The 62,107-nt window shown below is 48.7% G+C and overlaps 1 protein-coding gene across 1 annotated transcript; it reads left to right on the forward strand.

The window, feature by feature from the left end:
• The first annotated feature begins 18,858 nt into the window (after positions 1-18,858).
• On the forward strand, positions 18,859-60,549 carry LOC116988206 (polycomb protein SCMH1-like). Its single transcript, XM_033044758.1, has 9 exons — positions 18,859-19,086; positions 21,243-21,458; positions 31,506-31,579; positions 33,024-33,101; positions 48,285-48,355; positions 50,529-50,763; positions 54,111-54,199; positions 55,745-55,989; positions 60,459-60,549. Exons 3-9 carry the CDS (start codon positions 31,555-31,557, stop codon positions 60,547-60,549), a joined length of 834 nt encoding a protein of 277 aa, XP_032900649.1. The 5' UTR covers positions 18,859-19,086; positions 21,243-21,458; positions 31,506-31,554.
• The last annotated feature ends 1,558 nt before the right edge of the window (positions 60,550-62,107 follow it).

Below are 62,107 nucleotides of genomic sequence, written 5' to 3' on the forward strand. Positions count from 1 at the left end.
GTTTAGTTTAGTTTAGAGATATAGCGCGGACACAAGCTATTCGGCCCACCGAGTCCGCATCGACCAGCGATTGCCCCGCACACTAACACTATCCTACACACACTTGGGACAATACACACGTTTACCAACCCAATTAACCTGCAAACCTACACATCTTTGGAGTGTGGGAGGAAACAGAAGATCTCAGAGAAAACCCACGCAGGTCACAGGGAGAACGTGCAAACTCCGTACAGACAGCACCTGCAGTCAGGGTCGAACCCGGGTCTCTGGCGCTGTGAGGCAGCAACTCTACCGCTGCCCGTCCCAATGAATTAACAAATTAACAAATTTGTCATTAAATATAGGTTCCTTAGTTCCAGTCAGAGTAGCAGAATTAGGCCATTCGGCCCGGCCGATCTATCTTTCCCACTCAACCCCATTCTCCTGCTTTCTCTCCATAACAATTGATACCCTTACTAATCAAGAATCTATCAATCTATGCCTTAAAAATATGAAACATATGTGAATATATACCTACATATACAAAATGCATCAATATACATTTATACCGAGATTTCAACTCACATGCCTACAGGGAAAGGGTGCATTCAGCTAAGTTTAGTTTAGTTACAGCATGGAAACAGGCCCTTCGGCCCATCAAGTCCACGCCGACCATCGATCACCAGTTCACGCTAGTTCCATGTTATCCCACTTTCTCATCCACTCCCTACACACGAGGGGCGATTTACAGAGGGGCCGATTAACCTACAAACCCGCACGTCTTTGGGATGTGGGAGGAAACCGGAGCCCCGGGAGGAAACGCACGCGAACGTGCAAACTCCATACAGACAGTACCCAAGGCCAGGATGGAACCCGGGGTCTCTGGTGCTGTGAGGCAGCAGCTCTACCCGCTGCACCACTGTGATGCCATTACTCCCGACCCCTGGTCTATGAAGCGTGAATATAAAAACATTTTGTGGAGATTGCTACATGCCGTCTGATAACTCACTAATTTCCACGTTAAATTCCCTAAAGCTTCCTCCTTGCACAAAGAACAGCGTTTAATAACTTAATCAACCATGCTTGCAGTAATTCCAGTCTTATATGGCCAATTATGATATTACTATGAATTATAATTGATGTTGAATAACATTGGGGCATTGCAATATGTCTCCATGTACTCCAATGGTAGTCAGGGTCGAACCTGGATCTGTGGCGCTGTAAGGTAGAGTGTCTTGGTGTACTCCAAGTGTAAATTGTCCCCAATGTGTGTGTATGTGCGGGGATCGCTGGTCCGTCTAGATGGTCTTTTCTAATGGCGTCTCGGTGGCGCAGCGGTAGAGTTGCTGCCTTAAGCCCCTGTCCCACTTAGGAAACCTGAACGGAAACCTCTGGAGACTTTGCGCCCCACCCAAGGTTTCCGTGCGGTTCCCGGAGGTTGCAGGTGGTTGCCAGAGGTTGCAGGTAGTGGAAGCAGGTAGGGAGACTGACAAAAACCTCCGGGAACCGCACGGAAACCTTGGGTGGGGCGCAAAGTCTCCAGAGGTTTCCGTTCAAGTTTCCTAAGTGGGACAGGGGCATTACTACAGCGCTTACAGCGCCAGAGACCCGGGTTCGATCCTGACTACGGGTGCTGTCTGCATGGAGTTTGCACGTTCTCCCCGTGACCTGCGTGGGTTTTCTCCGAGATCTTCGGCTTCCTCCCACACTCCAAAGACGTACAAGTGGCAGGTTAATTGGCTTTTGGTATAAGTGTAAAATTGTCCCTTGTGTGTGTAGGGTAGTGTTAGTGTGCGGGGATCGGTCGGTGCGGACTTGGTGGGCCGAAGGGCCTGTTTCCACGCTGTATCTCTAAACCAAACTGCAACTGAGAACAGTGAGCGGTGATAGAGTAGGTCGACACAAAATGCTGGAGTAACTCAGCGGGACAGGCAGCATCTCTGGAGAACAAGGATGGGTGACATTTTGGGTCAAGACCCTTCTTCAGACTTCAGACCAGCCTGAAGAAGAGTCTCGACCTGAAACCTCACCCGTTCCTTCTCTCCAGAGACGCTGCCTGTCCCGATGAGTTACTCCAGAATGTTGTGTCTATCTTCCGTGTAAACCAGCGTCTGCAGTTCCTTCCTACATATTTAGTCATATACCGTACAAGTGTATAGGCGTAGGACACTGAGCCAGTGTGCAGCGTTGGGAAGAGGTGGATAACTGCATTATTCGAGGAAACCTGCCAGGAAATTTCCAAGGTACACAAAATTGCTGGGGAAACTCAGCGGGTGCAGCAGCATCTATGGAGCGAAGGAAATAGGCGACGTTTCGGGCCGAAACCCGGAAGGGTTTCGGCCCGAAACGTTGCCTATTTCCTATAGTGGAGATTGTTCAACTCTTTGCATGGAGCGAAGGAAATAGGCAACGTTTTGGGCCGAAACCCTTCTTCAGAAGGAATAAAAATCTTCATCGATCCCCGACTGATGAGAAATATGACAACACTGCCACCTCGTGGTGAGGACCAGCTGCCACGGGCCATTTACTGTGTAAAACCTGCCTTGGTTTTATATCGAACCAAAATGTAACACCTCAAACCTTAGTTTAGTTTGGAGATACAGCGTGCAAACAGGACCATCTGCCCACAGAGTCTGCACCAACTATCCTCGATCAGAAGGTAGACAAAAATGCTGGAGAATCTCAGCGGGTGCAGCAGCATCTACGGAGCGAAGGAAATAGGCAACGTTTCGGGCCGAAACCCTTCTTAAGACCTCGATCCTCGATCAGATTTTGCTGACTTTACCTTGCACTCAACGTTATTCCCTTATCATGTATCTGTATTGTAATCATGTGTTGTCTTTCCACTGACTGGATAGCACGCAACAAAAGCTTTTCACTATAGAAACATAGAAAATAGGTGCAGGAGGAGGTCATTCGGCCCTTTGAGCCAGCACCACCATTCATTGTGATCATGGCTGATCGTCCCCAATCAATAACCCGTGCCTGCCTTCTCCCCATCTCCCTTGATTCCCAACCTGGAAACTCAGCAGGTCAGGCAGCATCTCTGGGGAACATGGATAGATAACATTTCCAGGTTGGGAATCTGAAGAAGGGTCCTGATCTGAAACATCACCTCAAGTTCAAGTTCAAGTGAGTTTATTGTCATGTGTCCCTGTATAGGACAATGAAATTCTTGCTTTGCTTAAGCACACAGAAAATAGTAGGCATTTACTACAAAACAGATAAATGTGTCCATATACCATGATATAAATATATACACACATGAATAAATAAACTGGTAGTGCAAATAACAGAAAGTGGTTGCTAATAATCAGAGTTTTGTCCGAGCCAGGTTTAATAGCCTGATGGCTGTGGGGAAGTAGCTATTCCTGAACCTGGTTGTTGCAGTCTTCAGGCTCCTGTACCTTCTACCTGAAGGTAGCAGGGAGATGAGTGTGTGGCCAGGATGGTGTGGGTCTTTGATGATACTGCCAGCCTTTTTGAGGCAGCGACTGCGATAAATCCCCTCGATGGAAGGAAGGTCAGAGCCGATGATGGACTGGGCAGTGTTTACTACTTTTTGTAGTCTTTTCCTCTCCAGGGCGCTCAAATTTCCGAACCAAGCCACGATGCAACCGGTCAGCATGCTCTCGACTGTGCACCTGTAGAAGTTAGAGAGAGTCTTCCTTGACAATCCGACTCTCCGTAATCTTCTCAGGAAGTAGAGGCGCTGATGAGCTTTTTTGATAATTGCGTTAGTGTTCTCGGACCTATCCATATTCTCCAAAGATGCTAGACACACATGCTGGAGTAACTCAGCATCCCTGGAGAGAAGGAATGGGCGACATTTCGGGTTGAGACCCTTCTTCAAACTGATGTCAGGCGAGCGGGGCGGGACAAAGATAAAATGTAGTCGGAGACAGTAAGACTCATGGGAGAACTGGGAAGGGGAAGGGGATGGAGAGAGAAAGCAAGGGCTACTTGAAATAATCTCCAGAGATGCTGCCTGACCCGCTGAGTTACTCCAGCACTCTGTGAAACGTCACCTATCCATGTTCTCCACAGATGCTGCCTGACCCGCTGAGTTACTCCAGCACTCTGTGAAACGTCACCTATCCATGTTCTCCACAGATGCTGCCTGACCCGCTGAGTTACTCCAGCACTCTGTGAAACGTCACCTATCCATGTTCTCCACAGATGCTGCCTGACCCGCTGAGTTACTCCAGCACTCTGTGAAACGTCACCTATCCATGTTCTCCACAGATGCTGCCTGAATGGACACACTGATCTGATCTGTATTTATACCTACAATATTCTGTTGTGCTGCAGCAAGCAAGAATTTCATTGTCCTATCTGGGACACATGAAAATAAACTTTCTTGGTCTTGACCCGCTGAGTTATTCCAGCATTTTGTGCATTTTCTTGCTAAGGTCTTTAATTTCACACTCACATAGAGCCCCACCCGGTGGTCTGTTTTGGAACTGATGAACCATTAAGTTTCCAAAGTGAATTTGGTTGACAGATAGATAGATGAATAGATACTTTATTATCACACGTGAGATGTCACAGTGAGATTCTTTGCGTTGCGTACCATACACAAGGTATGCAAAGAGTCACTACGTAAAGGGCAGTAACAAAATTACAGTGTTCACTATAGACCCTGATGGCCCCTCTTTGTTCACTCCAGGGTATAACAAGAAGGAACTGCACATGCTGGTTTATACTAAAGATAGGCACCAAGTGCTGGAGTAACTCAGCGGGTCAGGCAGCATCTGTGGAGAACATGGATAGGTGACGTTTCACAGAGTGCTGGAGTAACTCAGCGGGTCAGGCAGCATCTGTGGAGAACATGGATAGGTGACGTTTCACAGAGTGCTGGAGTAACTCAGCGGGTCAGGCAGCATCTGTGGAGAACATGGATAGGTGACGTTTCGGGTCAGGATCCTTCTTCAGGGACCCAAAGCCAATCCACACTCTCCAGACTCTGAAGAAGGGTCCTTTTTCCTTTTTGTCCGGCTGTCTGACCCGCTGAGTAACTCCAGCCCCCAAATCTACCCTTTCCCCCAGCCCCCCCGCCCTGCCCCCTCCTGCCCCCCACTCCAGCCCCCCACTCCAGCCCCCCACCCCAGCCCCCCCCCCAACCCCCTGCCCCCCCCGCGTTGGGGGACGGGGCCCAACAAGTCTCGCTTGGTCTAGTATAATATATATATTTGTGTGAGGGTGTGTGTATATGTACATATATGGTTGTGTATGTATATATATATATATATATATGTGTGTGTGTGCGTATATATATGTATATATATATATATATATATATATATATGTTGGTGCGTGTATATATATATATATATATGTGTGTGTGTATATATATATATATGTTGGTGCGTATATATATATGTGTGCGTATATATATGTGTTGGTGCGTGTATATATATATATATATGTGTGTATATATATATATATATATATGACGAGTTTGGTTTTTGCTGTGTACGTTAGTGGAGAATTGCAGCGTTGTGTGTAAAGTTGCTGGGTTGTGTTGCAGCTGTGGTGACAACGTTAGTCACTCTCATTGAGGGACCTGCCAGTTGGTGAGAATGAGATCATGATCTTGCGATTCAATAGTTTGACTCATTTAACCTGATCACTGGTGATACTGAGATCAACGCGCTTGAAAGTCACTGGTGTTGAGGAAGTTGACCTTTGGCATGATCTTTCTTTCCCGTGAAGGTCCGGGAGAGAAGCAGCAGCCATGAGCAGCGAGAGCGAGGAGTATTGGATGGCAGGAGGCGAGTCAGAGGGAAAGAAGATTTAAAAAGAGCACCAAAGGCCAAGGTTTGAGTAATTTACGAATTAGTTGATTAGGTAACAGATAAAGAAGTACAGCTGTAGGGGAGAGGCCTTGTTGATGCCAGTCCCGCCATCCCAGGAATTAACCTTGTAAACCTACGCTACACTCCCCCAATAGCAATAATGTCCTTCCTCAAATTAGGAGACCAAAACTGCACTTAATACTCCAGGTGTAGTCTCACCAGGCCCCTGTACAACTGCAGGAGGACCTCCTTGCTCCTATACTCAAATCCACTCGCTATGAAGGCCAACATGCCATTAGCTTTCTTCACTGCCTGCTGTACCTGCATGCTTACTTTCGGTGACTGATGTACAAGCACACCCAGGTCTCGTTGCACCTCCTCTTTTCCTAATCTGACACCATTCAGATAATAATCTGCCTTCTTCTTCTTCTTCTTACACAACACGGAAACAGGCCCTTCGGCCCAACATGTCCATGCTGTTCAAGATTGTCCCACCTACGCTAGTCTCAATTACTCACATTTGACCCATACCCCACTAAACCTTTCCTTCCTTCTTTCCTATTTTCACACAAGCAGTGGTGGGTGTATGGAACGAGCTGCCAGAGGAGGTGGTCAAGGCTGGGACTATCCCAATGTTTATTAAACAGTTAGACAAGTACATGGATATTAGGCTCGCCGAACACCTCCGCTCGGTCCGCAATAACCAACCTGGCCTCCCGGTGGCTCAGCACTTCAACTCCCCCTCCCATTCCGTATCCGACCTCTCTGTCCTGGGCCTCCTGTCCTGAGCAACACCGGAAATTGGAGGAACAGCACCTCATATTCCGCTTGGGGAGTCTGCATCCTGGTGGCATGAACATTGAATTCTCACAATTCTGTTAACCCTTGCTGTCTCCTCCCCTTCCTCAGCCCTCGGGCTCCTCCTCCTCCTTTTTCCTTTCTTCTCCCCGCCCAGTCCCCCACCCCCTATCAGTCTGAAGAAACATTGCCTATCTCCTTCGCTCCATAGATGCTGCTGCACCCGCTGAGTTTCTCCAGCACTTTTGTGTACCATGGATAGGACAGGTTTGGTGGGATATGGGCCAAACGCAGGCAGGTGGGACGTGTAGCTGGGACTAGTTGGGCAAGTTGGGCCGAAGGGCCTGTTTCTACACCGTATCACTCTATGACTCTAAGTGGAATATTATATATTTACACTTAATATTCAAGAGTTATTATTTCCGATAGAAAATGAGGAAAGGGTTCACAATATTGTCACAACGTAACTAATTCAGTTGCATGGGGCGATCACATTTAAAACTAAAATTAAGGATTTATGGGTGCATTCAATCAAGCGACCCTTAACTATTATTTAGCAGAGCTATTGAATCATCTTAAATGATTAGGATAATTCCTCCGTTCACGAGCAGGCAGTGAAAAATATGCCCGCTAAATATCACTAAAATTCATAGCTTACTTCAATTTGATTTAAAGAGCCATTTTACTGCTGGCTAAAGGCCAGTTTTAAGGGGATCCACAATGGATGATATTAAAAACTATGCCGACATCAATAATCCCAGCAAAGTTGCTTAGGAACAGCGTCTCATATTCAGCTCGGGTGAGATTACAACCATGAACATTGAATTACTCGTACTCCCTTCGGCCCAACTTGCCCCTGCTGACCAAGCATCTCTGGTGAAAATGGATGGGTGACGTTTCGGGTTGGGACTGTAGAAGGGTCAATAGACAATAGACAATAGGTGCAGGAGGAGGCCATTCGGCCCTTCGAGCCAGCACCGCCATTCAATGTGATCATCGCTGATCACCCCCAATCTGTACCCCGTTCCTGCCTTCTCCCCATATCCCCTGACTCCACTATCTTTAAGAGCCCTATCTAGCTCTCTCTTGAAAGCATCCAGAGAACCTGCCTCCACCACCCTCTGAGGCAGAGAATTCCACAGACTCACCACTCTCTGTGAGAAAAAGTGTTTCCTCGTCTCCGTTCAAAATGGCTTACTCCTTATTCTTAAACTGTGGCCCCTGGTTCTGGTCTCCCCCAACATCGGGAACACACGTTTCCTGCCTCTAACGTGTCCAAGCCCTTAACAATCTTATATGTTTCAATGAGATCTCCTCTCATCCTTCTAAACTCCAGAGTGTACAAGCCCAGCTGCTCCATTCTCTCAGCATATGACAGTCCCGCCATCCCGGGAATTAACCAAGTTCATGTTCATAAGTGATAGGAGCAGAATTAGTCCATTCGGCCCATCAAGTCTACTCCTCCATTCCATCATGGCTGACCTATCTTTCCCTCCTAACCCCATTCTCCTGACTTCTCCCCGTAACCCCTGACCTGAAGCGTCACCCATCCGTTATCTCCGGAGATATTGCCTGACTCGTTGAGTTACTCCAGCATTTTATGTCCATCCCTCCAAACCTTCCCTCTATATGTCCTATCTAAATGTCTATTAAATGTTGTTATAGTGCCTGCCTCAACTACCTCCTCTGGCAGCTCGTTCCATTCACCTGCCACACTCAGGTTGCCTCTAAGGTTCCTATTAAATCTTTCTCCTCTCACCAACATATGTCTGGTTCTTGATTCCCCAACCTTGGGTAATAGACGCAGTGCCTATACCCTCTCAATCCCCCTTCATGAAGTTATACATCTCTATAAGATCACCCCCTCATCCTCCTGCGCTCCAAGGAATAGAGTCCCAGCCTGAACAACCTCTCCCTACGGCTCATGCCCTCGTGTCCTGGCAACATTGTCGTCAATGTTCTCTGCACCCTTTCCAGCCTGATGGTCTGATCGGTAACATGTTCAGTATTTCTAATTCCTGCTGTACGCGCTTCTCTGATTCCACTGCTCTGGGTAAAAGACTCTGTACATCAACTCTATCTAGGCCTCATGATCTGAAATTAGAATTCTCCAATTTTAGGTAACATCTAATCACACGGGAGGGCTGGTCCCCTAACGCAATATTCCACCTCTCCACTTGGTGGCCAGTGGGCTTTCTGGAGCGCTAGTATGGGTTTTGTGGACTGAAGGGACTGGTTTCCAGAGGGCTAGTATGGACATTGTAGGACGAATGGATTCTTGGGCTGGCGGCTCAGTCACTCAAGTCGGTTGTGCTGGCAGCTCACTCACTCACGGCTGGTGGGCTGGCAGTTGACTCACAGCTATTCCTTGAAATTCCATTCCAAGCAGGGTGCAAGGCCACCAAATTCAAGTGCAGTTTCATACCATTCCAAGCAGGGTGCATGGCCACTAAAGACAGCGAGTCGTGACCTCTCCCTCCTCCATCTTCTGCAAACAGGAAGTGGTCAAGCTTAGACTTTTAATTATATAGAAGGCAAGGCAACTTTAATTAGGCAAGGTAATTAGGGAAGGCAACTTTAATTAGGCAAGGCAACTTTAATTAGGCAAGGCAACTTTAATTAGGCAAGGCAACTTTAATTAGGCAAGGCAACTTTAATTAGGCAAGGCAACTTTAATTAGGCAAGGCAACTTTGATTAGGGAAGGCAATTTTAATTAGGCAAGGCAACTTTGATTAGGGAAGGCAACTTTGATTAGGGAAGGCAACTTTAATTAGGCAAGGCAACTTTAATTAGGCAACACAGCTTTAGCATTTCCAAACCAAAGGCAACACAGCTTTAGCATTTCCAAACTATATTTTCAAACCACATTAAGGGCACTGACAGGTCAGTAAAACCACTCACAGTTTAGTAGACATGTGTTCAGTGTTATTCACAGCTCAGACTGAGAGACATGACCTTCTCGCTCCCCCATCTTGCAGAGACTGACTGAGGCACTCAACACTTCCGGGTTTTAAAGTCCCTCCGAAAGGGGCGTGGCCTTCAGGAGAGAGAATCTCAACATTTTTTAAACACTAATAACTCTTTTATTTTTCATCGATAAAATCCTCTTGTCCTGCGCAACGGAGGAGGACTCTGAATAAGATGGCCAAAAATCACAGCCGTAAGTGTCAGCTGTTTTTCTAAAATCAATATACAGAACAACAGGAAGTGGTCAAGGTCAGACTTTTAGTAATATAGATTCTAGTTTGTGTGTGGGTAGATATATACACACAAACACATACAATAATTATATGTGTATATATATGTGTTTGTGTGTGTCCATGTGTGTTTGTGCTTGTGTGTTCGCGTGTGTGCCTGTGTATGTGTCTGCAGGGTGTGTGTGCAGGGTGTGTGCGTCTGCGTGTGTGCGTGTGTATGTGTGCGTCTGCATGTGTGTGTGTGCGTGTGTGCGTGTGTCAGCGGCAGTCAGTCATTCACACACGGTCTGGCTGAGCATAAGCAGTTCCACTCCCTCAGCCTCTGCTGCTGGCTCCGTACACACTGGCCTGGCAGTGTTTGATGGAAAGAACCATTTGATACTTTTACGAGGAACTTTATGGCAGGCAGATGTCAAAACATTCCCATATTAGCTTAGTTTAGTTTGGTTTAGAGATACAGCATGGAAACAGGCCATTCGGCCCGCACCGACCAGCGATCCCTGCATACCAAAACTATCCTACACACACCAGGGACAATTTACAATTTTGCATTTATACCAAGCCAATTAACCTACAAACCTGTACATCTTTGGAGTGTGGGAGGAAACCGAAGATCTCGGAGAAAACCCACGCAGGTCACGGGGAGAACGTACAAACTCCGTACAGACAGCGCCCGTAGTCAGGATCGAACCCGGGTCTCTGGCGCTGTGAGGCAGCAACTCTACCGCTGCGCCACCGTGCCGACCCACTGTCGGAATTAATGTTCCATATTTTGATTAAGAATGGAAAGAATGACAAGCTTGTTTTTTTTCTAATGGAATCATCTTATAATAAATGAATTGCAAATTGATGATCACAGTTTAATGTTGTCAGATGCTTGACTTGACACGATCCTGAGAATTTGGATATTTTCACTTGATAATCAGGTGTTATTAAATATGTACAAAACCGTGAGAGGAATAGACAATAGACAACAGACAATAGGTGCAGGAGTAGGCCATTCGGCCCTTCGAGCCAGCACCGCCATTCAATGTGATCATGGCTGATCATCCCCAATCAGTACCCCGTTCCTGCCTTCTCCCCATATCCCCCTGACTCCGCTATTTTTAAGAGCCCTATTTAGCTCTCTCTTGAAAGCATCCAGAGAACCGGCCTCCACCGCCCTCTGAGGCAGAGAATTCCACGGACAAGTTGGCTTGGTAAATGTAAAAATTGTCCCTAGTGTGTGTAGGATAGTGTTAATATGCGGGGAATCGGTGGTCGGCGCGGACACGGCCTGTTTCCGCGCTGTATCTCTAAAACTAAGAACTTAAACTAAACGATAGAAGGTTAATTGCCATTCCTTCGCTCCATTGATGCTGCCTCACGCGCTGAGTTTCTCCAGCTTTTGTTGCCTCCCACCGAAGGTTATGTAGCGTTTATTTCTCTGCCGCTGCTGGCACCTCCATTATGGCTCTCAGGTGTCATGTATATACAGCTTCCACAGAGCAGAGACATAGAAACATAGAAAATAGGTGCAGGAGTAGGCCATTCGGCCCTTCGAGCCTGCACCGCCATTCTATATATGATCATGGCTGATCATCCAACTCAGTATCCCGTACCTGCCTTCTCTCCATACCCCCTGATCCCTTTAGCCACAAGGGCCACATCTAACTCCCTCTTAAATATAGCCAATGAACTGGCCTCAACTACCTTCTGTGGCAGAGAATTCTACAGATTCACCACTCTCTGTGTAAAAAATGTTTTTCTCATCTCGATCCTAAAAGACTTCCCCCTTATCCTTAAACTGTGACCCCTTGTTCTGGACTTCCCCAACATCGGGAATAATCTTCCTGCATCTAGCCTGTCCAACCCTTTAAGAATTTTGTAAGTTTCTATAAGATCCCCCCTCAATCTTCTAAATTCTAGCGTGTACAAGCTGAGTCTATCCAGTCTTTCTTCATATGAAAGTCCTGCCATCCCAGGAATCAGTCTGGTGAACCTTCTCTGTACTCCCTCTATGGCAAGAATGTCTTTCCTCAGATTAGGAGACCAAAACTGTACGCAATACTCCAGGTGTGGTCTCACCAAGGCCCTGTACAACTGCAGTAGAACCTCCCTGCTCCTATACTCAAATCCTTTTGCTATGAATGCCAACATACCATTCGCTTTCTTCACTGACATAAACAGCTCCAAGGCAAAGATTTGTCCTGCACCTTCATCTTATATTCCATCAATGTTTCTTGAATAATGCATCAGTGCATAATTCATATTCCCGCTTCCCTGGGTAAGCATTTATAGAGCAAAAGGCTGGGGTAACTCAGAAGCTGCCGGAAGAGATAGTTGATGCAGAGATTATTGCAATGTTTAAGAAACATTTGGACAGGTACATGGATAGGACGGGTTTAGAGGGATACGGGCCATACGCAGGCAGGTGGTTGATAAGAATGATCCCAGGAATGAGTGGGTTAACATATGATGAGCCTTTGACGGCACTGGTCCTGTACTCGCTGGAGTTTAGAAGGATGAGGGGGAACCTCATTTAAACATGGAGAATGGTGAACGACCTGGCTAGAGTGGATGTGGAGAGGATGTTTCCACTAATGGGAGAGTCTAGGACCAGAGGTCACAGCCTCAGAATTAAAGGACATTTCTTTAAGAAGGACATTTCTTTAGTCGGAGGGTGGTGAATCTGTGGAATTCTTTGCCACAGACGGCTGTGGAGGCCAAGTCAGTGGATGTTTTTAAGGCAGAGATAGATAGATTCTTGATTAGTACGGTGTCAGGGGTTATGGGGAGAAGGCAGGAGAATGGGGTTAAGAGGGAGAGACAGAGCAGCCATGATTGAATGGTGGAGTAGACTTAGTGGGCCGAATGGCCTAATTCTGCTCGTATCACATGAAATTAAGATGGTTCAGTTGTCTGGCCCGCTGAGTTACTCCAACACATTGTGTTCCCCACAGAATCTAATGATCAAATGCTGAGTACTGCGCTGAAAATCGTCCGCCTACTAAACCTTTCATTATGTGGATTGGTAAACCGATTTGGTGGTTTATTTAATCTGGTTAATTGAAGTGAAATAAGATCACTGGCATCGGCTTTGTTCTGCTGTGTGGTTTCTCCAATTATAATCCAAGCAGATTCCGGCCAGGATTCTGGTTTCCATGGAGACCGTGTCATAGAAAGAAAATTTAGGAGGAAACTTAATTAGGATGTATTAAGGAAAAAAAAATCATCAGATCAACTCTTAGATTAAGCTCCCTGTAAATTCCCATAAAATGGGGCCGAGCAGTAAATGTGTTTAAAATATGTTAATTTTATTTTCAGGGAACAAAATTTTATTTTCAGTGAACAAATATGTGCTCAATGCTTGGCTGACTTATCCCAGTTTCAATTACGCTGTTATCAGCGGCTCATCTGTGTTTCCTGCAACCACATTCATACAGTCATAAGGTCATAAAAGTAGAATTAGGCCATTCGGCCCATCAAGTCTACTCTGCCATTCAATCATGGCTGATCTACCTCTCCCTCCTAACCCCATTATCCCTCCTTCTCACCCGTAACGGCTGACACCCAAGAATCTATCTATCCCCTCCTTAAAAATATCCAATAGACAATAGACTAATTACTTCAGGAGTAAGCCATTCGGCCCTTCGAGCCAGCACCGCCATTCAATGTGATCATGGCCGATCATCCACAATCAGTACCCCATTCCTGCCTTCTCCCCATACCCCCTGACTCCGCTATCTTTAAGAGCCCTATCCAGCTCTCTCTTGAAGGTATCCAGAGAAACGGCCTCCACCGCCCTCTGAGGCAGAGAATTCCACAGACTCACCACTCTCTGTGAGAAAAAGTGTTTCCTCGTCTCCGTTCTAAATGGCTTACCCACTGACTCTGCCTCCAGTATCTTTCAATTCAATCAATAACATGTCAGGCACAACAAGGCATTAAACGTCGTACAATGTCTCCACACAGAGGGGGGTGCGTGTATGGAACGTTGAGGCAGGTATTATCGCAACTTTTATAAAGCAATTAGGCAGGTACATGGATAGGACAGGTTTAGGATATGGGCCAAATGCAGGCAAGTGGGACTAGTGTAGATGGGACATGTGGGCAAGTTGGGCCAGAGGAACAGTTTTCACACTGTATGCCTCTTTGACTGGAGGGAAGCAGGCCCTACAACCCAAATCATCCATGCCAACCAAGATGTCCCATCTAAGCTAGTCCCATCTCAATGTGTTTGGCCCATATCCCTCAAAACCTGTCCTTATCTATGTACCCGTCCAAATGTCCAACAGATATTGTTATTGTATCTGCCTCGATTACCTCCTCTGGCAGCTTGTTCCATATAGCCATTGGCCTCTGTGTGAAAAGGTGCCCAGCGGGTTACTATACATGTACATACAAGGAACTGCAGATGCTGGTTTACGAAGAAAATGCTGGAGTAACTCGGGCAGCATCTCTGGAAGACATCAATAGGCGACGTTTCAGGTCGGGAATCTCTCTTCAGATCTACAGGTTACTATAGATTCCTTGATCATCGCTTGAATGAATAGAAGGAAGACCTCCAAACTGCCTGGTAACGACTGCAAGGGTCTTGTCCTCCCCACACCACTCGAGGTCCAATCACTGCTCACACATCCTCATGAGACTTGAGTCTGTAGAAAGTCCAAAGAAAGCTCATCAATGCCTCTACTTCAAGTCGAGAGTATTTTATTGTCGTGTGTCCCAGATACAACAATGACATTCTTACTTGCTGCAGCACAACACAATATGTAAACATAGTACACTGTAAACAATATGATGAACGAGAAACACACACACACACACACATGTATATATACAATGTATATATACACACACATACACACATCCGGAGTGGCGGCTCATCGGCAGTCCCGTTTTGTTTGTGTTTTTTGTGTTGTTTATTTCGTTTGGTTAGTCTGGTTTTTGGTTCTTAGTTTGTGTTTTGGGGGGGGGGGGGGGGGTTAAACGGGTTTTGCAGTCTCTCCCTGCGGGGGAATGCGACTTTTTTGTCGTATTCCCCTTCTCTGCCTCCGCCTGCGCTGAGGCCTAAATGGAGCTGGCGACCTCGAGGCTCCGGAGGCAGAGCCCGTCAGGACTCGCCCTGAGCTCGCTCCCGTGAGGGCGGTCCGGCTCAGGGCTGGAACAGTGCTCCCGTGAGAGGTTGTCGGGGCGGCCCGGCCGGAGGGAGAAGCGACGCCCAAGTCGGGGCGGCCCAGCCCAGGGGAGGTTCGGCGCCCATGTCGGGGCGGCCCGGCCCGAAGGAGAAGCGACGCCCATGTCGGGGCGGCCCGGCCCGAGGCTGAAGACGGCACGGTACTCATGTGAGGGTGGCTGGGACGGTGTTCTGGCGGTGGTGGCCTGAGTCCGGGGTTCGGCCGCGGGCCAGCGGCTGCATCTGCAGGACTGGTGGGCGGCAGCTTCGATCACCCCGGGCCGCGGCGTTTGAGCCGCGGGACTGATTGTAACATCGCCCGGGGGGTATCGCCTCAGCGCAGAGGGAGAAGAGGAGGGAAGAGACTGCAGACCAAAGACTTTTGCCTCCATCACAGTGAGGAGATGCTGGGTGGACTCACTGTGGTGGATGTTAATATGTGTTTATTGTTGTTTTTATTGTATTATATGTATGACTGCTGCAATTTCGTTCAGACTTCGGTCTGAATGACAATAAAGGCTATCTATCTATCTATCTATCTATCTATCTATCTATCTATCTATCTATCTATCTATCTATCTATCTATCTATATATCTATACTGTATACACACACACACATATACTGTATACACACACACACATATAAATATATAAAAACACATATAAATTTATAAACACACACACATAAATGTACACACATACACACACATACATACACACACACACACACAAACATACACACACACACATCATATACACATACACACACACACACATCATATACACACACACACACATACACACACACACATACATACACACATACACACATACACACACACACACACACACACGCATACACACACATCACACACACACACACGCATACACACACATCACACACACACACACACACACACATCATATACACATACACACACACACACACACACACACACATACACAAACAACACACACACACCCACACATATACACATACACATACACACACACACACACACACATCACACACACACACACACCACACACACACATCATATACACATACACACATCATACACACACACACACACACACACACATCATATACACACACACACACACACCACACACACACACACACACACACACACACACACACACACATCACACACACACATCATATCCACATACACATACACACACACACACACACACACATCACACACACACACATCACACACACACACACACACCACACACACACATCATATACACATACACACACACACAGTGGGTGGTGAATCTGTGGAATTCATTGCTGCAGCAGGCTGTGGAGGACAAGTCAATGGGTAGTTTTAAGGCAGAGATAGATTTTTGATTAGTACGGGTGTCAGGGGTTATGGGGAGAAGGCGGGAGAATGGGGTTAGGAGGGAGAGATAGATCAGCCATGATTGAATGGCGGAGTAGACTTGATGGGCCGAATGGCCTAATTCTGCTCCTATTACATGACAATAAAACACTCTTGACTTGACTATAACAAGGATGTATGGTAATAAATAACTGGCCATACCTAGCTGATGAGTTAGTGTGGACATTTCGATGGTTGTGGAAGATATTTTTAGAAGGGGTGGAAGATTGGAACCTTCACGTGGCCCGCCCTGTTTCGACGAATGCAATCAACTCGACGTGCGCAAACGGAAGATCAAATAGAACAAGTTGTCCAACAACTTTAGGCTGTGCACGCCACACGAAAGAAGAAGAAGATATTCAAGATTGAACAGTTAGGCCAGAACTCTTGTGTCAATCTTATGATAAATAAGGAGACTTGTTGCTCAACCGCCGTGGCCTATCTCAAAATGCTTGACAATCAATGACATATTTGCTGTCCACCCAAGACCTAAAAACAAGTATAGTACAGATTCATGAATGAATGGCCATAATGGGCAACACAGTGGTACAGTGGTAGAGTTGCTGCCTCACTGCGACAGAGGCCTGGTTCGATCCTGACTACGGGTGGTGCCTGTATGGAGCTTGTATGTTCTCCCTGTGACTGCGTGGATTTTCTCCGGGTGCTCCGGTTTCCTCTTTATAGTCTTTGAGGAAAAGTGCTGTTTAAATGTGACTGCATCAGAACTGAAATTGTACATTTTAGAGCATATTTGCTAACAGCTGGTGTGGGCTCATTGGTTTTAATTGTCCCCTGATAAAATATTTAGTATGCACTTTACCACTTTGTATGGTTGTACAAGCAACATCGGACTCGGAGGTTGAGCAGGATCATCCCTGATTGAGTTGCCGCCGAACGTTGTCTCTCCGCCTCTGTACATTTTGAGTTGAATTTTAACGAGGAGGTTCTTTGAATGTCAGTGTGGTTCATTGGGGCCATGTACTGGGTGACATCATCCAGTGGTTTCATTCAGAGATACAGCGTGGAAACAGGCCCTTCGGCCCACTGAGTCCATGCTGACCAACAATCACCCATACACTAGTTCTATCCTACACACACACCAGGGACAATTGACAGAAGGCAATTAACCTACAAACCTGAAGTTTGAAGGAGTCTGAAGAAGGGTCAGCTAATCCTTGGGGTCAAGGAAAGAGCGTTCACATCGCGGCCCGATTTTCACCAATCTTTCCACCACCACGCACAAGAAGCTACAAGAAGCGACAAGACAGGCACCATTGTGTACAGATGCCGAGAAATGTGTTCAGCTCTGGGTGAACAACTTCTAATCTTGTGCATGGACTCAATAAGAAGAGAGCTCATCCTTTTCTACCAGAGATGCTGTCTGACCCGCTGAGCTGCTCCAGCTTTTTGTGTTTAAACCAGCATCTGCAGTTCCTTCCTGCACATTTAACCTACAAATCTGCACGTCTTTGGAGTGTGGGAGGAAACCGGAGCACCCGGAGAAAACCCACGCAGTCACAGGGAGAACATAGAAACATAGAAAATAGGTGCAGGAGTAGGCCATTCGGCCCTTCGAGCCTGCACCGCCATTCAATATGATCATGGCCGATCATCCAACTCAGTATCCCGTACCTGCCTTCTCTCCATACCCCCCGATCCCTTTAGCCACAAGGGCCACATCTAACTCCCTCTTAAATATAGCCAATGAACTGTGTGGCCTCAACTACCTTCTGTGGCAGAGAATTCCACAGATTCATCACTCCCTGTGTGAAAAATGTTTTTCTCATCTCGGTCCAAACTCCATACAGACAGCATCCATAGTCAGGATCGAACCGTGCCTCTGTCGCAGTGAGGCAGCAACTCTACCGCTGTACCACTGTGCTGCCCATTATGGCCATACTGATACAATAATTCATCGTTGAATGGAGGATCTGTACTATACTTGTTTTTAGCTCTTGGGTGGACTGCAAAGATGTCATTGATTGCCAAGCATTTTGAGATAGGCCACGGAGGTTGAGCAACAAGCCTCCTTATTTATCATAGGATTGACACAGAGTGCTGGAGTAACTCAGCGGGTCAGGCAGCATCTGTGGAGAACATGGATAGGTGACGTTTCACAGAGTGCTGGAGTAACTCAGCGGGTCAGGCAGCATCTGTGGAGAACATGGATAGGTGACGTTTCACAGAGTGCTGGAGTAACTCAGCGGGTCAGGCAGCATCTGTGGAGAACATGGATAGGTGACATTTCAGAGTGCTGGAGTAACTCGGCGAGCCTGACCCACTAAGTTACTCCAGCACTTTTCCTCTGTCTTTCGTATAAATCAGCATCTGCAGTTCATCTTTATTATATTTATTTTTTGTTTAGTTTGGAGATACAGCACGGAAACAGGCCCTTCGGCCCACTGAGACCGCGTCGACCAGCGACCAGTGTGTGTGTGTGTGTGGGCAGGGGGGTGTGGAGGATGGCAGGCAAGGGCCGCTGGGGGTGACCCAGAGCGCCGCTGCCAGTGCCGGCTTCCATCAGTAGGGGTCGTGCGGTGTCAGCCTTTGTAGTGAGGAGTGGCAGCAGCACGATGAGGGTCTCCCTCCCTCCCTCCCTCCCTCCCTCTCTCCCCTTGCCCTCACTGCGCAGGCTGCAAACATGGCGGAAACTGAGTGAAATCTAAAGCCCGGAGCCAGGCGGTGGGGAGACTGGAGCAGGGGAGTCAGTCTACACCGCACCGCAGCCTCAAGCTGCCGCCGGTAAGTAGCCGCTTGCCCCGAGGCGCTGGGCAGCCAGCGGGCGGGCGGCGGAGACTCGCAGCCCGGGGTGGAGGGGGCTGCAGACAGGAGGGGAGGGGGGGGGGAGAGGAAGGGGGAGATGGAGGGGAGGAGGAGGGAGGAGGGAGAGAGAGAGAGGAAGGGAGAGATGGAGGGGAGGAAGGAGGGAGAGAGAGAGGAAGGGGGAAGGGGAGAGAGAGGAGGGAGAGATGGAGGGGGGGAGGAGAGAGAGAGAGAGAGAGAGAGAGGAAGGAAGGGGGGAGGGAGAGATGGAGGGGGTTGAGGGGGGTAGTGTCGCCTTCAGTGCGCCGTGTAGCCACTGCATTGTATCCAGTGCACTGTATCCATTGCTTTGTATTGAATCCAATGTATCGATGCATTGTATCCAACGCAATGTATCCAGCGCGGTATTTACATGTCTAGTGTGATGTGTCCAGTGTGGGGCCGGGTCTCTCTCCCTCTCTCCAGCCCCGGGCCACCGGACGCGCTGGCTCCTTGTTTATGTTTCATTGTGTCATTGTTGCCCTCTCTCCCTCCCGTCTTCCCCCACCCTATCCATGGCGGGGGAGTGGAGATGAGGATGGGGGAGAGGAGGGGGGTGTAGACTAGGGGATGAGGGAGAAGGAATGGGGTAGAGAGATGGGAGGGGATGCAATGTTTCCATTGAGTGTGTGTTGGAGAATCTGTGTGTGTGAGACTGTGTGTGTGTACGTCAGTGCATGTGTGTTGAGTGAGTGTGAGCATGCGTGTGAGAGAGTAAGTGTGTGCGTGTCAATGCGTGTGTGTGTCAGTGCGTGTGTGATAGCGCGCGAGTGAGAGTGGAAGTGTGCGTGTGTGAGTGAGAATGTGTGAGTGCATGTGTGTGAGAGAGTGCATGTGTGAGTGAGCATGCCTGTGTGCGAGAGAGTGCGTGCATGTGTGTGTGCATGTGTGTGAGAGAGCGCGTGTGAGCGCGTGTGTGAGTGCGTGCGTGTGTGAGTGTGTGTGCATGTGTGTGAGAGTGCATGTGTGTGAGTGCGTGTGTGAGTGCGTGTGAGTGTGAGTGAGTGAGCGCGTGCGTGTGTGAGCGCGTGTGTGAGTGAGCGCGTGCGTGAGTGAGCGTGTGTGTGAGTGCGTGTGTGTGTGAGTGAGCGCGTGTGTGTGAGTGCGTGCGTGTGTGAGTGCGTGCGTGTGTGTGAGTGAGCGCGTGTGTGTGAGTGCGTGCGTGTGTGTGAGTGAGAGCGTGTGTGTGAGTGCGTGCGTGTGTGAGTGCCTCTGTCTGGCACTACAAGGGTAATGATGATCTGCAATGACGGACATGTCTTGATCTTTGCAGATATGGACAATTGATATGGATATGGATATGGATATGATAACAGATATGGATATTGCACAATTTATTTCTCTGTACACGGGTCCATCACTGAATATCTGGTAACTGGTGATCCGGCACCTCCTGTAGACTTTACTTTAGGGATCCAGCGCGGAAACAGGCCCTTCGGCCCTCCACGTCTGTGCTGACAAGTGCTCACCCCATGCACTTGCACCATCCTACACACTGGGGACAATTTACAGAAGCTAATTAACCTACAAACCTGCACGTCTTTGGACTTTGGGAGGAAACCAGAGCACCCGGAGAAAACCCACGCAGGTCACGGGGAGAACGTACTAACTCCGTACAGACAGCACCCGTAGTCAGGATCGAACCCTGGTCTCTGCCGCTGTGAAGCAGCAACTCTACCGCTGCGCCACCGTGCTGCCCTGTCATGGTCGAGTCAAGAGTGTTTTATTGTCACATGTCCCAGATGAAATTCTTAAGGGCCTGTCCCACTTGGCGATTTTTTCGGCGACTACCGGCATCATTGACTGACGTATCAGGTCACCGAGAAATCCACGGCGTGATGACGTATCGACGCGCGGTGTTTATTTCAAGTGTCGCGACATTTTTTTGTTGCCGCCGGATTTTGAAATGTTCAAAATCTTTTGCCGATACTGATATGACTCCGGCAGTCGCCGAAACAATCGCCAAGTGGGACAGGCCCTTGACTTGCAGCCGCACAACCGAATATGGAATCATAATAAATATAATAAAAACTCAGTAAAAAGAAGAAGAAAAAACCTTTGCCGGCTCTTACATTGTTTTCTGTTACAAATTTCAGATTCCTTATTCTCCCGAGATCTCCTCGTTCCCAGGCATCCGGTGGACTAAGACCAGCAACGGGATTTGAACTCGTGGATTACCAACGTGTGAATGAATGGGAAGAGGATTTTGCTGCAGTTGCTGCGGCAATGTTGAGGACGGGCAGCTAAATGAATGCAGGTTCATAGCCGTCTACCAGCGGGTCGGCCATCACACAAGCACACACCTTCCCCAGGTAAGGTGTCAGATGGAGGTCTTTACAACAGCGCGGAAACAAGCCCTTCGGCCCAACGTGCCCATGCTGACCCACATGCCCCATATACATGGGTGACGTGACATTCCTCGATAGATGTCGGGACCCTTCTTCAGACTGTGTCTGAAATTGGATTCAATTTGAGTCTGAAGAAGGGTCTCGACCCGAAACGTCACCCATTCCTTCTCTCCACAGATGCTGCCTGTCCCGCTGAGTTACTCCAGCATTTTGGGGCTATCTTCGGTGTAAACCAGCATCTGCAGTTCCTTCCTTCACGAGTCCCACCTGCCCAAAGAGTCATACAGAACAGCTGCATGGCCTTGGGCGCTGTCTGTGAGGAGTTTGCACGTTCCCCATGTGACCTCCTGGGTTTCCACCGGGTGCTCCGGTTTCCCCCCACAACCCAAAGACGTGCGGGTTAGTAAGTTAATCGGCCCCTCTGTAAATTGCCCCTAGTGTGTGCGGAGTGGATGAGAAAGTGGGATAACATGGAACTAGTGTAAACCGGCGATCGATGGTCGGCATGGACTCGGTGGGCCGAAGGGCCTGTTTCTATGCTTTTTCTTTCAATCAAAGTTGTAAACATTATTGAATCGAAGATGGACGCAAAAAGCTGGAGTAAATCAGCAGGACAGTCGGCATCTCTGGAGAGAAGGAATGGGCGACGTTTCGGGTTGAGAAATCTGAAGTAGGGCCTCGACCCGAAACGTCACCCGTTCCTTCTCTCCAGAGATGCTGTCTGTCCCTCTGAGTTACTCCAGCATTTGGTGTCTATTTTCGGTGTAGACCAGCATCTGCAGTTCCTTCGTAAACATTATTGGGTCAGCAGACTGAGGAGGGAAAAAATCATGCAATTAGTTGAATTTGTCAGGAGATAGCTGGGATTTTATTAATGGCATTGATTAAAATTGATTCATAATTCAGAGAATATTAATTCAGTTAGACGGTTTAACTTAATTGCTTCCATCAATGCTTAAAACCATAACTAAGATATTAAACATAAAGCAGTTTTATAATTAAAAAGCTGTGCATAAATCAGAACTTTTTGAGTTTAAGTGCTGGAATCTGCAATACATCCTATTTCCGTTTCAAATAATCTTCCACACTCTTTGTGGTGGCGCAGCGGTAGAGTTGATGCCTCACGGCGCCAGAGACCCGGGTTCGATCCCGACTACGGGTGCTGTCTGTACGGAGTTTGTACGTTCTCCCCCCGTGACCTGTGTGGGTTTTCTCCGGGTGCTCCGGTTTCCTCCCACACCCTAAAGAGGTACAGGTTTGTTGGCTAATTGGTTTGGTATAATTGTAAATTGTCCCTAGTGTGTGTAGGATAGTGTTAGTGTGCGGGGTGATCGTGGGCTGGCGGGGACTCGATGGGCCGAAGGGCCTGTTTCCGCGCTGTATCTCTAAACTACACTAAATTAAAACTAAACCTTAGTTTAGTTTAAATTCCTCGATAGATGTCGAGACCCTTCTTCAAACTGTGTCTGAAAATGGATTCAAATTGCGTCTGAAGAAGGGTCTCGACCCGAAACGTCACCCATTCCTTCTCTCCACAGATGCTGCCTGTCCCGCTGAGTTACTCCAGCATTTCGGGTCTATCTTCGGTGTAAATCAGCATCTGTAGTTCCTTCCTTCACGAGTCCCACCTGCCCAAAGAGTCACACAGCACAGCATGGCCTTGGGTGCTGTCTGTGAGGAGTTTGCACGTTCCCCATGTGACCTCCTGGGTGGCACTTTGCGATCATTGTATTATGTTAGCAGAAGAGGTTTACATTGAAAAGTTCCTGGATGTGAATCGACCACGGCCTCCACATGGCCATCCATTATTTGACAGCTGATCCTTTAACTGAAGGTCTGCATATCTACAGAGTGGAAGCACACCCTTCTGCCCAACTAGCCCACGCCGACCAATATGCCCCATCTACGCTAGTCCCACCATGTCCTATCCATGTTCGACACAGAATGCTCGAGTAACTCATGCTTTAGTATCCCTGTTCGACACAGAATGCTTGCGACAGGCGGCATCTCTGGAGAGAAGGTGACGTTTCGGGGTCGAGACCCTTCTTCAGAATCTACTGTCCTATCCATGTACCTGACCAAATGTTTCTTAAACGTTGCAATAGTCCCGGCCTCAACTACCTCCAGCAGCTCCTTCCATACACCCACCACCATTTGTGTAAAAAAAACTAAGTTGCCCCTGAGGTTCCTCCTACATTTTTCTCCCCTTCACCTTAAACCTACGTCCTCTGGTTCCCGTTTCCCCTACACTGGGCAAGAGACTCTGTGAATCTACCCGATCTATTCCTCTCATGACTATGCACCTCCCTCTATAAGATCACCCCTCATCCTCCTGCGCTCCAGGGAATAGAGTCCCAGCCTACTCAACCTCTCCCTACACTCAGACCCTCCAGTCCTGGCAACATCCTCGTAAAAATCTGTATGTTTTCTTATTCTAAAAGCTCTCCAAACAGATTATTATTGGATGTAAAGTATTTAGTTTTTCATCCAAAATACACTTGCAGGAAAATGTCGTAACTCCGTCTAAACAGTGCGTTCTCTAATGCTACTGTGGACTTTGTGGCTTGTGTTTTGTGGCAATAAAATATGACAAATCCTAGTTTGTTTTTCTGTTACTCAAGGGGATTGAGAACAACTTCAGGGTTCCAGCACGTGTCACTCCCACTGCCTCTTCAAACATACTACATTGTCCTTGATCTTGGCTTAACATATGATGAGCGTTTGGTGGCACTGGGCCTGTAGAGTGATACAGCGTGGAAACAGGCACTTTGGCCCATCCAAGTCACTGGATGGATTTAAGAGAGAGTTAGATAGAGCTCTAGGGGCTAGTGGAATCAAGGGATATGGGGAGAAGGCAGGCACGGGTTATTGATTGGGGACGATCAGCCATGATCACAATGAATGGCAGTGCTGGCTCAAAGGGCTGAATGGCCTCCTCCTGCACCTATTGTCTATGTTTCTATCTTGCCACACAACGGCCAACATGTCACAGCTACACTGGTCCCACCTGCCCGCGTTTGGTCCATATCCCTAAACCAGTCCTACCAAAGTATTGAAGGTAGACACAGAATGCTGGAGTAACTCAGCGGGACAGGCAACATCTATGGAGAGAAGGAATGGGCGACGTTTCGGGTCGAGACCCTTCTTCAGACTGATGTCAGGGGAGGGGGCGGGACAAAGATGGAATGTAGTCGGAGACAGTAGGACTAGTGGGAGAACTGGGAAGGGGAGAAAGTGGGAAAGCAAGGGCTATCTGAAGTTAGAGAAGTCAATGTTCATACATTGACTTCATACTGAAGAGAGGTTTCGACCTGAAACGTTGCCTATTTCCTTTGCTCCATAGATGCTGACTCAGCTGCTGAGTTTCTCCAGCATTTTTGTCTACCTTCAATGTTCCTACTGCTGGGGTCGAGAAGTCTGAAGAAGGCTCTCGATCCGAAACGTCATCCATCTCTTCTCTCGAGAGATGCTGCCTGTCCCGCTGAATTACTCCAGCTTTTTGTGTCTATCTTCGGTTTAAACCAACATCTGCAGTTCCTTCTGCAGACGCAGATTTGAAGAAGGGTCCCGACCCGAAACATCATCTATTCCTTTCCCCTAGAGATGCTGCCTGAGCCGCTGAGTTACTCCAGCTTTTTGTGCCTATTTTAAAGAACTGCAGATACTGGTTTAAACCAAAGATAGTCACAAAGTGCTGGAGTAACGCTGGAAGAACCTCTAGAGAAAAAGATGGGTGACGTTTCAGGTCTTCAGACTCTGAAGAAGGGTCTCGATCCGAAACATCACCTGTTCCTTCTCTCCAGAGATGCTGCCTGAGCCGCTGAGTTACTCCAGCGCTTTGTGTCTGTCTTCGGAACTTTGAACAGTTCAGCGCAAGAACGGGCTTTTCAGTCCACAGTGGCCTTGCCCTGATTGCTGCAAGTAAGAATGTCAATGTTCCATTGTAGTATATGACCCACTTGCCATCAAGTTAAACGGATCTCCTCTGCCTGCACCTGATCTATATCCCTCCATTCCCTGTACATCCACGTGCCTATCTGCTTCTTCTTGCGTCTGAGTCAGCAGAGGTTATGTAACGGCCTCCAGGCACTGTTGCCAGTTCAATATTCTTGCTATTGAGGGAGTGCAGCGTAGGTTTACAAGGTTAATTCCCGGGATGGCGGGACTGTCATATGCTGAGAGAATGGAGCAGCTGGGCTTGTACACTCTGGAGTTTAGAAGGATGAGAGGAGATCTCATTGAAGCGTATAAGATTGTTAAGGGTTTGGACGCGCTAGAGGCAGGAAGCATGTTCCCGATGTTGGGGGAGTCCAGAACCAGGGGCCACAGTTTAAGAATAAGAGTAAGCCATATAGAACGGAGACGAGGAAACACTTTTTCTCACAGAGAGTGGTGAGTGCGGAATTCTCTGCCTCAGAGGGCGGTGGAGGCAGGTTCTCTGGATGCTTTCAAGAGAGAGCTAGATAGGGCTCTTAAAGATAGCGGAGTCAGGGGATATGGGGAGAAGGCAGGAACGGGGTACTGATTGGGGATGATCAGCCATGATCACATTGAATGGCAGTGCTGGCTCGAAGGGCCGAATGGCCTACTCCTGCACCTATTGTCTATTGTCTATTGCTGTTGTCGAGGGTCTACCCCTCCACCAGGGGGACGGAGGACAGCGCAGTCGATAATGAAGCACTACTGCGCTGTTGGCTGGTCTGCTCCACACACGCAGGCTGCTGATGAACACAGGCAGCCCCCAGCGATGCATGTTGGCGTTGAACCGGCCGACCCCTGTACGGAGCAGGTTCAGGGCGACCCACTCTTTGCGGGGGGGGGGGGGGCAGGTCCGAGCCGGGTGGGACTGTGGTGCAACAGTGAATTGCGGAGGTCGTGAAGCCTGTTCCCAGCTGGTTCTCCCTGCTCCTCGTGTGTAGAAACCGAAGCCACAGAGGGTCGCTGCGTGACGGGAGAAGGGGCGACGAGATGACAGGCGTTGAGGTCCCAGTCGCTGAGTCCTGGGCGAGGTGGTGCAGAGGATTCTTGGCGTCCAATCTAAAACCCCACTTCTCCTTCACCTTCCAATATTTCATCTTGCAATTTAATCATATACTCGCAAAGTTCAATAACCTACATGTTGGCACAATAACTATTTTATGTGTAGAACAGAATGCTGGAGTAACTCAGCGGGTCAGGCAGCATCTGTGGAGAACATGGATAGGTGACGTTTCACAGAGTGCTGGAGTAACTCAGCGGGTCAGGCAGCATCTGTGGAGAACATGGATAGGTGACGTTTCTGTTCGGGACCCTCAAAAATCGCCAATCCCAGCTCGATCCTGACTACGGGCGCTGTCTGTACGAAGTTTTACCTTCTCCCCGTGACCTGCGTGGGTTTTCTTTGGGTGCTCTGGTTTATTCCCACACTCCAAAGACGTACAGGACTGTGGGTTAATTGGTTTTGGTAAAATTGTAAATTGTCCCTAGTGTGTATGTGTGTGTGTGTGTGTGCGCACGCTAGTGTGTAATGTGTGTGTGTGTATGTGTTAGTGTGTGTGTGTGTTAGTGTGTGTGTGTGTGTGTTTATGTGTGTGTTAGTGTGTGTGTGTGTTTATGTGTGTGTGTGTTAGTGTGTGTGTGTTAGTGTGTGTGTGTGTGTTAGTGTGTGCGTGTGTGTTAGTGTGTGTGGTGGGAGGGGGTGGGTGGGGGGTGTGGGGGGGGGTGTGTGTGGGGGCTAGGGGTGTGGTGTGGTAGGGTGTGTGGTGTGTGGTGGGTGTTAAGTGGGTGGGGGTGTGGGGGGGGTGGGGGGGGGTGTGGGGGGGTGGGGGGGTGTGGGGGTGGGTGGGTGGGGGGGGGGTGGGGGGTGTGTGGGGGGGGGTTTGTGTGTGTGTGTGGGGGGTGTGTGTGTGGGGGGGGGTGGTGTGTGTGTGGGGGGTGGGGGTGGGGTGTGTGTGGGTGGTGGGGGTTAGGGTGTGTGTGTGTGTGTGGGTGTGGTGTGTTAGGGGTGGGTGTGTGTGTGTGTGTGTGTGGTGTGGGTGTGTGGGTGTGGGTGTGTAGGGGGTTTGTGTGGGTGGGGTGTGTGTGTGTGTGGTTAGTGTGTGTGTGTGTGTGGTGTGTGTGTAGGGGGGTGGTGTGTTTGTGTGGTGTGTGTTGTGTGTGTGTTGTGTGTGTGTGTGTGTGTATGTGTGTGTGTGTTAGTGTGTGTGTGTGTGTGTGTGTTAGTGTGTGTGTGTGTTTGTGTGTGTTAGTGTGTGTGTGTGTTAGTGTGTGTGTGTGTGTGTGTGTTAGTGTGTTAGTGTGTGTGTGTGTGTGTGTGTTAGTGTGTGTGTGTGTGTGTTAGTGTGTGTGTGTGTTAGTGTGTGTGTGTGTGTGTGTGTTAGTGTGTGTGTGTGTGTGTGTGTGTTAGTGTGTGTGTGTGTGTGTGTGTGTTAGTGTGTGTGTGTGTGTGTTAGTGTGTGTGTGTGTGTTAGTGTGTGTGTGTTAGTGTGTGTGTGTGTGTGTGTGTGTGCGCGCGCTAGTGTATGGGGATCACGCTAGTGTGCAGGGATCGCTGGTCGGCGTGGACTCCAAAGGGCCTGTTTCTGCTCTGCATCACTTAACTAAACTAAACCCATTTGTACATTGCAGTTACAAAGCTACAGACTGCACGTTTGCTCCTTGGTAGCTATGGGTTAAACGTTGCAATATGAGCCGCTCGCTATGTCAGGCTGGCCCTCTGCGATGTCTTGCATGACTCCGTCCGACATGACTCTTGGCCTTTGACCAACAGTGAGTCACCCTTCACAGAGCAGGTAGTCGGGCCAATTCAAGTGTGTGTCAGGCATGGAGGCCGTTATTGTTGCCAGTCTATGTGTGGCTGATGGATCACGGTTTAAGGTGCTGTGGTAATACACTTCATTCCACTCATAGAGTCTTACAGTCTGATGGGGCCTGTCCCACTTAGGTGATTTTTTTTTAGGCAACAACAGGCGACTAGTTTGTCGCCACATGTTCGCCAGCGGTTGCCGGGAGAAGTCTCCTCAGTCGCGTCTTTCTGGTCGGCGCTAAATTTCCGACATGTTGGAAATTTTTCGGAGACAGTGGGTTTGACGCCAATGAGCGTAGCTTGACTTCTCCTGATGTAGGTTGTCACCAGGATGATGAAGGTTGTCGCCGGTTTTTCGGCGACCTGCTACGACTATGACAGTCGCCGGCAGTTGCCAAAAAAATCACCAAGTGGGACAGACCCGTAAGAGTCTTCGAGTCTTCGAGTCATAGAATGATACAGTGTTGCAACAGGCCCTTCGGCCCAACTAGCCCACACCGGCCCCACCTGCCCGTGTTTGGCCCACATCCCTCCAAACCTGTCCTATCCATGCCCCTGTCTCAACCCGAAACGTTACCCATTCCTCCTCTCCAGAGATGCTGTTCGACCCACTGAGTTACTCCAGCATTTTGTGTCTACCTGTCTAACTGTTCCTTAAGCATTGGGATAGTCCCAGCCTCAACTACCTCCTCTGGCAGCTCGTTCCATACACCCACCAAACACCCTTTGTGTGAAGAAGGTACCCCTCAGATTCCTATGAAATCTTTTCCCCTTCACCTTGAACCTGTGTCCTCTGGTCCTCGATTCACCAACTCTGGGCTCTCGAGAGACTGATCGGGGCGTTCACTCTGTGACCCTGCGCCTCATGGTGGCTATCGGTCTCTGACCTCACACGTGGAAATGCAAAAGCAGACAGGCGAAGGGAAGAGAAAGAGAGAGAGGGGGGGGGAAGAGAAAGAGAGAGGGGGGGGGAGAGAGAGATAGCGAGGGGGAATGGGGGATAAAGAGAGAGAGAGAGCTAGGGAGGGTTAGAGAGGGGGAAGAGAAATAAATGGAGGGGAGAGAAAAAGAGAAGGGGAGGGAGGGAGAGGGGTTAGAGACGAGAGAGAGAGAGAGGGTGGGGAAAGAGCAGGGATGGGGAGAGCCAGTGAGATAGTTGTGTACCTTAGATATATCATATATTTATAATACTTTTGTAGTATATTTATACAAGAGAAAACCAATAACTTCTTCCCAAGATAACTGGAAAGGAAGCAATTAGTTGCAGCTTCCCACAGCATCATTCCAATCAGAGATGGACCTAAAGTGCTGGAGTAACATTGCTTCAGGCAGCATCTGTGGAGAATATTTATTTTTTTTCTCAAGAGATGCTGAGTTACTCCAGCATTTTGGGTCGCTATCTTTGGTATCCACAGGCATCTAGCAGTTCCCTCCGACACATATTCTCAAGAGCCTTTCTTTATCTGTGGGGAAGTAGTGATGAGGATGCATTTCAACTTGTGTGGAAGTCACAGTACTAAACAGCATGGGAACAGGCACAAAATGCTGGAGTAATTCAGCGGGATAGGCAGCGTCTCTGGAGAGAAGGAGTGGGTGACATAGAAACATAGAAAATAGGTGCAGGAGTAGGCCATTCGGCCCTTCGAGCCTGCACCGCCATTCAATATGATCATGGCTGATCATCCAACTCAGTATCCTGTACCTGCCTTCTCTCCATACCCCCCTGATCCCTTTAGCCACAAGGGCCACATCTAACTCCCTCTTAAATATAGCCAATGAACTGGCCTCAACTACCTTCTGCGGCAGAGAATTCCACAGATTCACCACTCTCTGTGTGAAAAAAGTTTTCCTCATCTCGGTCCTAAAAGATTTCCCCCTTATCCTTAAACTGTGACCCCTTGTTCTGGACTTCCCCAACATCGGGAACAATCTTCCTGCATCTAGCCTGTCCAACCCATTAAGAATTTTGTAAGTTTCTATAAGATCCCCCCTCAATCTTCTAAATTCTAGCGAGTACAAGCCGAGTCTATCCAGTCTTTCTTCATATGAAAGTCCTGACATCCCAGGAATCATCCCAGTGGCGTTTTGGTCGAGACCCTTCTTCAGACACGACACGACATTGTCATTGTAAATACTAACAATGACTAATAATAATAATATATTTTATTGTCATTGCACAGAGGTGCAGCGAGATTTGATTTGTAGCTTCCATCCGATAGTCATATCTTAATCAACTAAAAATGTAGATACCCAGAGAATCATGATTTATTAAAATAAACAGTAAAACAGTTTGAGACGCATTGCCCGAGCGGAGCTCCAACGTACCAGATAATGACAATGGAAACAACACAAACGGCAAGAAAAACATCATCAAGACGTAATGTGCAATGGTTCACGGTATAGTGTTGAGGCAGCACATGATATTGGCTATGGGGGCTGTGTGTGTTCAATGCAGAGTTCAGAGTGGTGATGGTCTTGGGGTAGCAACTGTTTCTTAATCTTATGGTTTGTGATTTGATCCCGACTACGGGTGCTGTCTGTATGGAGTTTGTACGTTCTCCCCGTGACCGCGTGGGTTTTCTCCGGGTGCTCCGGTTTCCTCCCGCACTCCACAAAGACGTGCGGGTTTGTAAGGTTAATTGGCTTGGTGTAAATGTAAAATCTCGTGTGTGCTTGTGTGTGTGCGTGTGCGTGTGTGTCTGTCTGTCTCTCTGTCTCTGTCTCTGTTTCTCTGTCTCTCTGTCTCTGTTTCTCTGTCTCTCTGTCTCTGTGTCTCTCTCTCTCTCTGTCTCTCTGTCTCTGTTTCTCTGTCTCTCTGTCTCTGTGTCTCTCTCTCTCTCTGTCTCTCTGTCTCTCTGTCTCTCTGTCTCTCTGTCTCTCTGTCTCTCTGTCTCTCTGTCTCTCTGTCTCTCTGTGTCTCTCTGTGTCTCTCTGTCTCTCTGTCTCTGTCTCTCTGTCTCTCTGTCTCTCTGTCTCTCTGTCTCTCTGTCTCTCTGTCTCTCTGTCTCTCTGTCTCTCTGTCTCTCTGTGTCTCTGTGTCTCCCTGTCTCCCTGTCTCTCTGTCTCTCTGTCTCTCTGTCGCTGGCGCGGACGAAGGGCCGAAGGGCCTTTCTCCACATTGTATCTCTAAACGAAACTACACTGGGGAATGTGAATGATTAACAGCCCAATGAGTTGGGTTTGTCATTGAACGCTGAGTAACTGGGTACTTTGTTTACTCGTTGCAGGAGCCCCCTCCTGGTGGGTTTGTCCACACCAGCCGTTCACCTCCCAACAATGAGAAAACCAGGGCCTCAAAAGGGTGAGTTGTGGCGGGATTTTGTTATTCCACGAACTAACCTCGCTGACGAAGCCTCGCGGGTTGACCCTCGGTCGGGGGTTGATGAGAGCGTGGGGGGTCTGGGGGGGGGGGGGGGGAGAAGAACAATGGAGAACCCGGCGTGGGGGGACTGCCATGAGGGAGGGGTAAGGACAATGGGGAGGGGGGGAGAACAATGGACAATGTGGACCCGGAATGGGGGAGGGGACCACTGTGGGGGTTAGGGGGGGAGGGGGAAGAGAACAAAGGAGAGCGAATGCCCTTTATGTGGCCACTATTTGTATACCTCGGGTACGCACGCAAAGAATCTCTCCGTGCCTTGTCACGTGTGATAATTAAGTATTCCGTATTCCATTCCAAACTATAATCTTCGCCTGTGTTTGGGAAAACGTTAGGACAGCTCCCGCAAGGAAATGGCAGAATAAGAGGTCGCTACAACTGCTGGAACCTTGTGGACTTTCGATTGTAATCATGCACAGTCTTCCCGCTGACTGGTTAGCACGCAGCAAAAGCTTTTCCCTGTACCTCGGTACATGTGACAATAAACTAAATTGACCTGCGTGGGTTTTCTCCGGGTGCCCCAGTTTCCTCCCACACTCGAAAGACGTGCAGGTTTGTAGGTTAATTGGGTTCGGTAACATTGTAAATATGTCCAGAACGTGTAGGAACCTGAGGGGCAACTTGTTCACACAAAGGGTGGTGGGTGTATGGAACAAACTGCCAGAGGAGGTAGTTGAGGCTGGGACTATCCCAACGTTTAAGAAACAGTTGCACAGGTGCATGGATAGGACAGGTTTGGAGGGATATGGACCAAGCGCAGGCAGGTGTAGCTGGGACATTGTTGGCTAATGTGGGTGAGTTGGGCCGAAGGGCCTGTATCCGCACTGTATGGATGACTATGACTGGCCTGTCCCACTTGGTATGCGGTTGCGTACGTTTGGCGCAACCAGCCAGAAGCGGAGTTCGCGCGTGACGTCATTTATGTCATGCTTACCAATCAGCTGGGCAGGAGGCGGGCCGACTGAATTTGGGCGTCGCACGGCTTCAGGCGGTGACGTCATTACGCAACGCCACGCGCTAGGCGTACACCGTCACGCGCTGCGTACGACCGCAATGCGCCTGCGTGCATACGCGGGCCGACAGGCCATCGGCGCTTGAGGATTTCGGTCACTGCAAGAATTTCGGAGCCCCGCGCGATGTCGGGACCAGCCCTGCACAACTCCGCGCTTCTAAGTGGGACCAGCCCCGCGCATCTATACGATGCCCGTACGCCTCAAGCGACCACGAGGCCACGTAATTTGTGAGCCAAGTTCGCGTAAGTGGGACAGGCCCTTAACACTCTGTGTTTTGCTCAAGATCTTCATAAATGCTGCCTGTGATCATCCTGGCAAAGATGAACCGGTCCATATGTTGTTCTTTGTGTTAGTTGCAGATTGGAAAGATGGGAGAAGGCAGAAACACAGTCGGAGTGGTCGGCCATCCAATACCCCATCTCCGTACCAAGGTAAGCCCACAAAGTCCCACCTCGAAGGCAGACACAAAACGCTGGAGTAACTCAGCGGGACAGGCGGCATCTCTGGTGAAATGGAATAGGTGACGTTTCGGGTCGAGACCCTTCTTCAGACTGAGAGTCTGCGGAGAGGGAAACAAGTGTTTTGACGAGGATATAGAGAGAGATATATAGAACAAATGAATGAAAGATGCAAAAAAGCAACAGGTCATTGTTAGCTGTGAGCTAGGTGAAAACGAGTTTCAGACAATGAAACTCACCAGGAAGGTAGACAAAAGTGCTGGAGAAACTCAGCAGGTGCAGCAGCATCTATGGAGCGAAGGAAATAGGCAACGTTTCGGGACGAAACCCTTCGGGTGCACCCGCTGAGTTTCTCCAGCTCACGTTGTCCATGCTGGCCAGGTTGGTGCACTTCACCATTTGCCTGCATTTAGATTTAGTGATACAATGTGTAAACAGGCCCTTCGGCCCACCGAGTTCATGCTCATCATCGATCACTAGTTCTATGTTATCCCACTTTCACACCCTACACACTAGGGACAATTTACAGAGGACAATTGATCTACAAACATGCACGACCTCGGAGTGTGTAGGAAAACGGAGCACCCGGAGAAAACCCACGCAGGTCACGGGAAGAACATATAAACTCCATCCAGCCAGCACCCGTAGCCGGGATCGAACTCTGGTCTCTGGCGCTATGAAGCAGCAGCTCCACCCGCTGCGACACCATGCCGCCCCTAAGTGAAAGGTCACGCAAGAGTCGGCTTGGTAGGTAGCTGTGGAGTCACAGGTAGACCAGAACAAGGAAAGCCAATGAACCTCCTTCATAGAATGATACAGCTGACAGCACGGAGACAGGCCCTTCGGCCCACCTTCTCGCTGCCGACTAGTCTGGCCCCCTTTGCCTGCATTTGGCCCTTTGACTTCATGAACCCTTCCTATCCACACATCTGTCCAGGTGTTTTTTGTTTTTTTTTAAGTTTCGTAATTGTAACCACACCTGTAGTCCCGTCGGGCAGCTTGTTCCAGATACGGACTATCCTCCGAGTGGAAATTATTGGCCATGAGAGACGAGAGTGAACATTTTAACGGCAGTCCAAGAGTGGCCTGGTTCCAGTTACTGAGATTAGCCTATAAATTTCAGGTTTATTTATTAACCTGGATTGAAATTGCCCGCGGCTGTGGTAAATTTGAAGCAGGTTTGGGAACTCTATTGAGAGCAGGTTCAATAATTCACCCACAAAGGCACCACCGCCCATACGAAATGTGAGGCAACATTTGGATTGAAGTTGAAGTTGTACTTCACTGACCTGCCTGTTTTGGAACTCGTCTGGGACTTGAAACCCATTTCTCTTGGTTTGTGTGAAGCGATACTCGCTAGAATTTAGAAGATTGAGGTGGGATCTTATAGAAACTTACAAAATTCTTAAGGGGTTGGACAGGCTAGATGCAGGAAGATTGTTCCCGATGTTGGGGAAGTCCAGAACAAGGGGTCACAGTTTAAGGATAAGGGGGAAATCTTTTAGGACCGAGATGAGAAAAACATTTTTCACACAGAGAGTGGTGAATCTCTGGAATTCTCTGCCACAGAAGGCAGTTGAGGCCACAGTTCATTGGGAGTTACGTAAATGTGGCCCTTGTGGCTAAAGGGATCAGGGGGTATGGAGAGAAGGCAGGTACAGGATACTGAGTTGGATGATCAGCCATGATCATATTGAATGGCGGTGCAGGCTCGAAGGGCCAAATGGCCTACTCCTGCACCTATTTTCTATGTTTCTATGATACGATAGAAAAAACTCAGCGGGTGCAGCAGCATCTATGGAACGAAGGAAATAGGCAACGTTTCGGGCCGAAACGTTACCTATTTCCTTCCTGAAGGGTTTCGTCCCAAAACGTTGCCTATTTCCTTCGCTCCATAGATGCTGCTGCACCCGCTGAGTTCCTCCAGCATTTTTGTCTACCTTCGATTTTCCAGCATCTGCAGTTCCTTCTTAAACGTGATACGATAGAACTTTATTTATCCCAGGAGGGAAATTGATCTGCCGATTATGTCATAAAAACACAAGATACATGAAACATAAATTTGAAGTGTCGAGTCGAGAGGATTGGGCATGTGCAAAGATTGTATGTGGAGGGGGGGGGGAGTCAGTCTCAGTCTACCCAACGACGGAGGGGGGAGGAGTTGTACATAGAAACATAGAAACATAGAAAACAGGTGCAGGTGCAGGCTCGAAGGGCCGAATGGCCTCTACTCCTGCACCTATTTTCTAGGTTTCTATGAACTGGCCTTCAACTACCTTCGAGCCTGCACCGCCATTCAATATGATCATGGCTGATCATCCAACTCAGTATCCTGTACCTGCCTTCTCTCCATACCCCCCTGATCCCTTTAGCCACAAGGGCCACATCTAACTCCCTCTTAAATATAGCCAATGAACTGGCCTCAACTACCTTCTGTGGCAGAGATTCATCACTCTCTATGTGAAAAATGTTTTTCTCATCTCGGTCCTAAAAGATTTCCCCCTTATCCTTAAACTGTGACCCCTTGTTCTGGACTTCCCCAACATCGGGAATAATCTTCCTGCATCTAGCCTGTCCAACCTCTTAAGAATTTTGTCACTTTCTATAAGATCCCCCCTCAATCTTCTAAATTCTAGCGAGTACAAGCCGAGTCTATCCAGTCTTTCTTCATATGAAAGTCCTGCCATCCCAGGGATCAGTCTGGTGAACCTTCTCTGTACTCCCTCTACGGCAAGAATGTCTTTCCTCAGATTAGGAGACCTCCCTGCGACCGTGTGGGATTCCTCCGGGTGCTCCGGTTTCACCCCACATCCCAAAGACGTGCAGGTTTACAGGTTAATCGACCCTCTGTAAATTGCCCCTGGTGTGTAGGGAGTGGGTGAGAAAGTGGGATAGCATAGAACTAGCCCCAATGGGTGATGAATGGTCGGCGTGGACTCGGTGGACCGAAGGACTTGTTTCCATGCTGCATCTTTAGAAACATAGAAAATAGGTGCAGGAGGAGGCCATTCGGCCCTTCGAGCCACAGCACCGCCATTCATTGTGATCATGGCTGATCGTCCCCAATCAATAGCCCGTGCCTGCCTTCGCCCCATATCCCCTGACTCCACTAGCCCCTAGATCTTTGAACTTAAAACTAAGCTAAATTCTATTCACTTTGGGAAAGGCCGCACCCTTAGCATGTGTATAATTTAATCTTCAGAAGAAGTGAGAAATGACAAAGCACTTGGGTGGACGGTGAGATTGGTAACATTGGGAACAAAATTTAGCCATTGTGTTGATAATTTATAGGGAGTCGCAGCGCGGTCATTCATCGTGGAGAGACTGTGTATGCGTTGCAGGAATGTTTCAATGGTTCTATACCCCTGCCTTAAGTGTGCTGATATCTGATAGAAACGCTCTCCTACAGCTAGAGTCTGAAAGATTAGATCTGTGCCAGTAATTTACTCCTGGAACGTGGGCACACCTAGAATGCTTGGAAAACATCACCAGACAGCTTCTTGCCGGATGTTACCGGACTGCTGCATGGTCCTCCCATAAGCTAAGGCTGGAGTCCCCATCTTCCAACCTACCTCCTTTCAGACCTTGCACTTAAAAACAAAAATCTGCACTTTCTCTGTCACATATATTACATGGTGTGTTATGGATTTTCCATCCGGCAAATCCACATCAACTGTGCCGCAGACAGCTGTGGAGGCCGTCAATGGATATTTTTAAGGCAGAGACAGACAGACAGACAGTTAGTTAGTTGATTAGTACGGCTCTCAGGGGTTATGGGGAGAAGGCAGGAGAATGGGGTTGAGAGGGAGAGATAGATCAGCCATGATTGAATGGTGGAGTAGACTTGATGGGCCGAATGGCCTAATTCTGCTCCTAGAACTCATGAACATGAATCAAGCGATACTAGCTGAAAATAATAGTTTTATTTTCACAAATAATCTCAATGTGAACTTTATCTTGCATCTCACATTCTACGTAGATATTCGTGAATTCTGTAAGGGCAAATGTTTAGTTTAGTGAAGGGCAGCACGGTGGCCCAGCGGTAGAGTTGCTGCCTAATGCCCCTGTCCCACTTAGGAAACCTGAACAGAAACCTCTGGAGACTTTGCGCCCCACCCAAGGTTTCCGTGCGGTTCCCGGAGGTTTTTGTCAGCCTCCTACCTGCTTCCACTACCTGCAACCTCCGGCAACCTCCTGCAACCTCCAGGAACCGCACGGAAACCTTGGGTGGGGCGCAAAGTCTCCAGAGGTTTCCGTTCAGGTTTCCTAAGTGGGACAGGGGCATGACACCACTTACAGCGCCGGAGACCCGGGTTCGATCCCGACTACGGGTGCTGTCTGTACGGAGTTTGCACGTTCTCCCCGTGGGTTTTCTCCAAGATCTCAGGTTTCCTCCCACACTCCAAAGACGTACAGGTTTGTAGGTTAATTGGCTTGGTGTGTGTGTGTGTGTGTGTGTGTAAATTGCCCCTAGTGTGTGTAGGATAGTGTTAGTGAACTTATTAGTGTTAGTGTTCCTCAAACTCAACAGTGATAAGACAGAATTCCTCCTCATAGGCTCCAAAGCCACACTCAGCAAAATCAATAACCCCACTCTCACCATCGACGGCACCACTGTCTCCCCATCTCCCCAGGCCCGCAACCTTGGCGTGATCTTTGATTCCACCCTCTCCCTTGAGCCTCACATCCGCCATGTCATTAAAACCTCCTTCTTTCATCTCCGCAACATCGCCAAACTCAGACCCTCTCTCACACCGCCTGCTGCTGAAAGACTCATCCATGCCTTCATCTCCTCCCGACTGGACTATTGCAACTCACTTCTCCTTGGCATCAGCTCCACCTACATCAACCGACTCCAACTGGTCCAGAACGCAGCCGCCCGACTCATCACCCACACCAAATCCTGGCATCACATCACTCCAGTCCTCAAAAAACTTCACTGGCTTCCCATCTCCCACCGGATCACCTACAAAATCCTGGTCCTCACCTACAAAGCCCTCCACCAACTGGCCCCCCCATATCTCACTGACCTCCTCTCCCCTACCAACCCTCACGGTCCCTCAGATCCACATCAGCCGGTCTCCTCTCCATCCACAAGTCCAACCTCCGCAGTTTTGGGGACAGAGCCTTCTCCAGGGCAGCTCCCAGGCTCTGGAACTCCCTCCCCCAACTGATCCGCAATTCCGTGTCCCTCACCATCTTCCAGTCCCGCCTCAAGACCCATCTCTTCACCTCTGCCTATCCTTAGCCCTACGTCCCCCTCCCTTTTCATCTGTGCATTAATTGCCTCATATTGTGTTTTGAATTGAATTCTGTCTTTACTTTGTGTACTAGTCATGTCTCTACTATTTATTTCATTCCCCTTACATGTTTTTCCTCTACTTGCTCAATTTTTGTAAGGTGTCCTTGAGGCTCTTGAAAGGCGCCCATAAATAAAATTTATTATTATTATTATTAGTGTGCGGGGATTGCTGGTCGGTCTGAAGGGCCTGTTTCCGCGCTGTATCTCTGAAACAAAACTAAACTGAACTAGAGATTTGTGAATTCTGTAAGGGCGAATTCCCCGGAGTTCCCCGAATGTCTGTAAAGCAGGTATGACTTGTGTGAACGGGATGACATTATAACCTCTTATCACCAGCTGGTTCATTCAGAGAACATAATGGTGTCTGCAGCAAACAGCATGGAAACTTCAGCAGTAATTTGAGTAATTGCCCTGCACTGTCTCTATCATAAATGGCGGGCTGAAAATCTCTCCAGTAAAGCCACAGCTCGCCGGCGCAGCGGTAGAGTTGCTGCCTCGCAGCGCCAAAGACCCAGGTTCAATCCTGACTACGGGTGCTGTCTGTACGGAGTTTGCACGTTCTCCCCGTGACCGAGTGGGTTTTCTCCGGGTGCTCCGAGTTTTTTTCCCGCACTCCACAAAGACGTCGAGGTTTGTAGGTTAATTGGCTTCAGTAAAATTGTAAATTGTCCCTAGTGTGTGTAGGATAGGTTTAGTGTAGGGGGTGATCGCTGGTCAGCGCAGACTCGGTGGGCCGAAGGGCCTGCGTCTCTAAACGAAACTAAACTAACCTAAATTTCTTGTGTTCTGTTGTCAAACCAAGCTGTGATCCAACCCCATGCAATGAATCAGTAGACGTTGGTACAGGTCAATGGAGATATTGGATAGAGTTGACGCTGAGAGGATGTTTCCACAAAATAAAAATGATTGGAAAATTGTGAACTGCAAGTGCCAACTAATCTACACTTGTTAATAGAGCCGGCAAAATATATAAAGAACACTGTCTGCTCCTGGTAGAGTATCTCAGTAAGAGATTAATCCGAATGAATCATTGCTTACAAGGGTGATCAATCTTCATTAATCAAGAACCCACCACCAGCTGATTTCACCATCCAATCAGCTTGGAAAAAGGAATGGGAGTCCAAGGACGCCCCAAATAAACATCTGGTGTCAGACCCCACCCTACCGGTCCCTGGCACCAATCTCCCAAGGAAGCAGTGGACCACGCTGAATAGATTCAGGACTGGACATGGCCCCTGCTTGGCCAGCCTTCACAAATGGGGCAGCAGCCCAACCCCACGGTGTGCTTGTGGAGAGCAGCAAACAATTCAACACATCATAGATAGATAGATAGATAGATATAATTTATTGCCACACAACCAGGGTTGGTGGAAATTTGGGTTGTCAGCAGCAGTACAATAATAAAGAACACACAATAAAACTGTAACACAAACATCCACCACAGCATTCATCACTGTGGTGGAAGGCACAAAAATTTGGCCAGTCCTCCTCCATTTCCCCCCCCGTGTACAGGACCAGAGTCCAGTCAGTCCAGGATCGGCTCTTCCTCACCGGAGACCGCGGCTTTAAGTTGGTGTAGGCCGCAGGCCGGCGGTCAAGATTTAAAGTCCCCGCCGCAGCCAGAAGCACCGTAGACTGCAGGGCCGGCGGTCGAAGCTCCCCTCCAGGGGTGATGGTAAGTCCATGCCGGCCCCGCGGTAGAAGTTGGCCGCGGGCCGGCAGTGATGGCTTCTTCTTACCCCGGGTCCCCAACGTGAGATCCCGGGCTGTAGACGTCGCACCAGCTGGAGCTCTGTAGATCGCGACTTCAGGCTGCGACTTCAGGCTGCCGGCTGCCCCGGGCCAGTGAAACGGAGCGCTCCCCTCCGGCGAGGGCTCACCCGCTCCACGCCAAGAGTCCACGCTGCGCCCGCCGCTGAAGCCCCGGGCACGTCTCCGCATGCCCTCAACAAAGACTCAAAGGAGGACTTGTCACCCTTCATACAGCAGATCAAGAGGCAACTGCTTGGCTAAAGGACTTTGCATTCGCTAAATAAATAAATTAATCTAGTCAAGTCACTTTTATTTCTATAACACATTTAAAAAACAACTCTCGTTGGCCAAAGTGCTTTACATTGGTGGAGGTACTAACGTTATATAACATTGGGTCATAGATTAAGTACATACATATAGCCCTCCCTTAGAGGAGGTCAAGAAAGGCTTGAGAGTAGAGATGAGTTTTAAGCCTCGACTTAAAGGAGTCGATGGAGGGGGGCAGTTCTGATGGGAAGAGGGGATGCTGTTGTTCCACAGTCTAGGGGCTGCAACCGCGAAGGCCCGGTCGCCCCTGAGCTTATGCCTAGACCGCGGGATGGTCAGTAACCCCGAGTCGGCCGATCTGAGGGACCTGGAGGTGGTGTGGTGGCTAAGCAGACTTTTGAAGGTAGACAAAAGTGCTGGAGAAACTCAGCGGGTGCAGCAGCATCTAAGGGGCGAAGGAAATAGGCAACGTTTCGGGCCGAAACCCTTCTGGGTTTCGGCCCGAAACGTTACCTATTTCCTTCCTGAAGGGTTTCGTCCCGAAACGTTGCCTATTTCCTTCGCCCCTTAGATGCTGCTGCACCCGCTGAGTTTCACCAGCACTTTTGCCTACCTTCGATTTTCCAGCATCTGCAGTTCCTTCTTAAACAAGCAGACTTTTGATGTAGGTGGGGGCAAGCCCATGAAGGGCTTTGCAGACATAAAGGAGGATCTTGAAATTTATTCGGAACCACACAGTATCGTTGTCCGTCTGCTCAGGAGCTGTAAATAATTAAGATGTTAATGCTAAAACCTAGGGTGAGCTCTGGAATCTCTGGAGAAACTCAGCGGGTCAGGCAGCTTCTATGGAGTGAAGGAATAGGTGACGTTTCGGGTCGAGACCCTTGTTCAGACCGAAACGTCCCCTATCCCTTCGCTCCACAGATGCTGCCTCACCCGCTGAGTTTCTTCAGCGTTTTTTGTCTACCTTCGATTTTTCCAGCGTCTGAAGTTCCTTCTTAAACATTTGTAATCTCGGAAGATTTAGGATTATTGTCGTTATATCTCACCCCGGCCACTCCACCTTCTCCCCTCTCCCATCGGGCAAGAGGTACAGGAGTGTGAAAACAAACGCACACCTCCAGATTCAGGGACAGTTTCTTCCCAGCTGTTATCAGGCAACTGAACCATCCTTCCACCAACTAGAGAGCGGTCCTGACCTCCCATCTACCTCATTGGAGAACCTCGGACTATCTCTAATTGGACTTTATAGGACTTTATCTTGCACTAAATGCTAATCCCTTTATCCTGTACTAACATCACCCATACATGTTATGGTTCAATAGTTCTTTTATTATCACGTGTACCTAGGTAAAGTGAGATTAAGAATAAGAATAAGGGGTAAGCCATTTAGAACGGAGACGAGGAAACACTTTTTCTCACAGAGAGTGGTGAGTCTGTGAAATTCTCTGCCTCTGGAGGTGGGTTCCCTGGATGCTTTCAAGAGTGAGCTAGATAGGGCTCTTAAAAATAGCGGAGTCAGGGGATATGGGGATAAGGCAGGAACGGGGTACTGATTGGGGATGATCTGCCATGATCACATTGAATGGCTCGAAGGGCTGAATGGCCTACTCCTGCACCTATTGTCTATTGAGATTTTTTTTTGTGTAGAGATACAGGATAAAGGGAATAATGTTTAGTGTGAAATAACATTTGTTGCAAGTTTTGCAAAGAGGTGAGGGGGAGGAAGTGGAGTGGAACATAGAGAACAATCCTTCTCTGCTGCATCTTTAGTTTAGTTTAGACATACAGCTCAGAAACAGGCCCTTAGGCCCACCGGGCCCGTGCCCATGCCGACCAGCGATCCCCGCACACCAGCACTATCCTACACACACTAGGGACAATTTACAATCTTTACCGAAGCCAATTAACTTACAAACCTGCACGTGTTTGGAGTGCGGGAGGAAACCGGAGCAGGGGAGAACGCCTGTAGTTGGGATGGAGGGTGGCGCTGTGAGGCAGCAGCTCTACCCGCTGCGCCACTGTGCCACCCCCTAAGTTATTATCAAATTAAAATTCTCTGTGATTCTGGTGTGATTCGGGAAAGCACCACGCTTTGTTCTTTCACCGGATCATGTCTGTACTCTTTGGCACGAGATGTGTGAGAATATTTCATTCCATCACTGGGGAATATCATGCCCAAGAGCACAGTATTGCCCTCCGAGGTTTTGAAATCCCCTCTCAAGCCTTTGATAGTGTAGTACCTTGCATCCAGTGGCGACACTAAATCTCAAAAGAGTGTGTGTTTTCCCCCCACGACGAGCGAAGAGAGATGAGGAGAAGCGGCTGCTCTTTGCACCTTATTAAGATCAGTGTTGCTATCTGTCTTGTGTGCGTAATGGCATTCTATTATAGATTCCTGCTGCTGTAAGCAGTCTCCAGGGTCTGATTGCCCTGGATTAGTTCTGCCGCTCAAATGCACGCCTGTTTAAATGATGCTCTGTATGTTTACTGGGGAACTACACCACCTTAATGAGGAACAAAACCATTAGATGCAGAATCTCTGCCCCAAACAATATATTGCATCTCCACAGCGCGGAAAAAGGCCCTTCGGCCCCACCGAGTCTGCACCGACCAGCGATTCCCGCACAAGTTCCTCCTCAGTGAAGAAAGCGAATGGCATGTTGGCCTTTATAACATGAGGAATCGAATATAGGAGCAAAGAGGTCCTTCTGCAGTTGTACAGAGCCCTAGTGAGATCACACCTGGAGTATTGTGTGCAGTTTTGGTCCCCTAATTTGAGGAAGGACATTCTTGCTATTGAGGGAGTGCAGCGTAGGTTTACAAGGTTAATTCCCGGGATGGCGGGACTGTCATATGCTGAGAGAATGGAGCAGCTGGGCTTGTACACTCTGGAGTTTAGAAGGATGAGAGGGAATCTCATTGAAACATATAAGATTGTTAAGGGCTTGGACACGCTAGAGGCAGGAAACATGTTCCCGATGTTGGGGGAGTCCAGAACCAGGGCCCACAGTTTAAGAATAAGGAGTAAGCCATTTAGAACGGAGACGAGGAAACACTTTTTCTCACAGAGAGTGGTGAGTCTGTGGAATTTTCTGTGGAGGCCGGTTCTCTGGATGCTTTCAAGAGAGAGCTAGATAGGGCTCTTAAAAATAGCGGAGTCGGGGGATATGGGGAGAAGGCAGGAACGGGGTACTGATTGGGGATGATCAGCCATGATCACATTGAATGGCGGTGCTGGCTCGAAGGGCTGAATGGCCTACTCCTGCACCTATTGTCTATTGAGATTGTTTTGTGTAGAGATACAGGATAAAGGGAATAATGTTTAGTGTGAAATAACATTTGGTGCAAGTTTTGCAAAGAGATGAGGGGGGGGGAAGTGGAGTGGAACATAGAGAACAATCCTTCTCTGCTGCACCTTTAGTTTAGTTTAGACATACAGCGAGGAAACAGGCCCTTCGGCCCACCGGTCCCGTGCCGACCAGCGATCCCCGCACACTAGCACTATCCTACACACACTAGGGACAATTTACAATCATACCGAAGCCAATTAACTTACAAACCTGCACGTGTTTGGAGTGCGGGAGGAAACCGGAGCACCCGGAGTAAACCCACGCAGGTCTCGGTGAGTGAGACCTGCGCAGTCTGAAGAAGGGTTTCGGCCCGAAACGTCGCCTATTTCCTTCGCTCCATAGATGTTGCTGCACCCGCTGAGTTCCTCCAGCAATTTTGTGTACCTCAGGTCTCGGTGAGAACGTACAAACTCCGTACAGACAGCGCCCGTAGTCGGGATGGAACCCGGGTCTCTGGCGCTGTGAGGCAGCAGCTCTACCCGCTGCTCCACCGTGCTGCCCCTTGGAGATTACAAAGTACTTCAGTGCCGTCTATTCTCAACTCCTTGCTGAAAGTGAGTCCCAATGGGTGTCACAATTTGCCGACATTCTCTCCCTATCTTGGGATTAGCTGAACCCATGGACAGGCTTCATGGAAAAAAAGACGAGAGATTTCACCTATTGATGCCAAAAAAACGGTAAAACCTGCCATTTCGGGATAGGAGCCAGCCAATGCGATTCTGTCCATCTCTGCTTGGACTATGTGTGGGTGACTGTGTCGCTGCTGGGTGAAGGTGGAGTGGTGACCAATCTTTGATCGGGAAGGAGAGATAAATAGACAGTGTGTTCACTATCCTGTAGCTTTTGCCAAGAGTTTAAATGGCACAGATATTTATGTTCCGTGCCAACTGTAAATATATTTTTTACATAAAATAATTCTGCCTGCAGCGCTGTCTGGTTCAGTGTAGGCTAGACAGGTCTACGTTTCTGCTTTCCAGTAGTCTAACTATCAAATGGAATTATAATTGTATCCAAAAAGTCAGGCTTTGAGGATTTGCATATTTTCTGTTTTCTGTAGTTCAGTCCAAAAATTCCTACACCATCGAAATGTCCAACCCTGAATATCTTGCAAATTCCTTCTACGATTGAAATATCCTGTCTTTGAACCTAAAGGAGGCAGAGTGCTGGAGTAACTCAGCGGGGCAGGCAGCATCTGTGGGGAACATGGATAGGTGACGTTTCACAGAGTGCTGGAGTAACTCAGCGAGTCAGGCAGCATCTGTGGGGAACATGGATAGGTGACGTTTCACAGAGTGCTGGAGTAACTCAGCGGGTCAGGCAGCATCTGTGGGGAACATGGATAGGTGACGTTTCACAGAGTGCTGGAGTAACTCAGCGAGTCAGGCAGCATCTGTGGGGAACATGGATAGGTGACGTTTCACAGAGTGCTGGAGTAACTCAGCGGGTCAGGCAGCATCTGTGGAGAACATGGATAGGTGACGTTTCACAGAGTGCTGGAGTAACTCAGCGGGTCAGGCAGCATCTGTGGAGAACATGGATAGGTGACGTTTCACAGAGTGCTGGAGTAACTCAGCGGGTGCAGCAGCATCTATGGAGCTAAGGAAATAGGCAACGTTTCGGGCCGAAACCCTTTCGGGTTTCAGCCCGAAACGTTGCCTATTTCCAGAAGGGTTTCGGCCCGAAACGTTGCCTATTTCCTTAGCTCCACAGATGCTGCTGCACCATAACTCAGCGGGTCAGGCAGCATCTGTGGAGAACATGGATAGGTGATGTTTCACAGAGTGCTGGAGTAACTCAGCGGGTCAGGCAGCATATGTGGGGAACATGGATAGGTGATGTTTCACAGAGTGCTGGAGTAACTCAGCGGGTCAGGCAGCATCTGTGGGGAACATGGATAGGTGACGTTTCACATAGAGTGCTGGAGTAACTCGAGGATGAGTCTCACCTCGGTCCCTCCCTCTTCTCCCCTCTCCCATCAGGCAAGAGGTACTGAGTGTGAAAACGCACACCTCCAGATTCACCGACAGTTTAGTCCCAGCTGTTATCAGGCAACTGAACCATCCTGTCAAAAACTAGTAAGCTGTCCTGACCTCCCACCTACCTCTTTGGAGACCCTCGGACAAACATTAATCCGACTTTACTGGACTTTATCTTGCACTGAAAGTTATTCCTTTTAACTTATATCTGTACACTGTGGACGGCTTGATTGTAAACGTGTATATTCTTTCCTGTGACTGGTTTAGTTTAGAGATACAGCGCGGAACCAGGCCCTATGTTTCGAGACCTGAAACGTCACCTATTCCTTCGCTCCATAGATGCTGCCTCACCCGCTGAGTTTCCCCAGCATTCCCCAGGGATCTTATAGAAACTTACAAAATTCTTAAGGGGTTGGACAGGCTAGATGCAGGAAGATTGCTCCCGATGTTGGGGAAGTCCAGGACAAGGGGTCACAGCTTAAGGATAAGGGGGAAATCCTTTAAAACCGAGATGAGAAGAACTTATTTCACACAGAGAGTGGTGAATCTCTGGAATTCTCTGCCACAGAAGGTAGTTGAGGCCACAGTTCATTGGCTATATTTAAGAGGGAGTTAGATGTGGCCCTTGTGGCTAAAGGGATCAGGGGGTATGGAGAGAAGGCAGGTACAGGATACTGAGTTGGATGATCAGCCATGATCATATTGAATGGCGGTGTAGGCTCGAAGGGCCGAATGGCCTACTCCTGCACCTAATTTCTATGTTTCTATGTTTCTATTTTTGTCTACCTCAGATTCCTATTAAATCTTTTCCCCTTCACCTTGAGCCTATGTCCTCTGGTCCTCGATTCCCCTACTCTGGGCAAGAGACTCTGTGCGTCTACCCGATCTATTCCTCTCATGATTATATACTTTCTGCTTGTGCAAAAGGTTCTAAAACAGTTGGTGTTGGTGTAGTCAGGACTTTGTGTCCCATTTAGACCCAGGTAGCAGAGTGTTCTTGGCTTGAGGGTGCAGTGAACTGCCCGACAGGCAGCTATTCTGTCCTTGGTACCAGCTACACACGCCTGTTAAATATTTTGCCTACAACAACATTTTGTGAATCAAAAATGCTGGGCTGAAATGATGGATGTTATTTGATGGTAAAACCAAATACTTGCGAGGCAAAGTGCAAAGGAGATTTAATTTTAACACATACAGTGCGGAAACAGGCCCTTCGGCCCACCGAGTCCGTGCCGACCAGCGATCGCCCCGTACACTAACACTATCCTACGCACACCTTCCTCCCTCCTTCCCCTCCACTTCCCAGCTCTCCCACATCCTACTGTCTCCGCCTCTTCCTTTCTTCTTCCCGCCCCCTCCCCCACCCCCACATCAGTCTGAAGAAGGGTCTCGGCCCGAAACGTCACCTGTTCCTTTGTTCCATAGATGCTGCCTCACCCGCTGAGTTTCTCCAGCGTTTTTGTCTACCTTCAATTTTCCCAGCATCTGCAGTTCTTTCTTGACCATCCACACACACTAGGGATCATTTACAATTGTACCAAGCCAAGTAACATACAAACCTGTACGTCTTTAGAGTGTGTGAGGAAGCCCACTTGGGACGACAGATGGCACAATGGGCTAAGTGTTCGGCTGGCAACCGGAAGGTAGCCGGTTCGAATCCCGCTTGGAGTGCATACTGTCGTTGTGTCCTTGGGCAAGACACTTCACCCACCTTTGCCTGTGTGTGAATGTGTGTGAGTGATTGGTGGTGGTCGGAGGGGCCGTAGGTGCAGATTGGCAGCCACGCTTCCGTCAGTCTGCCCCAGGGCAGCTGTGGCTACAGAAGTAGCTTACCACCACCGAGTGTGACTGAGGAGTGAATGAATAATGCGATGTAAAGCGCCTTGAGTATTAGAAAGGCGCTATATAAATCCCATCCATTACTTAGGTCACGGGGAGAAGGTACAAACTCAGTACAGACAGCACCCGTAGTCAGGATTGAACCCGGGTCTCTGGCGCTGTGAGGCTTATGATGTGGTTTTATATTCTGGGGGGTACATAGAATGTAAAATAGTATAACACAGGAATTGACGTACAGGGGCTACTTGTCTGCATAGAGGGACCCTTCTACAGACTGATGAAGGAATTAATCGAACCCGGGTCTCTGGCGCTGTAATGCCCCTGTCCCACTTAGGAAACCTGAACGGAAACCTCTGGAGACTTTGCGCCCCGCCCAAGGTTTCCGTGCGGTTCCCGGAGGTTTTTGTCAGTCTCCCTACCTGCTTCCACTACCTGCAACCTCCGGCAACCACCTGCAACCTCCGGGAACCTTGGGTGGGGCGCAAAGTCTCCAGAGGTTTCCGTTCAGGTTTCCTAAGTGGGACAGGGGCATTAGTGTGTAACTCTACCGCTGCGCCATCTATTTTATTAACCGTTGCGAATGTTGACTCTGATAGTCGACTAGGATTCTTATATAGTCGACTTTATTCTTCCTTGTGCTATTGTTGAATTCTGTTTCTGTTTTCAGGTCATTTCAGTTGGGACAAATACCTTAAGGAGACGGGAGCTGTGGCTGCTCCTTCTTATTGTTTCAAACAGGTAATAACGCCCTTTCCATTGTATTATAGTGTTGTAAGCATGTGTGTGTGTGTCGGGCTGAGGTGGTCTACAGTGTACATGGACTCTACACATCGTATACACTGATGTATTGAAACATAGGTGCAGGAGGAGGCCATTCGGCCCTTCGAGACAGCACCGCCATTCATTGTGATCATGGCTGATCGTCCACAATCAGTACCCCGTCTGAGAGTCGGGGGGAGAGAGGAATATCTGAACAGCTGAACACCTTCGCTCAGCCCGCCTGGACCTACCTGATCTCCCGGCTGCTAAACACTTTAATTCTCCTTCCCATTCCCACACTGACCTTTCTGTCCTCGGTCTCCTCCATTGTCAGAGTGAGGCTAAAACCAAACTGGAGGAACAGCATCTCATATTTCGCTTGGGCAGCTTACACCCCAGTGGTATGAACATTGATTTCTCTAACATCAAGTAACCCCGGCATTCCCTCTCTCTCTCCATCCCTCCCCCACCCGAGTCGCTCGAGCTTCTCGTTCTCACCCAACAAACAGCGAACAATGTGTTCAAAAGGGAACTGCAGATGCTGGAATATCGAAGGTACACAAAATTGCTGGGGAAACTCAGCGGGTGCAGCAGCATCTATGGAGCGAAGGAAATAGGCGACGTTTCGGGCCGAAACCCTTCTTCAGACTGATGGGGGGTGGGGGGGGGGGAGAAAGAAGGAAAAGGGGAGGAGGAGGAGGAGCCCGAGGGCAGGCGGATGGGAGGGTGGGAGGAGACAGCTAGAGGGTTAAGGAAGGGGAGGAGACAGCAAGGGCTAGCAAAATTGGGAGAATTCAATGTTAATGCCATACGGACGCAAGGTCCCCAGACGGAATATGAGGTGCTGTTCCTCCAATTTCCGCGGTTGCTCACTCTGGCAATGGAGGAGACCCAGGACAGAGAGGTCGGATTGGGAATGGGAGGGGGACTTGAAGTGCTGAGCCACCGGGGGTTCAGGTAGGTTATTGCGGACTGAGCGGAGGTGTTCGGCGAAACGATCGCCCAACCTACGCTTAGTCTCCCCGATGTAACAGCGAACAATGTCCTGTTTCCTTGATCTCCGTCACTTTTTTTGTGTATCTTTCATTAATTTGTTCTACATCTCTATCGCTGTCTATATCTCTCGTTTCCCTTTCCTGTGAATCTTAAGGGCCTGTCCCACTTGGCGATTTTTTTCGGCGACTGCCGGCATCATTGACTGACGTATCAGGTCACCGAAACATTCGTGGCGTGACGACGTATCGACTCGCGGTGTTTTTTCAAGCGTCGCAACGTTTTTTTCGTCGCCGCTGGATTTTGAAATGTTCAAAATCTTTTGGCGACACCGGGTTGGACAGGCTAGATGCAGGAAGATTGTTCCCGATGTTGGGGAAGTCCAGGACAAGGGGTCACAGTTTAAGGATAAGGGGGAAATCCTTTAAAACCGAGATGAGAAGAACATTTTTCACACAGAGAGTGGTGAATCTCTGGAACTCTCTGCCACAGAGGGTAGTTGAGGCCAGTTCATTGGCTATATTTAAGAGGGAGTTAGATGTGGCCCTTGTGGCTAAGGGGATCAGGGGGTATGGAGAGAAGGCAGGTACGGGATACTGAGTTGGATGATCAGCCATGATCATATTGAATGGCGGTGCTGGCTCGAAGGGCCGAATGGCCTACTCCTGCACCTAATTTCTATGTTTCTATGTTTCTATGATATGACGCCGGCAGTTGCCGAAAAAATCGGCAAGTGGAACAGGCCCTTTAGTAACTGAAGAAGGGTCTCAACCCGAAACGTCGCCAATTCCTTCTCCCCAGGGATGCTACCTGGCCCGCTGAGTTACTCCAGCATTTTGTGACTATCACCTGTCCCACTTGCCGATTTTTTCGGCGACTGCCGGCTCCATATCAGGGTTGCCAAAAGATTTTCAACATTTCAAAATCTAGCGGTGACAAAAAAAATGTTGCGGCACTTGAAAAAACACCGCGCGTCGATATGTCATCACTGCGCAGATTTTTCGGTGACCTGATACGTCAGTCAATGATGGCGGCAGTCACCGAAAAAAATCGCCAAGTGGGATTACGTTTGACTTTGGTTGACTACATCCATCATAAACGGAACCTCTATTTTTTTTTCCTCCCCCCCCCCCCCCCCCCCCATCCCGTGCGTCCGCAGTCGTGCATCCCGCCGGTCAACGAGTTCAAGATCGGGATGAAGCTGGAAGCCAAGGACCCCCGCAACGTCACGTCCACCTGCATCGCCACGGTGGTGGGCATCACTGGCGCCCGGCTACGCCTCCGGCTCGACGGCAGCGACAACAAGAACGACTTCTGGCGCCTGGTCTACTCCTCCGACATCCAGCCCATCGGCAACTGCGAGAGGAACTCCGGGATGCTGCAACCTCCCCTCGGTAAGACCAGCGAGAGGCAGTGGAGGCCAATTCACTGGATGTTTTGAAGAGAGATTTCGCTGTTAGGGGCTAACGGAATCAAGGGATATGGGGAGAAAGCAGGAATAGGGGTACTGATTTTGGGTGATCAGCCATGATCATATTGAATGGCAGTGCTGGCTCGAGGGGCCGAATGGCCTCCTCCTGCACCTATTTTCTATGTGTCTATGTCAGTCTACATTCCTTCCTCTGGCTTCACAATTCACAACCCTTCATCCGGGCGGCCCAGGGGCATAAGTTCCGTTGATGGATTCCACTATGTCAATTATGTGCAGGAAGGAACTGCAGATGCTGGTTTAAACCAAAGACAGACACAAAATGCTGGAGTAACTCAGCGGGACAGACAGGCAGCATCTCTGGAGAGAAGGCCAATTATGCCATAACGCATGGATAAATATATACTGATCAATTATGAAATAAATTAATAACTGTACTACTCTGCAACGATAGTAGTGCAATCACAGACACAGTCGGTGTTAGAAACATAGACAATAGGTGCAGGAGTAGGCCATTCGGCCCTTCGAGCCTGCACCGCCATTCAATATGATCATGGCTGATCATCCAACTCAGTATCCTGTACCTGCCTTCTCTCCATACCCCCTGATGCCTTTAGCCACAAGGGCCACATCTAACTCCCTCTTAAATATAGCCAATGAACTGGCTCACAGTTGCTGAGGTCAGTGTTGTGCAGTGTCCAAGAGCCTAATGGTTGTTGGGAAGAAGCTGTTCTTCAACCTGGAGGCCACGGTTTTCAGGCTCCTGTACCTTCTTCCCGATGGCAGGGGTGAGATGAGAGCGTGGCCAGGGTGGTGTGGGTCTCTGATGATGCTGGCTGCCTTATTGAGGCAGCGACTCCTGTAGATCCCTTCGATGGTGGGGAGGTCAGTACCTGTGTCCACCACCCTCTTTAGTGTCCGCCATATATTGGGGTGGACATTTCCAGCGGTCAGTGGCTGGAAGGTTGATGGACAGTTTGAAAGATGCTGCTTCTATTCTACCGACCAGCGATCGCCCGCTCACACTAGTTCCATGTTATCCCACTTTCTCATCCATTCCCTACACACGAGGGGGCAATTTACAGAGGGGCCGATTAACCTACAAACCCGCACGTCTTTGTGATGTGGGAGGAAACCGGAGCCCCCGGGGAAAAACCCACGCGGTCACAGGGAGAACGTGCAAACTCCACATAGACAGCACCCGAAGGTGAGGATCGATCCCGGGCTTCTGGCACTGTGAGGCAGCAGTTCTACCCGCTGCGACACCATGCCGCCCATTTGCCTGCATTTGGGTTATTCACTAATCTCAAGTTCGTGAGGAATAGGAGCAGAATTAGGCCATTCGGCCCATCAAGTCTACTCAATGGCTGATCAACTCTCCCTCCTAACCCCATTCTCCTGACTTCTCCCCATAACCTCTGACACCCGTACTAATCAAGAATCTATCAATCTCCGCCTTGAAAATATCCACTGACTTGGCATCCACAGCCTTCTGTGGCAATGAATTCCCTTATCATGTATCTGTACACTGTGGACGGCTCGATTGTAATCATGTGTTGTCTTTCCGCTGACTGGTTAGCACGCAAGAAAAGCTTTTCACTGTACCTCGGTACACGTGACAATAAACCAAAGTGAACTGAATGTATCCCCGTGAAACCTTCCTATCCATATAATCTGCCCAAGTAACTTTAAAAGGAAAAATCCACAAGCAATCGTTACAAATTTTTTTTTTTTTTTCATACCGGGCAAGGGGACAAGAGGCGGTCGGAGGTTGCTGGAATATTCTGGCAGCTTCTAAGACCACTGATGGAAAACATCTGTGTGAGCACGTGTCACGATGGAATCTCTTGTGATTTGAGAGCTTCATCTTGAGAGGAAATTGGCGGAGGGCAGCTGTAATCCCGTTTCTAATAAAGTTAGACACAAAATGCTGCAGTAACTCAGCGGGTCAGACAGCATCTCTGGAGAGCAGGAATGGGTGACCACTTGACCCAAAACGTCACCCATTTTTTTTTTGCGATCCCCGCACACTAGCGCTATCCTTACATTTTACAATTTTTATCGAAGCCTAAATCTAAATTTTATTAGTTAATTATTTTATTTGTTATTTATGTTATGACATCGGATGGAAGCTGCATTCCAAATCTCGTTGCGCTTATGGGCAATGTCAATAAAATATATTATTATTATTATTATTATTATTATTAACCTACGAACCTGTATGTCTTTGGAGTGTGGGATGAAACCAGAGCATCCGGGGAAAACCCACGCAGGTCACAGGGAGAACGTACAAACTCCGTACAGATACGCACCCGTAGTCAGGATCGAACCTGGGTCTCGACACGAAACGACACCTATTCCTTTTCTCCAGAGATGCTGCCTGTCCCGCTGAGTTACTCCAGCATTTTGTGTCTATATTCTATATTGTGTTGTGCAGTTCCTTCCTTTAGACATGCCATCCTGTTTCTGGGTGGCAGACGCTAGTGCCACCTTTTATACCTCTTTAACTGCCCTGGAGTAGGGTTCAGTTAAGTGTAGTTTATTGTCAGGTGTACCGAGGTACAGCGAAAAGCTTTTGTTGCGTGCTATCCAGTCAGTGGAAAGACAATACAAGCTGGACAGGGTGCAGAGAAGATTTACGTGGATGTCGCTAGGAGTCAAGTGCCTGAGCTATAGGGACAGGTTGAGCAGGCTAGGCCTCTATTCCTTGGAGCGGAGGAGGATGAGGGGTGATCTTATAGAGGTGTACAAAACCATGAGATGAATAGATTCAGCAGACCACGTAGTAGTGAATCAAGGACTAGAGGACATAGGTTTAAGGTGAAGAGGGAAAGATTTAATAGGAACCTGAGAAGTAACATTTTCACACAGAGGGTGGTGGGTGTATGGAACGAGCTGCCAGAGGAGGTAGTTGAGGCTGGGGCTATCCCATCGTTTAAGGGAGTCAAGTGTCAAGAGTTTTATTGTCATGTGCCCCAGATGGGAGAATGAAATCCTTACTTACTGCAGCACAACAGAATATGTGATGATGTAAACATTGTATATAATGGGGGAAGAGAAAAAAAAGTTGAATAAATAACAAATATAGCAATAATAATATAGTATTTTGCAGTTCAGAGCTCAGAGCTTATTTGTTGCAGAGTTTAATAGCCTGATGGCTGTAGGGAAGATGCTATTCCTGAACCTAGACCTTACAGTATTCAGGCATTTAGTGTAGATGAGAGCATCCCTCGTTCAAGTATGGATGCAGTGTTGTGAGTGAGGTACTGCACAGGAAAATAATCTCTTGCAATCTTCTCTTTTTCAACCGAGGATTTCGACTGAACGCATCTTCGTGGCCCATGTTTTTACTCAAGACTTTAAGCGGAGCAGAAATGGCACCAGGCAGAATATTTCACAAGGTGGGCATTCTTTCTTGCGTACTTTAGACTTTAAGGCTTTGTAGATTCCGCACGCGCACACATCCCTGACACTTCCCCCAGTGGCCATGGCGAGTGTGATTGAAGGCGTTGTGTCATAGAGTCACCCAGCATGGAAACAGGCCCTTCGGCCCAACTTGCTCACAAGTTGTGTGTTGCCCACACGAGTGTCCCACTAGACACAGTGAACAGATTAGAACCCCAGTTCTCTGTGGGACACCATGATCCACTGGAATCAGACTGAGGAGTACACTGGAATTTAGAAGGATGAGAGGGGATCTCATTGAAACATATAAGATTATTAAGGGTTTGGACATGCCAGAGGCAGGAAACATGTTCCCGATGTTGGGGGAGTCCAGAACCAGGGGCCACAGTTCAAGAATAAGGGGTAAGCCATTTAGGAGATGAAGAAACACTTTTTCACACAGAGAGTTGTGAGTCTGTGGAATTCTCTGCCTCAGAGGGCGGTGGAGGCCGGTTCTCTGGATGCTTTCAATAGAGAGCTAGATAGGGCTCTTAAAGATAACAGAGTCAGGGTATATGGGGAGAAGGCAGGAACGGGGTACTGATTGTGGATGATCAGCCATGATCACATTGAATGGCGGTGCTGGATCGAAGGGCTGAATGGCCTACTCCTGCACCTATTGTCTATTGTCTATTAATATCTGTTTCTGTAGCAGCCTGAAGAGGTTGCTGCTCTTACAAAGATGCGTGACCTTCACACTTCCGTTTCCTGACCCCTTGTGTGGTTCGGATTCTGTTCCTCGATTGAATAATTGAAAGATACAGCGCGGGGGGGAACAGGCCCTGTGACCCACTGAGTCCATGCTGACCATGGTGTCCAAGCTAACTAGCCGCCGATCACCCATTCACACTAGTTCCATGTTATCCCCACTCTCCCATCCACTCCCTACACACCAGGGGTACTTTTACCGAGCCCAATTAACTTACAAGCCCGCACGTCTTTGGGATGTGGGAGGAAACCTGAGCCCACGCGGTCTCAAGGGTAATGTGCAAACTCCACACAGACAGCACCCGAGGTCAAGATCAAACCCGGGTCTCTGACGCTGTGAGGCAGCGGTTCTACCTGCCGCGCCACCGTGCCGCCCCTTAATGTGTTCCATTCTTGCCCTTTCTTAAAATGGAAGACTTCTCCCCAATTTTTCCCATTGAGCTTTGGGCCAAGTGCATGGCTGTATCAGTGGGAGAGTTTCCTGTAGTTGGTCGTGAATGGATGAATGAATTCTTTGTTTTGATTACCCGAGGTATGCAAAGAGTGGCCACCTAAAGGGCACCGATAACATACTCCACGCCGGTTCCTCCTTGTTGTTCCCACCCCACCCCACCCCCACGAGGGTCTCCCCACACACTGGACCCCCTTTTTTTACGGAGATGTGATCTTTTCCTGCCTTGGACGGAGGTCGAGGAATATCTCCAACGCTACCCGGTCGCTCTAGCGAGCGGTCTGGGTGCGGCCAGGGTTTGACCCGTGGCGTTCCCTGATCCAGTCCCTTGTGTCGTACACAGGAGCCGCCATCGCCCTCACAGAACTACTGCAAGGTGGGCATGAAGCTGGAGGCGGTTGACAGGAAGAACCTCACTTTATCTGTCCCGCCACCATCGGAGGATGCTCGGGGGCTGCGAGGTCCTGGTCACGTTCGACGGCTGGAGGGGGGCGTTCGATTACTGGTGTCGCTACGATTCTGGAGATATCTTCCCCGTCGGGTGGTGTTCGATGACTGGAGACAACCTGCAGCCGCCCGGAGCCAAAGGTAAAACCTGTCTAGACCACGGGCATCCAATGTTTCTGCTGAGACATGTGCGGGGAAATGTTTTGCTTTGGGTACAGCTCGGTAAAGTCATACAACGCACCTCACCAGTACACAAGAGTCGCCACGTTTCTGATTGAACAACTTAGGATGGCAATAGGCCCTTCGGCCCATCGAGTCCATGCCAACACAAGAGTCGCCACATTTCTGCTGCTGCCACAGTTACAAAGCCACATACAGCTGTGGAGGCCAAGTCAGTGGATATTTTTACAGCAGAGATAGATAGATTATTGATTAAGATTCAAGAGTCAAGAGAGTTTATTGTCATGTGTCCCTGATAGGACAATGAAATTCCTGCTTTTGCTTCAGCACAACAGAACATAGTATGACATGAATACAGAACAGATCAGTGTGTCCATATACCATTAATAAATATATACACACACATGAATAAATAAACTGATAAAGTGCAAATAACAGATAATGGCTATTAATGTTCAGAGTTCAGTGCAGGTTGTCAGGGTTACGGGGGAGAAGGCAGGAGAATGGAGTTAGGAGGGAGAGATAGATCAGTCGTGAATGATGGCGTGAGTAGACTGGCCGGGCCGAAGGGCACCTAATCCTGCCTTCCTGTCACTTATGAAGTCCGTGCCGGTAGATAAGACAGTTTTGGGTGGACAGCAACTCTACCGCTGCACCACTGTGCCCACTCCTGGACTAATGCATATACTATACATTTGTAAATTCCACCAAATGTGTCATAAGGAAGGATAGAATTGTCAAAAGTGGTTTGCGCGGGGTGGGCACGGTGACGCAGTTGGGTAGAGTTGCTGCCTCACAGCGCCAGAGGGGCCAGGTTTCGACCCTGACACTCGGGTGCTGTACGATGTGGAGTCCCCACATCCCAAAGTCGCACGTGCGGGTTTGTAGGTGAATTGGGTCCTCTTATAATTGCCCCCTGTGTGTAGAGAGGGGACGGGACATTGGGGACAACATAGAACCAGGGTGATCAGTGGTCGGACGTGGCCTCACGAATGGGACCCGAAGGGCCTGGTTGCCATGACTAGGTTGTTCAATCAGAATCCTTCCATTCCATCAGCTCTCTCCAGACTTCACCGCCCGTTTGGGCAACAGATCCGGGGGTGTCTGAAGAGTTAACATCTTCCATTCTTTAATTCGGCGGCAGCCGCAGTTTTAACGATGTGATGGCTGTGGTAATGCTCTGGAAAGTGATATCGTGGGGCAGTAGTTTGGATCGGGAAATTCTCGCAGGGCCCTGCTTGTGTTTTACGGTGTAGGGTTTAATTGTGGGTTACTAGTGCCAACACCGTTAACAATCGAACTGTGCGACTTGCTGGAATGTCGAGAGTTTGTCTCAGTTACACAAGGCTTGTGGACATTCACCTTGCAAAATGCACAACTACAGTTGTGCTGAAGGGGTGGATTGGACTTGAAGCCCTTCTGTGGGTGAGGTGGTGTCTCCATACAATGCAGTGAAATACACTCCCTGGCATTTGTGTTTCAGAAGGAACTGCAGATGCTGGAAAAATTGAAGGTAGATAAAAATGCTGGAGAAACTCAGCGGGTGAGGCAGCGTCTATGGAGCAAAGGAATAGGTGACGTTTCGGGTCTGAAGAAGGGTCTCGACCCGAAACGTCACCTATTCCTTCGCTCCATTGATGCTGCCTCACCCGCTGAGTTTCTCCAGCATTTTTATCGACCCTGGCATCTATGACACTTTGGGAGAAGCACACGGATATGCATGGAACAGAGGGATGTGGATTAGTTCAGGAAGGAACGGCAGACGCTGGTTTACACTGAAGATACTCACAACTTGCTGGAGTAACTCTCGAAAGAAGGAATGGGTGATGTTTTGGGTCGAGACCCTTCTTCAGTCGGTAGAGTTGCTGGGTTCGATCCCGACTACGGGCGCTGTCTGTACGGAGTTTGTACTTTCTATCCGTGACCTGTGTGGGTTTCCTCGGGGTGCTCCGATTTCCACCTAAATTCCAAAGATGCACAGGTGTACAGGCTGCTGTAATTGTCCGTTGTGTGTAGGATGGAGTTAGTGTGGGGGGTGACCGCTGGTCGGCGTGGATGGTGGGCTGTAACACTTTGCGTTGTGTCTCTTGGCTAAACTAATCTGCAAAACTGTAGATCTGAAGAAGGGTCTCGACCCGAAACGTCACCTACTTCCTTCGCTCCATAGATGCTGCCTCACCCGCTGAGTTCCTCCAGCATTTTTGTCCACCTGCAAAACTGTAGATAGGTTTTGAGTTGCTCTGAGTTGAACTGAGTTACTCCAGCACAAAATGCTGGAGTAACTCAGTGGGACGGGCAGCGTCTCTGGAGAGAAGGAGTGGGTGACGTTTCGGGTCGAGACCCTTCTTCAGACCTACCCCAGCATCTCTGCTTAGTTCCGTTTAGTTTATTGCCACCTGTAACGAGGTACAGCGAAAAACCTGTGTTGTGTGCTAACCAGTCAGCAGAAAGACAATAAATATATGATTACAATCGTTTAGATAAAGTGATGACGTTTAGGTAAACGTGTAGAACATGGATAGGTGATGCTCCAGGTCTTACAATCAGTCTGTAGAAAGATCCAGCACTCTGTGAAACGTCACCTTTCCATGTCCTCCACAGATGCTGCCTGACCCGCTGAGTTACTCCAGCACTCTGTGAAATGTCACCTATCCATGTTCTCCATAGATGCTGCCTGACCCACTGAGTTATGGTGCAGCAGCATCTATGGAGCGAAGGAAATAGGCAACGTTTCGGGCCGAAATCCTTCTGGAAATAGGCCACGTTTCGGACCGAAACCCTTATGGGTTTCGACCCAAAACGTTGCCTATTTCCTTAGGCCATAGATGCTGCTGCACCCACTGAGTTACTCCAGCACTCTGTGAAACGTCACCTATCCATGTTCTCCACAGATGCTGCCTGACCCGCTGAGTTACTCAGCACTCTGTGAAACATCACCTATCCATGTTCTCCACAGATGCTGCCTGACCCGCTGAGTTACTCCAGCACTCTGTGAAATGTCACCTATCCATGTTCTCCACAGATGCTGCCTGACCCGCTCTGAGTTACTCCAGCACTCTGTGAACGTCACCTATCCATGTTCTCCACAGATGCTGCCTGACCCGCTGAGTTACTCCAGCACTCTGTGAAACGTCACCTTTCCATGTCCTCCACAGATGCTGCCTGACCCGCTGAGTTACTCCAGCATTTTGTGTCTATATATAATCCAGAGGTTTTACCAGGCTGATAGTTGAGTTTTCTTTTTTCTGACGATACATTTATTCAGTAGAACCGGCCAATTTAGGGTGGCATGGTGGCGCAGCGGTAGAGTTGCTGCCTCACAGCGTCAAGAGATCCAGGTTTGATCCTGACCACGGGTGCTGTCTGTACGGAGTTTGCACGTTCTCCCCGTGACCATGTGGGTTTTCTCCGGGTGCTCCGGTTTCCTCCCATACTCCAAAGGCATGCAGGTTTGTGGGTTAATTGGCTTTGGTAAAAATTGTAAATTGTCCCTAGAGTGTGTAGGTGAGTGTAAGTGTGTGCAGGGATCGCTGGGCGGTGTGGGCTCGGTGGGCCGAAGGGCCTGCTTCCATCCTGTATCCGTGAACTAAACTGCTCCTCTCTCAAACCCATCCCAATTCACTACATCTTTCTGCCCAAAGAGTTCTCCCCAAAGGAATTCCATCTTGGAACTACCTCCTTGAATCCCACCACCAAATCTCTCCTCGTCCATGTGTCGTGATATAATCTCCATTCTACAGTTCCTTGGATCATCTTCTGCTTTGATCTGCCCTTTTCACACCTTACCTTTCCACATATCTCTAGTTTCCCTCTCTTGCTCTGTCTGAAGAAGGGTCTCGACCCGAAACGTCACCCATTCCTTCTCTCCAGAGATGCCGCCTGTCCCACTGAGTTACTCCAGCATTTTGTGTCTATCTTCGGTGTAAACCAGCATCTGCAGTTCCTTCCTACACATTTTGTGAGATACGTATGAGGAAGCTCGGTTAATCCTCGCCAACATTGATTTCAGACGCTGGAAGGTCATGTTTCAGCGGTATTAGACGCTGGTGAGGCCACATATAGACTATTGTGTTCATTTCTGGGCACCATGTTGTAGGAAAGATGTTGTCAACCTGGAAAGGGCATAAGGAAGATTTACAAGCACGTTGCCAGGACCTGAGGTCCTGAGCTCTAGGGCAGGCCAGGACTTTATTCCTTGGAGCACAGGAGGATGAGGGTGATCTTATAGAGGTGTACAAAATCATGAATGGAATAGATCGGGTTGATGCCCATTTTACACAGAGTCGGGGAACCAGGAACCAGAGGACATAAGTTTAAGGTCCTAGACTAAGGGTCGGCAACCTATGGCCCAAGGGCCGGATGCGGCCCGTAACCCGAAATCATCCGGCCCGCAGGCGTTTTTTTTTTTTCAATTAGTTTTTGCGACCTAGCCGCTACAGCCAGTCCCGGGGCACGCAGGCGAGGGATCTGGCCGCTACAGCCAGTCCCGGGGCACGCAGGCGACCTGTGAACTGCAGCTAAACCCGGGGCAGGCTGGGGATCTGGGAATTGCAGAAAAATAATTGAAAAACAAGTGAAAACGACACCAAGTGTCACACTAGTTAGTATGTATTATTAGTATGTATTATTACTGATTTATATTATTAGTATGTATTATTACTAATGACTAATTTAGTTGGTATGTATTATTACTTTGTATTATTACTAATTTATGTATTATTACTAATTTATGTATTATTAGTATGTATTATTACTAATTTAGACAATAGGTGCAGGAGAAGGCCATTCGGCCCTACAATGTGATCCTGGCTGATCATCCCCAATCTGTACCCCGTTCCTGCCTTCTCCCATATCCCCTGACTCCACTATTTTTAAGAGCCCTATCTAGCTCTCTCTTGAGTTAGTATATTTAGTTAGTATATTATCTCCATTTATTAACTATGGCGATAGATGTGTCCCGCCAACCGCTCACACACGTGACTCCTGGCCCGGATGCAGAACAAGGGTGCCGACCCCTGCCCTAGACGCTCCCATTACAGGAAGCATCCTCCTCATCTATTCTACATTGTACAGTGTATCTTTGATCCAATTTTCTTTGTTAAAACAAGCCGTGTTAACTGACGCCAGAGGTAATGGCTTCCTGGACACTACTGACAGATGTTCATGCTGTAATTGATAAAGGCAGAATTAGGCCATTCGGCCCATCAAGTCTACTCCGCCATTCAATCATGGTTGATCTATCCCTTTCCCCCCCCCCCCCCCCCACCCCATTCTCCTGCCTTCTCCCCATCGCCCCTGGTATCAGATGTCTGTACACATCTGCCTCTGGTTTCCAGTCTGACATCTGCAATGTTTGCCAGCCCAGAAACCTCACTGAGTGACAAATTAGACACAAGGAACTACAGACGCTAGTTTGAAAAAAAAAAGACACAAAATGCTGGAGTAACTCAGGGTCAGGCAGCATTTCTGGAGAACTTGGAAAATGTAATCTATCCATGTTCTCCACAGATGCTGCCCGACCCGCTGAGTTACTCCAGCACTCTGTGAAACGTCACCTATCCATGTTCTTCACAGATGCTGCCTGACCCGCTGAGTTACTCCAGCACTCTGTGAAACGTCACCTATCCATGTTCTCCACAGATGCTGCCTGACCCAAAACGTTGCCTATTTCCTTAGCCCCATAGATGCTGCTGCACCCACTGAGTTACTCCAGCACTCTGTGAAACGTCACCTATCCATGTTCTCCACAGATGTCTACAAGACCATTGCCCTTTTAAAAAAATGTTCATTTATGAAGAAATAACCGAACAGCAGTCCCGACCTGAAACGTCGCCTATCCAATGAAACTGCTTGATGCACTGTTACTCCAGCACACTTTGTCGTTATTTTTTTGTGAACCAGCATCTGCAGTTCCTTGTTTCTGCAACTTAACAGCAGATTTGTACAAATGTTGTTTTGGCTTCTGGCCTGTTGCATGCTTTCAGTAAAGTTCCAGCGGGACTTTTAACGTTGGATTAAGAGGCGCAGGGGGAGTGTCGGAGGAGGGATTGGCCGGTAACATCAAGGGAGTTTTCAGTGA

The sequence above is a fragment of the Amblyraja radiata genome, chromosome 27 (genome assembly GCF_010909765.2).
Source record: "Amblyraja radiata isolate CabotCenter1 chromosome 27, sAmbRad1.1.pri, whole genome shotgun sequence".
Classification (NCBI taxonomy): domain Eukaryota; kingdom Metazoa; phylum Chordata; class Chondrichthyes; order Rajiformes; family Rajidae; genus Amblyraja; species Amblyraja radiata.

Coding starts and splice junctions, on each gene's coding strand:
- LOC116988206 (XM_033044758.1), top strand. CDS start 31,555: ATGAGAAAACCAGGGCCTCAAAAGG. Junction 50,764..54,110: donor GATGCTGCAACCTCCCCTCG/GTAAGACCAGCG, acceptor TTTTCAACCGAG/GATTTCGACTGAACGCATCT. Junction 54,200..55,744: donor CAGGCAGAATATTTCACAAG/GTGGGCATTCTT, acceptor TGTCGTACACAG/GAGCCGCCATCGCCCTCACA.